Source organism: Chenopodium album, chromosome 13 (assembly GCF_948465745.1).
Source record: "Chenopodium album chromosome 13, dcCheAlbu1.1, whole genome shotgun sequence".
Taxonomy (NCBI): Eukaryota; Viridiplantae; Streptophyta; class Magnoliopsida; order Caryophyllales; family Amaranthaceae; genus Chenopodium; species Chenopodium album.
This window is the reverse complement of record NC_137846.1, coordinates 52,276,862-52,348,950: the sequence shown is the minus strand read 5'-3', so window position 1 is coordinate 52,348,950 and position 72,089 is coordinate 52,276,862. Positions and strand designations below refer to the sequence as shown.

Genomic DNA, 72,089 nt, shown 5'->3' with positions numbered 1-72,089 from the left:
CATGCATTCATCAATTTATTCCAAAAATGATCCCATAGCCTAATAATTTATGAGAAACAAAATAACTCCAAATAAGTGACTCTCCATTAGTACATTCTACAATCCCCAAACCCTCCAAATTAGGAAAAATTGGCCGCAACAACACCAACTATGATAAAGGTGCGTGTAGCAGCACAACCTTTTAAAGGTGCAGTGTACGGCACAAACTATGTAATTGGGTGCACATATTAGCATAAAATGACACTAATGAACTAAAATTCCATGGAAAAAAGTGAAATCTTTATTATTGTATATAATTGTTTAAACATTATTTAAACTTATATAATTTTCCATCACGCGTGACTAAATTAGCCTTACCTTCTATTTATTTTTTTCATTTAAGCATTTCTTAACCTCCACCATTTTATTAAGCGGATTCCTTCAAAAAAAAAAAATATGTGCTATTATTTTTCTTTGTTCGCTTCTCCAATTACTTTTTGACTATTTCTAATATCAATCTCACATATTGACTTAGTTTCCTTTCCCTTTCCACTTAGTTAAATACTAAATTGATAAATAAAAAAAATCATTTGAATATTTTTATTCTATAAGATTTTAGGATACAAAGGTAACTTTCTAATACCTAACCCCGGCACACAAAATGATTTTAAGTACTTAAATCAACAGATAATTTTAGAATTGGATTTTAGGATATGCCAAATTGATTTTTTTGTTTTTTGATGTACAACACTTAAACTGTGGAGGTTGTGAGAAAATAACTTAAAGGGAAAAAGTGAATTATAATGGAAGAAAACTAAGTCAATCATCACATGAGATGTAAAAAAAAGTAATTGAAGAAACAAACGATTGAAAATAATGGCGAAAACTTTTTAAAATAATTCAGTTTAATAGTTAGTACTTAATTACATGAGATGGAAAATAAAGTAGAATGGAATTAATCAAAAATAATTTTAAAAAAAAAAAGCATTAAAAATATTTAAGATTTCACTTTCACAACAAATCTAAATTTTGCCAATGTTATTTATGTTGTTATGTGCACCCAAGAGCATAGTTTGTGATGTTGAGTGCACCCTCGAAAAGTTGTGCTGCTACACGCACCTTTGTCATAGTTGGTGTTGTTGCGGCCAATTTTTCCTCCAAATTATAATCAACAAACATCTTAGACAGTGTTTTGTAACTTGGTGTGAGGAGGGTGTGCCCGTCGTAGGGGATCCTTCTCCTTTATGCCAATGACCCTTTTAAAGCTTAGGACTTTACAATTTTTAGGGTGTATTAGGATTTGAATTCCTAACTGTTTGGGAGACCTTTGAATCAGAGTTTCCTATCATTATGCTTTTTTGTAAGAAACTAGTAAGGAGTCGCCAATGAGTTTTAGGAAAACTCATAAACCTCGTTCATGCCTTTCTCCCAAGTAGGGTTCAAGGGATATTTAGCATGAATCATAAGTTTACCCATGCCCAAATTGGTCTACGTGTACCAGAAATGAGTTCGGGAGCGAGGGTACTAAAATAACGTTCCTTTTAGGGAGGAATCGCTATTCTATCTCTAGTGCGGCCTCTACTAGCTCTTCCTTTTTCACAATTTCATCACCAAACAATATATGCATTGTGATACCTAAAACTAATTTAGTTGATTTTATTTACACGCGTCAATCACGTTGGAATTACATTGCAAAAGTCGCTATTCTTATTTAATTCAAATTCGTGAAAAGAACAAGAAATAAACAATATTCGCCTTGCTTAGGTGATAAAACAACAATTAATTATTCAATTCTAGTCTTTATTTAACGCAAGAATACTATGTGAAATTAATTAATTAAAAGTTTGTTTAAAGTGATCAAATAACACTAATTAATCAATTAAATTTATTTAAACAATAAAAGAAAAGTGAATTATCTAAGTGCTAGGAAACTAACCGTTCTTCTTTTATGCTAAATCTCCGTCCAATGCGTTTATGGAATTTTTTTCTTCTTTGTAATTCCAAGGGCTTCAACGGATGGATTAGGGTTGAAGAGTATTTAGGAAGAAAGAAGAAAAGTAGTATGATAGTAAGAGAACTTGAGAGATTAGGGTTTTAAGAATGCTACGGTTTAGAATTCTGATTTTTCTGTTGTGATTAAGGCTAAACGAGGACCCCTATATATAGGCGTAGGAATCTAGGTTTAGGGTTTTAGAGCCGCGGCGTCAGGTGGCACGCACAACTCTCTGAGTCGCGCAGGGTGGCGCGCGCAACTCACAGAGTTGCGCTCGGTGCAGTTTGCTTTATACGAAAATGAGTTTTAAAAACTTCCATAACTTTTGATTACAAAGTTGGATTAAGACAAATAAGATATCATTGGAAATCTTTGAATGTCTACTTTTAAATGCCGTTGGAATTAGGTTAAAATCTTTTATGGATCAAAAGATATGGTCATTTGAGTGCAAGGGTGTCGGTTTTAGGGCCTGATTTAGTATTTTGATAATAACTTCTTCGTTTTAGCTCGGAATTGGGCTTATAATATACCATTGGAAACTCTTTGAAAGGGCTATCCATCTGAATAGGCCTTGCACGGAAATATGATGGTTGGTTTATTTGATTGGCTCAGTTTTTAACAATGTAAGATCCATTGGATCTAATCATTGCATTTGATGCATTTGGGTCCGTTATTAATCAAGTTTAAACATGTATGAGCACGTTTTAGGCCTAATTAGTAATCGGACAAGGCTCTAAGATGACTTGGTCTCAAATATGGATTTTAACTTACTTCATAATGCATTTCGTAGTCCATAAACACTTCAACTTTGATTTAGCATGAAGAATGGGTTTTTATAACATCATCGCACTTCATGTCGGGACAAAAGGCCAAAATTAGGTGTCTACACTTGGCTTTTGGGATATGAGGATAATTCAACAAGTAGCAACTCACTAGGAAAGTAACAAAGTAATTAGTATAATATGCGGCTAAAGTGCTTTATAAAACGTCTATTACATACCTCAAGCTTGAAATATTGCAAATTTTCCTTTTTTCTCGACATTCGGATTCATCTTCCTCGTATTTGTGTTTTTGGTTTATTTTGCAGTAATGGCTGATGGCGGCTGACGTTGGACAGTGTTGACAGTTGACATGAAAGACTTCTTCTGAAACAAAACTATGAATAATTGAAAAAACATTTGACTATTATATGGTTTGTAGCAAAAATGTTTGCTAGTCTTGTTTAAAAACCTATTTCTTTAGTAAAAACTTGTTTAAAGGAACTGGATTTTATAACGGGTTTTTCCCTCTAGAGTGCGACTTTTGGGAGGGCTTCTCTAGGGTTTCCTTGTTTTCTTCCTTCTTTGAAGGTTTAGTCTCGATTATTCGAGGCTGATTGTAATGGCGAGTGATGATATTTTTCCGAATGTTCCCCATACTGAAACTGCCCGAGCGATGCAAAGAATGTCGGATAAACGGGTCGGGTCAACTCGAGTCAGGTCAAGTCGGGTTAATGTCGTAACCTATGCGGGTTGGGTTCAGGTTGGGTCATGCTTGAGTCGGGTCATACATCTTATCGGGTTTGGGTCGGGTTTATGTCGGGTTAATAACAGATCGGGTTACATTCGAGTCGGGTGAATAATAGGTCGGGTTTAATTCGGGTTTTCACGGGTTAAAACAGGTTAGGGTCATTATCGGGTTCGAGTCGGGTTTTGTTCAAGTCAATAATTTGCGGGTTCAATTCAAGTAAAGACAAAATACTTTCAATATTAACATAGAGTAGTTTTAGCCTTACGAAGTTATGACTTTACAAGTAGATTACAATATATATAGCATTTATCTTTATTTAGCTAGTTAATATATATCTACAATAATAAAGATGTATAAAATAATAAGTCGAGTTGATTTTAGGTCGTGTCAATAACAAGTGGTGTTGATTTCGGGTCGGGTTTGTAACAGATCGGGTTGAATTTTGAGTCGGGTCAGTAAAAGGTTGGGATAACTTCGGGTCGGGTTGAATTCAGGTTGGGTTAGTAACAGGTCAGGTTAAATTTGGGTTTTGACAGGTTAAAACGGGTTTGGGTCAATTTCGATTCAGGTCAATAATTTACGGTTATATTCGAGTCGGGTCATCTTTAGGTCAGGTCTCAAATACTCGGGTTAACTCGGGTCAAGGGTTGGTTCAGGGGGTCAAATCGGGTTCGGGTCATCATTTTTCTAGGTTCAGACGAGTCGGTTAATAATTGGGTTCGGGTCGGTATTTTGGGTCGGGTCAGCTTTTGACAGCTCTAATTCACATAAGGTATGCATTATTATATTGACAAAAAAAAAAAATGTAATGATTTGACTTCATCAGTAACCAAAACTAAAATGTCATTAATCCTTTGTTGTTTAGGGTTAGTTTAGGATTTATAAATTTGTTTGATCGCTAGGAGGTTAGTCAACGACCTAATTTCCCCGCGTTCAACCTACCCTAGATAAAAGAATTTGCAATGTGTTTCATATTGCATAATTAAACAACGGAAGCTCTGGATGTTTGGAGATCCGCCTCCGACAGTCAAGTTAGTACAGGATCGGAGTGAAAAAGATGCTGAAAAATAAATATCTTCTCGGATTCCGAGATCAGGTGTTTCTCTGTTTTTGAGAGTGATGGGTGAGGTAACGATTGGAACGTGCCCTAATAAATGGGGGTAATGATTGGAACGTGCCCTGTCCTAGGGTTCGGTGACCTAAGATCTTGGGCTGCGCCATTTAGCGGCTCCCTCGGGAATTGGGCCTTGAAGGCCTCCAATTCCTGAGGGTCTATCTGCTTGACATATGTCAGTCCCTGGATGGTCCACTTGGAGACCTTTTTAGGCGACACGTGTCGCGCTCTTATTGGCCCATAAGGCGGGGTAGAAATACCCAAATCAACCCTGGAAATTTCCTTCTTTTAAAATACTTTTTTACACTAAATAAAACTCATTTTAGGAAATATCCAAAGTATTACCGCCATCGTGATAACGGCTAAGGTTATGTTCAAAGTCACACAGCGGAAGATTAACTTTCAAAACTCAAATAAAATAAATTTTAATAAAATCAAACTCAAACATCAAAGCCAATCTACATTAAACCAATAACTTGGAACCAGTAAAGGCCCTTTAATTTTTTAATACCAAACTAAAATATAAATAATAATTAATGTTAATGTCAACAATTACATAAATATTTCAATATAATAAATAATAACAAATAAACATATAACCCTCTTCGTTCAATCCCATCATGCTTGATATGCTTTCTACCTGTACTTCTCTTTATTTCAACCTCACTATTCACCATATAAAATGGGTCATAATATGTAGGGCCAATCCAAAGAAAAGCCAAACACACACACCAAAGTACGAATCAGTAAAAGCTGAGTACACATGCACCAATAGGAATAAACACACTAACATGAATATCCTAGTAATAGGCTATAAATTAAATAAATAAATAAATAAAACATGCTTGTCATACAACAAAAGTCAATTTACCTTTGACTCATAACTAACAATATTAATTATTAAATAATAGCTTTGGATTATGCATCGAACATGTTTCTTCCTTAAAATAGCCCATTGAAAATAGTGCTTCCAATGAGGGAGCTACCCCAATTGGCACCTACTATGTCTCACTTGGTGACAGATTGAATTTCAGTGCACAAATAATAAAAGAAAGTACAACGTCCGGTACCCCTGTAGAAGCTATGGTTATATATAAAACCCCATAACTCCCCCTGGCCCATATGTTCATACTCAAGGTATATACATTCCAAGAGTTTTGGTGCGTATCCTCTTACACTTTACGTGATTTACCAATTTAACATGTGACGACTCCAACCAATCAATCAAGAATTAACATATCAACATTCAATACATACTTCCAATTCATTCTCGAATTAATTAGTGAGCGCATACTATTTATTTTAATTAAGGTTTCTTGCCTAGTTTTGTGCATAAATTTGCACGATTACTACCTTGGTGTATAACTAATAAACTTCCTTGACTCAAATTCAACTTACTTGAGCGAGTAAATAACTATACTAGCTTCTTGACTCAACACCAATAATAAATGGGTGAGAAATAAATTCATGAATCATGCTCAATAATTCTAACTTTAGATCTTTAATCATATATAAGCCTTGCTTATAAAATTCATGCCTTCTTGATAATAAGTAATAAACATATAACATGATTTAATTACTTTCAACTTGTATCAAGCTCATAATAATTCTTTCATACTCACATGCTTACATATAATACATGGATAATCAACCAATCAATTCAAGTATCACAACACAACTTAATATGATACTAATCTCATATTTGATACCAATTTAACTTCCTAACATGATACCACGCACAATTAAAATATCCTACACGCATATGTACCTCAAATCGTCTTTTCAACTAGCCACAATGCTAGAAGCTAAGGTACTCAACTTAAAGTCTATTACAATATTAAGTATATAAACTCAATTAATCCCTTGATTACACAAATTTCCACCAACTTTTAAACACTTTAAAACCTCTCTAATAAGCTGAAATTTTTGTTAAAAACCTCTAAAACACTTTCTTAAAGTGGGTAATTAAAACAACAAAGTAAAAACCAAATTATAGTGTATATATAAAAATTCCAGCATACTTTTTAAGATTTAAACCCCTCATATAAATCTGAAAATTCCATTAAAACCAATTAAAACCTTCTCTACTTATGGGTAATCAACCTTTTTTTTTTTATTAAAATACAAAAGTAGTGCTTAAAATAAAATTCCAGCAATATAACATTAACAAAAACTCATTTCACTTATAAAATTCCATAAAAACCAATTAAGTAAACAATTTTAATCAAAAAATTTCAATCAAATGGACATATATATATTATACATAAAAAAGGTACAATAGTGTGGGACGTTTGCTCATTTCACATATATATTTGACAGAGAATTAAATATGTAACAAATGATAATTTACATAAAATAATATAAGAATTAACAAATTATATAAAACGGATTATTGTGACGTGTATTACAAAATCAAATACATATATCTATAAAGGCATTAGCAATAATTTAAAATTTGCACAACAAAGTAATTAGTATAATATGCGGCTAAAGTGCTTCATAAAGCGTCTATTACATACCTCAAGCATGAAATTTTGCATATTTTCCTATTTTTTTTCTCGACATTCGGATTCATTTTTCTCGTAGTTGTGTTATTTATTAATTTTGCAGTGATGGTAGCTAACATTGATAGTGATGGCAGCTGCGAGGACTTCTTCTAACAGGACTTCTTCTCAAACAAAACTATGAATAATTGTAATAAGTTTCGGAGATTTTACGGTTTGTAGCAAAAATGTTTGTTAGTCTTGTTTAAAAATCTATTTCTTTAGTAAAAACTTGTTTAAAGACTTCTAAATGCTTTTACCAATGGTTTTATATTATGAACAAACATGAAAACCATATTTTTCTAAAATACTAGAGAAAAATATATTATTATCAGAATATGTATTCAATTAAATGGTTAATAAAGGTAAGGAAATAAGAAACTACAATCAATTTAGGGTAACAAACATGCAATTTTTAAATTGCCGCAAAATTAAAGAAGGAATCTTTGTCTTTGTAGATGATATCTAGTACTGTAAAAAAAAAAAGGCGGAAACAAGGAACAAACTATCAATACAGGTCAAAATTATTGTCTTTTAAAGTTAAAGTGTGACTCATCATGCAGGGAAGAAAAACAATCAATTAAGAATAATTGATTTAATAAAGGAAAAAGCACTAGTAATTAAATTACCATCAATTAGGGGTGACAAACACAAATTTCATTTTTTGCAGAATTAAATGACAAAAATTCCTTCTGATATAATGGAAAAATATGTTGATGATATGTTCAAATCACAAAGCTACTAGCAGATAAAGAAAAATATGTAGGTGATATGATAGAAATCCATCTCTGAAATTAATGACATATTGATATGTTCATAATGTGGTATCAAAATCAACCCACCCCAACCTTATATATAGTATGGATGAACTGAAAGTCATGAGACAGACTAGATCTATATAGGACTATCATGATGTATTTGATGGTATTGAAAATAGTATGGTAGCGGGAGGTGTACCATGTGCATGGTAAACCTCCCTCATATCTCTCGCCATCTTCCCCTTTTGATATTAAAAAATAAAATTAATTGAAAAATTTCCTTCCTAATTTTCAAACCTTTCCATCCTTATAAATATGCAACTAATTTGATCCTTCCTTTTATAAAACTTTCAGAATCAAAATTCTTCCCCAAATTTAGTATCTTATATATAATTGCAGGGTCAATTCACCACGGCCCTCCAAATCCCCAAAACTCAAATCTTATGTATTTGAGTTTTTTTTTTTTTTTTTTTTTTCAAACCAATAACCACCCAATACCTATCCCACTATATTATTTATTTATTTATTTATTTTTAACTTTTTTTTTTAAAAAAATCAATAAGGACAATAACTACCCATCCCACCTTTTTTTTCAAGGGAGTGCAATAATTAATAAAAATTTACTTTTTTTTTAAACACTACTAACATTTCACTTTGTGTTATTTTTTTTCCCGTATAATATATGTCATGCATTAGCATAGATATACAATTCCTTTTTCAACAATTATTCACCATAGCACTCTAAATCTCCAACCCTTCAATTATATGCATATTTTTTGGGGACTATCCTACAAACAATTTCCACTTCTCTAATCATTATAAAAAAAAAAAAATGTACAACATGCTATTTGTGCGACTGGCCTCACCGAATAGCTACCTGCAAAAGATAAAAAATAGACATATGACACTAATTGAGTAGCCCCTATAACACAGAACGGGTAACATCTATAGATTTAACAAAGTATCCCCCATAATAGCTGGCCATATTGTGTGGCCACCCACATATAAGACTAAGACCCTGTTTTTTGAGTTTCTGAGCAAAGCAATGAATATCATATTTCAGCAGAGAAGGAGAGAGAGAGAGAGTAGGAGAGATAGTGTTTAATTGGAGGCTTAATTAGAGGGAAAAGAGGGTGGATTTCGGAAAAGGGGAGTGTCATTAGGAAATTAGAAATCACGTGACATGCACATGTGGGCAAACTGGTGGTTGAAAAAACAACAGTCAACGTCCAAAATGCCCACTTGGCTGTCTTGAACAAAAAAAAAAAATTTAAAATTGGTTTCTCTTAACAAAATTTTTTTTAAAAGGTTTTTTTGATAAAAAAGGTCCCTTTAAAAGATTTTTCTGAACAATTTTTCCTATTCTATTCAATTTTTTAGAGAGAGAGAAAACAAAGCAATTACAGAGATCGTTTCCAAGAGATTTTCAACAATTTTCATGTCTTATCAATCTAAATTTCGACATGATTCTGATGCAAGATTTGTCAATGAATTTACTAAAGGGAATGATGGCATTGAGAATGACGATGATGGAGAAGAATCTGAAATCTTCGTGAACAGCGATGAAGGTAATGATGCTGATTATTTGAGATTTTTATATTTTTAATTGTTTGATTTTTTTTTTTACATTTTTATCTTGATAAATTATAATTAATTGAAGAATAATTTTCTATTTATTTGTGATTTTTATATTTTAATTGTTTGATTTATGTCTAATGTTGATGATGAACTTCGTTTTGATTTATTGTTATGTTTGTTGTAATTTTTATTTGCACTGAAATCAATGTATATATTGTATGTACTATATGTAGACAGTGATACACATACATTGAATGTATGTGGACCCAAGATACATTACCAATGAGAGGCTGCCACATCAGCAAAGGCAAAAAAAAAAGAGGGAAAATTAGGGGGGAAGATTTCACCCTTATTGGTGCCTAAGGAGCTCTGTAAGCGGGAAAGATGTTGGCGAAATTCTTGGTGCCTAACATCATTAAATGCAGAAATTTATTTGTTTTTTTTTTCTTCTAAAATTTATATTAATTCATCAATGATATTATCACAACCACTATACAGGTTAAGATGAGCATGACACCGGAGAAGATGAACAAGACACCGGAAAATATGAACAAGACGCCGGAGAAGATGACGGAATCCAGCGAAGATGACTACTCCGATAAAGTAATTAGAATTTTCAATTCGCGACCATGTTCAGTGGTCAAACAAATGTGATTTTATGTTCAACAATCCACCATGATCGATTTTTTTATACCATTTCTTTAATTTAATTAAATCAATCTTACTGCACTTATCTCGCTTTTCCAATTCAACAATTGACGGTGAACGGTTAATTAAATTCAAGTATATGATATCAACTTGGATAAAATATACTTTATATTGAAATAATGTCATTCATTTCTCGTATTAAGATTTTCACGAATTTCCAAACTGGATTCTGAACTTGAACGGGTAATTAATTTTCAGTCCTTGCAACTTTCATGGCTGATACATAGATACATATATATTAAGTAACTAACAATTGTTTAAGTAAAATCATATTTTTCCACTAATCACGTACAAATTCAAATGTGTTAGAACTAATCAATTACTAATTAAATTAGTAACAAATCCTATACCGACCTTTATTATGAAAAAAAAAAATTAAGTATAAGTAAAATAATTAACTATTTATATTAGCAATTTGCAGACTATACCTTGAAACCCCGAATACAAATGGACTTGTTAGGTTATGTTATAATTACAAAAATTAAAACTAATCAAACAGTTGTTGTTACTAAATAATCATGTCAAAAACAAAATGATCTTAAACAACAACTATAATTGACATAGCTATCCTTCAATATAGAACAATACTAATAATAGTTATCCTTCAATATATAATAATGATAATTATAATAATAATTAAAATATTAGAAGGTTACATAATTTGTATTTATAATTTATGGTAGACAATAGAATATTGGAGTATATTTGCTTATAAGTTTAAGAATTGTTGTACTAAATAATTTTTTTCTTTGATTGTTTCAAGGATTTTTTAATTCATATTATAACTTTATACCACTTTAACTTTAATCGTCAATTGAATTATATAAATGATTTTTGTTAAATTCAGTTCAGTTCAATTTAGTTCCTAATTTCCTTCTCTCATAAAATAGTTTATTTTAGTTTAGTTTAGTTTAGTAAATAAGAACAGACCCTTAAAAAAATACTATTCATTGAGAGCATATGTATTTTGTATGCGACTTCCCTAGCAGATCCAGAGATAGATATTTATATAGTAACAATAATAATTGTTTAAGAAAAATCATATCATTTGATTGAACGCGTAAAAAGTAAAACGTCTTTGATATAACCTTCGTATTATTCATTTTATATTTAATTGCTAATTCATTTAGTAAATTTACCTATCCCGACCCGTACTATCTACAAATTAACTACTTATATTAGCATTTTTTAAACTTTAGTACATATGAATGAGATATATATATATATATACTCCGTATCATACTACAACTTATGATCTCTTAACTAGTTTTTGGCTTTGGCGATGCTCCGGTCATTGTTTGTAAATAAAAAAGTATAATAAAAAAAAAGTGCAATATATTGGCTGCTTTATGAGTTTATAAAAAAAGTCACTTATATATATTGATAATATCTTGTCTTTAAATTATAACTAGATGAAGCCCGTGTAATGCACAGTTTGTTTGAATTTTTAAAATAAATTTTTTTTAATTAATGTGCTAAAATTGGTTATATATTTAAATAAAATTCCTAATATCAAAAGATAATATTTTATATTTAATTAATTTAAATTTAAAAATCTCATTCGCCAATTTTGTTTACGTGGCATTTGAATTATTTAATTATAATTTAAATTTTAAAATCACATTTGTCAATTTTGCTTACGTGGCATTTGAATTATTTAATTATAAAAGATTTTATTCAATTTTATGTGCTGGGGTCAGATACTCATATTATCCCTTTTATTTATACTACCTCCGTTTCTTATTAGTTGCAAGTTTGAGGTATTATTTGTGAGATATAAAATATTCCAAAGTTGTAACTAATACGAAACGGAGGTAGTAACTTATTTCATGAATCACCATCTCCTGTTACTAGAAAAGAAAGTTAAATAATTTACATTTTTTATCTAAGATATAATCGGTTACTATATATTGTACTAACCTTACTAAAAAAGATGGGGGTGGGGGGGGGGGGGGGGGGGAGGGGAGTAGTAATAGTAGTCCTAATAATAATAATAATAATAATAATAATAATAATAATAATAATAATAATAATAATAATAATAATAATAACAACATCGTGACCTGCCTTTTCTTTATGAGCTCATAAAAAACTTACAATTGACTTTGATCTAAGTTAAGGGCTCAAGTTAAACACTATTTCCAAGAAAAAGAGATTATAGTACTGATAACCTCTTTACCGTCTTTCAGTATTTTATATAAGGTATGTCGCATATCAATAAGGACTATTTACAAATGAAGGCATTTCAATCAAATATTTTATATGTAAAATGAAATACAAGCCAATGATTATTTTTTCAAGGGACCTTATCAAATCGTGATGCTAGTCTATTAAGGATTTGAGAAGAAATAGTACATTTATTATATTTTATACTCGGTAACATAGAAAGTTCCTTTGACAAGTATACACTTTTTAATTGTTTGAAAGTGATCCGTCAACAAATTTATAGTATTTACTTCATTATTTTGATTATGTATGACATTTTTCACACTAAATGATTATTTCAATTGCTAAAAAATCATCATTGCTAAATTATCCATATTCTTTACTTGATAGGACGGCCTTTTTTCCTCAAAACATGAATGTATTTTAAAGAAATACAATTATATATGATCAACGCCACTTTAAAATTATAAATACTTTTTTTGTAACCTTTGGTAGTTAAAATTACCAAAAAAATAATTACACAAGATCACTGTAAATAAAGGTAACAACAAAAAAATAAAATAAAAGGGAGAAACAAAGCTTTTAAATAATCACTTAACTCAGAATCGATATGTTCTTACCAAATAAACTTTCCTATGTTACTAAAAATCATAGTATGAATTGTTGTATCGTTTTCAGATTTTTGTGTACCAAATATAGTTTCTTGGGTTACTAAAAAAATATCTAATAACATTGTTCGAATATTTTGGGGGGTTTTTCGCCATTGTCGTCGACGACCTAAGCCCATTTTCAACCATTGCTGTTGTTGGCCTTCAAATCTCTTAACTATCTATTAATCAATATGCACTCGGTTACTTGTGTGCCTTTAACAATTATAGTACTCCAACAAAAAATCCAAATCCATTTGATACTCATTTCACTACTTCAATTGAAAATGGGTATATTCTACAAACATACCAATTTACGAATTGGATACGATTAATGGAGGAAGAATAAGTCAATTACACAATATACTCTACAAATAATATATACACGTTTACATGATTACACTAGTAGAAAAAACAAATTGGCAAGCGGTTCATACCCCCCAATGGCAAGCGGTTTTGAACCGCTCCCTAATGGGGGGCTTGCCAATGGCCATTCAAATGGCAAGCGGTTCAGAACCGCTTGCCTTTTGATGAGAATGGCAAGCGGTTTGGCGCCAAAACTTCTTGCCATTACACTTGACATACTCTTATGTCAATTGTAATGGCAAGCGGTTTTGGCGCCAAACCGCTTGCCATTCTCTTCAAATGGGAAGCGGTTCTGAACCTAAACCGCTTGCCATTCCTTTTTTTTTTGCCAAAATTATTATTAATTTGTAATAATATAATTAGTGACCTGTTTTAATATAAATAGTCATGTTTTAATTATAATAGGGACCTGTCACAATAATATTAATATTATTAATATTATTATTATTATTATTAATATTAATATTATTAATAATAATACAATAATAACATGAAATAAAAATTACATATATATATATCATATCAAAAGTAACATCATTGTAATATTGAATTAACAATAATATGTAAGTACACCAAAATGTGTAAAGATATATAACACCATCAATAGCTACGTACTAATCATAATTAATGTCAATATAAAAAAAAACATATACTAACTAAAATAATGTTCATCATACTAATAACTAAACTCAAGCTCACTAATTAATTTGGTGTGTGTGCACCCACTCCGACAATACTAATAGATGCCATCAAATGTCACGAAATAAGCCCACATGTCGCGAATTTCATCGATTTCTTTGCTTGTTAACGGGCCTTCCCTTTGAATCGCGCAAACCTTTAGGAAAAAAAAACAAACATTATATATATAACACTTGACTATTATAAAAAAATTCAAATAATTAGATAGCTAGGACTAATTGATGCCATTTACAAACCACATCAAAAGAGCATTATGCCATTTACAAATCACATCAAAAGAAAATTACGCATTTTACCGATTGATGCCCCACATAAGTCCTATATGACTTGTACTTTTCCCATTTTCTACATTTCATATCATATGCACTAATTATCTATCAAAAAAAGTCAATATTACCTAGTCTTAGGTGTCTAAGGCTTGAAATCACATCAAAAGAACATTTTACTAAGTTTTAGGACACATTTTATACAAGATGCCCCAAATAAGGCCTATATGACTTCTACTTTGCCCATTTTCTACATTTTTTATCAAATGCACTAATTCTTTATCATAACATGTCAATATTACCTAGTATTTGGTGTCTAAGACTTGAAATCACATCAAAAGAACATTTTACTAAGTTTTAGGACGCATTTTATACAAGATGCCCCAAATAAGGCCTATATGACTTCTACTTTGCCCATTTTCTACATTTTTTTTATCAAATGCACTAATTCTTTTTCATAACATGTCAATATTACCTAGTACTTGGTGTCTAAGACTTGAAATCACATCAAAAAAACATTTTACTAAGTTTTAGGGCCTATTTTATCCAAGGATGCCCCAAATAAGGCCTATTGGACTTCTACTTTGCCCATTTTCTACTATTCTAGTCAAATGCACTAATTCTTTCTCATAACATGTCAATATTACCTAGTGAGCTTGCCTTCATATACTTCCGATGTATGATCAAGCTGTAACAAAACAAGAAGTTACAAATTCCAAGTAAGAAGTAGTTTATATGAAAATATTTAATAATAAGGGTGTAATAATAGCAAAAGTAGCTTAGGTTGCTTACAAGTGCATCTGCTACTGCTTTTGTATCCGGATGCATGACATACTTTCCTGTGTTCTTGTCAATCCCATGCATAGCACACCACCAGTCAATTGCACGACATACCAAAGCGGTTTATCAGATTTTGATAATTTGTCTATGGGGTATAGACCCTCTTTGATCCACTTTGGTCTAGATTTCGCAAATGTCTTACAACCCATATGATGGCTATACAATTTCTTCTGAGCATTGGTTCTAGCTTTTTCACTTTTTTCCTACATATCAAGAAATGTTAGCATCCATATTTGTAGTAAACCAAAATCACATCAAACAACTACTCAAACTGATATATATATATATATATATATATATATATATATATATATATATATATATATATATATATAAACAAAACATACAAGTGCAGCCGCGGTAACTGATTTCTCCACAAACTTGTTCCAGTCATCCGGAAGTATTTGTGGATATAGCTCCCACAGTTTGATATCAGGTTTCTCCTCTCCTTCAGTAGCTTGTTTATTTTTCTTTGGTCTTTTCCTTTTTTTTCTTATGGATCCATCTAGTTCTCAAGTAACTTTTGAAATTTTTGAATCTCTCTTGTACAAAAGCTTCAAACGATTTTCTCTTGGCTGGCTCATCAGGAATGTTAAACACACTCTGTAAGAATGACAACTGTCAACGTTAATAGTTTTTTATAAAAAAAAAACAAAAAAAAGGAGAAGCAGGCCCAACAGCCCAGGCAACTGCCGCAGCCCAGGCAGCTGCCAAGGCTGCAGCAGCAGCAGCAGCCCTGGCAGGCCTAGGCAGCTGCAGCAGGCCCAGGAAACTGCCCAGGCAGCAGCAGCAGCCCTAGAAGGCCCAGGCAGCTGCAGCAGGCCCAGGCAGCAGCAGCAGGCCCAGGCAGCAGCAGCAGCCCAGGCAGCAGGCAGCTGCAGCAGGCCCAGGCAGCTGCAGCAGGCAGCAGCAGCCCTGGCAGGCCCAGGCAGCTGCAGCAGGCCCAAGCAACTGCCCAGGTAGCTGCAGAAGCCAAGGCAGCTTGTAGGCAGAAGCAGCAGGCCATGGAAATTGCCGAGGGGAATTGCGGGTTTTGCCTCTTTCTTGTACTACATGATTTGTAAGCCAAAATAAAACAACAAATTCAAAAGACTTACCATTGTATCGTCCCAAGCCGTTTGAAGCAACCCGGGCGGTACCTCGGCCCAATCAAGTGTAATGGGTATTTTAGAGTTAGTATGCCAACGTGTTGGGAATATTTGTCGCGCCATTGGCCAGCAGGTTGACCGAACTCGTCATACTCAAGAACCATGGGTACCCCGGGTTTCTTAAAAGCTTTTGTTGCACCCCTAGCTTTTCTCTTCACCGGTTCCTTTACCCCCCCCTCCACCACCGGTGGTTTTCACTTGAATTTGCATGTGACTTTGTCCTTGTGAATCACATACAAACTCGGATACAACATTATCATTAATAGGGGGGCACATTCAGCTGATATATCATACTCCACAAGCCTACGTTGCAACTCGTCATGAGCTTGGTCTTCCTCTTCACCTAAATCTGTCTCCTTATTAACATCATACTCCGGGTCATCAGAGTGAGAACTTCTACGGTCTTCATCATCCATATCCTCATCCAAATGAAGGTTCTCATCACTACCCATGATGTATACACACCTACGATCACAAGCAAAGCAAATTGTTAGTCATAACTAAAAGTAATCAAAGGTGCTTCACCAAAATATCAAACCCTTACCCAACTTCTTTGTTTTCACAACAAATTCACATGTTATCCTCTTTACAATTCATATTTAGTGTATATTACATGTATATAAGTTGAAAATGCTTAAAAGTCAAATATTTCATGCAAAAACAAGGTGTTAAGAGCGAAAGATATTTGTTATATATAACATGTTCTAACTTTCCCAAGTTCTTTGTTTTCATTCCACCTTCACATGTAATCCTTCTAACAATATATATTTGGAATATATAACATGTTTATAAGTTGAAAATGATTAAAAGTCGTTGATTTCATGCAAAAACAAGGCGATAAGAGCGAAAGATCACTACAAAAATTTGGCCTTTTAGCAACAGGTGAAATCCGTTGCTAATTGCTAAAAATCCGTCGCTGGACATAGCTAGCTACGGATTTATCAACGGAATCACTCCGTTGGTAAAAACCTTGTCGCTAAATGAATTTAGCAACGGAAAAAAAAATCCGTCGCTGGACTTAGCAACGGAAAAAATAAATCCGTCGCTGGATTTAGCAACGGAAAAAATAAATCCGTTGCTGGATTTAGCAACGGAAAAAATAAATCCGTTGCTAGATTCAGCAACGGAAAAAAAAATCCGTTGCTAGATTCAGCAACGGAAAAAATATTTTGAATAGAAAAAAAAGCTGCTATTTGGGTCGACCTCACTCGGGTCAACCCGACTCGGCTTTCCATGTAACGCTCCTTGAATCTCCAATCGCAATATTACTGTTAGTAGGAGTCGAACCCGTGACCTCAATGTCAAATATTGATACTCTTACCAACTATACCAAATATTATTTGTTTACTTTTACGCACATAATTGATAATAAATGAAAGAAATATTAGCAACGGAAAAAAAAAATCCGTCTCTAAGTTTAGAAACGGAATTTAAAATCCGTCTCTAATTTAGAAACGGATTTGAAAATCCGTTTCTAAATTAGAGACGGATTTGAAAATCCTTTTCTAGTTTAGAGATGAATTTAACTTACATAATTCGTCTCTAATGTGATATTTTTAATAATTAGTTTAAAAAATTATCTAGAGACGGAATAAAAAATCCGTTGCTCATATTAGCAACGGAAAAAAAAATTCCGTCTCTAACTTAGCAACGGAAAAAAAAAATCCGTTGCTAACTTAGCAACGGAAAAAAAATCCGTTTCTAAATTTAGCAACGGAAAAAAATCCGTTGCTAGATTCATCAACGGAAAAAAAATCCGTTGCTAATTTAGCAACGGAAAAAAAATCCATTTCTAATTTAGAGACGGATTTTCAATTCCGTTGCTAATTTAGCGACGGAATTTTTAATTCCGTTTCTAAATTAGAAACGGATTTTTAAATTCTGTCGCTAAATTAATTTAGAGACGGATTTTTTGATTCCGTCTCTAATTTAGAAACGGATAAAATTCCGTCGCTAGAATTCCGTTTCTATATGGACATTTTTTTGTAGTGGATATTTGTTATATATAACATGTTCTAACTTTCCCAACTTTTTTCTTTTCATTCCACCTTTACATCTAATCCTTCTAACAATATATATTTGGTATACATAACATGTTTATAAGTTGAAAATGCTTAAAAGTCATTGATTTCATGCAAAAACAAGGTTTTAGGAGCGATATAAGCTCAAAATGACATAAATGAGGTTCTAATTTTCCCAACATCTTTATTTACATGAATTTATAGTTCACATCTAATCAAGCTAGAGATTTTTATAATCATGCATCAATAAAAGTACCTCATTCGAGTATTCCCTCGTTGTGGTCTGATCGAATATAAGTAGTGTCATTGTCTACATCCAACCGCGATCCATTGCCGTTTTAAATTGCCTTTAAATATACCGACACATTTCAAATAATATATAAATGTAACATGAATTATGTCAATCAAAGTACATATATCATATAATTCATCCATATCGCGTAAAAATGAATGCTCCCAAAAGGTCCTTATCACTCCAACCTAACCCATCCTTGAACGTCTAATCTCACTAGTGAAGGTATGTCAACTTTTCAATTTTAAGGAAAATCCGGCAGCATTTTCCCCCAGTTCTCCAAGTACACAATGTAGGTAATTACTTACCTACATATGCACCCAGAGAACATGGTGAGAAAATGATAAGTCGAGATTTCCTTAAAATCGAAAAAGAGACATACATTCACTACCTAAGTGAGATTAAACGTCCAAGAACAGTCCCAACCGGGGAATATTCAAGACTTTCTCCTAATGAGAAAGACTCGAACAGGTATCTAGGCAAATGATGATGCAAGCATTCAATAATTTGCATTTATATGACATTCAAAAATACACAAGTTCATTCATTCATAATTTCATATATTGCTAATTAAATTACCTAAAATCAAACTAAGGTTATTTAATAATCCATTCATTCATTCATAGCAATCCATTCAAACATTATAATTTACTAACTAAATTTAACAAACTAATTAACATGTTAACTAATAACTATTCTCTTCAAAAAATTAACTTTAAAGCTACTCATATTCAAACAACATATATATATATATATATATATATATATATATATATATATATATATATATATAACATTTAAACAATTAAAGTAATAATTAACATACATTATGGAAAAAAAATCACAATTAATAAAACAATTAAGATAAATGTGTTCACTAAATTTGAAACCCTAACTTTAAAGTTTGGAATAAACAAACAATTAATACATATTGAAGTAAAGTTTAGCAAGAGCTCACCCTAATTTGAGAGTGAGAGTTAATTGTTGTGCCTTTGAAAGAGGTAGTAGCTTCAATTAGGGCAGGGAGAGAGAGAGGTGTGGTGGTGGGGCGAAAAATCAGAACGCACACCACCAGGCACCAGCCACCCACGAATTGATGACACCCACACCCACGAAAACACCAGCAACCACCAGCAACACCTCCCCACGAGCGCAGCAACCCACATAAACGCAGCAACCCTCAGCTCGCACAGTCCATTCGCAGCTACTTACATACAAACCCACGAAAATAAAAATAATAAAAAAAAGATAAGGGAGTGAAAGGAGTGGTGGTGGCGGCGGCGTGGAGGTGGAGGAGTATGGCTGAGAAAGAGAGGGGTTGAGCAGCTACTGTATGTTTCAATTGGGGGGGATTGAAATTTTCACCGAAAATTTCGAATAAGTGTTGTACAGGAGCCCGATCTCCCGCATTTTTTTTTGAATTGGCAAGCGGTTCGGGGTTGAACCGCTTACCATTATAACAAATGGGAAGCGGTTCAACCCCGAACCGCTTGCCAATACTTATAATGGGAAGCGGTTCGCGCCAAAACCGCTTGCCATTCTAAAAAAGAGTTTTTTTTTAAAGAAGCGGATTTGAAAAACTGCTTGCCAATAGGGGCTTCCCATTTAGTTTTTTCTACTAGTGTTAATTGGAATAAATCCAATTTGAAAACCCCCAAATTGAAAATTCCGAAACCTAATTAACTCAAATTTTTTCAATATTCTCAGGTAAACAACGAATTTTTTTTCAATTAAACCGAATAATCTTTGCGGTGGATGTAAATTTAAGCAATTCGCCATATATTGAAGCAGCTTCAAGTTTTTTTTGTTCATCTTCCATCGATATCCATCGTCGCCCATTTCATCCTTTCTCTTCTTCGCTGTTCGTATTGCAGAAATGATTTTTTCTTTTTTATTTTTTTTTTAAAAATAATATTAAATTAATTGCATGGGAAATGACAATTAATTTGAATTTCAAACATCTGAATTTTCATTCAAATTTGAATGTAAATTGAAAATAAGTGGATGTTGGGCCCCATCTAAAGAATCAATGAAATGCTGCCATGATTGAATGTATGTAGGAGCCACATACATTCAATGTATGTGTAGCTTTAGCCTACTATATGTTCTTTTGTTAATGTCGTGTATTCATTTAATAAAAACTAATGTTCTTTATTGTTTTATATTGATCTTATGTTCTTTTACATATCATGTTCTTTTTATTCCAGATCATGTTCTTTTTACTTTAGATCATGTTCTTTGTATATTAGATCATGTTCTTTTCATTTGATCGTATGTTCTTTTTGATTTGTCTATATGTGCTGCTAATTTTATATAATTCTCTTATATTGAATACACTAGTATGCACCCGTGCTAATGCACGGGTTATAACTATTGATGAGATTTAAAAAATAAAAATATAACATAAAAAAATAAAATTAAAAAATATAACTAAAAAGAAAAGAAAAATATGATGTACATTTTTTGTTTTGAGGTAATAAAATGTCACATTTTAAATTATTGATAGGAATGTGTGAAATTTTTTTTTGAGGAAGGAATGTATGAAATTAAAAAAGATAAAAGTAGTGGAACTTATGGTGAAATTAAAAAATTGAAGGGCACATAATTTAGGGAAAAAAATGTGCAGTAATAATATGGATTCCTTGTAACATTGGTGTTTCTAAAAAGAAATAATTTATTGGATTATATAATTAAATAGGTAGTTTTTTGGGGTAGTATGTGTTATTAGGAAAAATATTAAAATAATAGTGGAAAAAAATCCAAATAATTATTGATTACTTACACAAACAAATTGAAATATAAATCAATAAACCATGAAATAATGATGAAACATATACCCAACAAATTTAGAGCAGAAAAAACAACTATACTTTATCTGTAAACATGAAACTTGCATGATATATCATATATGTATATAATTAAGTATAATAAAGTTAAAAGGGTTTTTCTAAGTTATCCCCCCAATCTTCTTCAGTTTCTAAACTGTGCCCATGCCTTTTCAAACGTCTAAGCTGTGCCCTCAACCTCACTAATTTTTATTAACAATACCCTTTGACGTTAACAACAACCTTTTTATTATTTTATTTTCTGATTTTTTTATTTTTTTACACGTGTCAAATGTATAATGGGACACGTGTCAAATTTATAACGCCACGACACCATTGTTGATAAAATAACTTAACTTTCGTTAACGGATATGGATGTTAAAAGGTATTGTTGATAAAATATCGTGAGGTGGAGGGCACAACTTATAACTTTGAAAATGTATGAGTACAGCTTAGAAACCGAAGAACTTGGGGGGCACAGCTTAGAAAAACCCAAGTTAAAATATATGTAAATTATATTATTACCTTTACTTGGAAGAATACTCTACTTGGAAGGATAAGCAAATCCTATAAACTAAAAGCCAAAAACATACTACATAAAGATCCCAGAATCCTAGAAAAATTAAGCTAACAAAATATTAACAACGATTCCCCAAAGCATTTTAAACCAATTTAGGACAACCAATTAATTAAAAATCTTAACATCATAATATCAACCAAATTACTTCGATTTACCATTCAGCAAAGGTTAATGACAAAATCCAAGAAATATCTAATAGAGTTTTAAAACTTACCTTGACAATGATACTCTTTCTCTGTTACAATTACGAAGCGTAAGGCCTTTGTTTTTTTTTTTTTCCTTTTTTTATGTACGTATTATTCTATGTATTCTATCCTAAAGTTGATTTTTTTTTTGTTGTTTTTGTGGTTAACTATGGATATTGAATACAATAGTAGTGATCTAAGCTTTCATAATTTATGTGTAGTTAAGGAATAGTGTATGTCTGGGTAGTGTAAATGAAAGTGGAGTTGAATGATGATGACTTCTTGAGATAACTGCATTTAGTCTATTACCCTTTTTTTTTACGTTGAAATTATAATTAGTTAGTTTTAGATAAGATTAATTTGATTGGATAGTAGTTAGTAGAGTAAATATAAAAAGTGGGTACTGAACTTTGGCCATTGTTGCAAAGTGGGTACTCAACTTTGGTTTGTTGCAAGTTGGGTACTGTAACCGGCCTGAGTTTACTTTTTCGGTGTTTTACTTGCTACAAGAGGTAAATAACAAGTTAAATTGGAAAAAAAAATCTGTAGAACAACACCCGAGGCTTCACTTCTCCCCAAACAGAGCTAGCTAAACGAATAAGGAAAGCTACTTCATCAATTGTAATTCATCAGTTGTACTTCATCACTAACATTACTTTAGAAAAAAAAACCTAGAGTAAAGAGAAGAAATAGAGGTCGCCATTAATTAAATGTGGCTTAACTGCAAACTCGCTGAAGGATAGCAAGTAATCTTTGGTTGTTTGATAGAGCAGAGCTATATTGTTGGCTAAGATCAAATCCTAGAACTATAGATAGCTTTTCCATTTTTCTTCATTTTTTTTCCATTTTCCTCTCCATCTTCATATTGACGTTTTCAATCTACTGACTTTAGTTCCTCGTCTCCTCTCCTCACCTCATCTTTCCTCTCCTCTATCCAATCTGTAATTCTAGCAGTTTGGTGAGCATTTGAGCAATTGAATGAAGAATCAAAACTATCACCAATCTGGAAAACTGAAATTACAAGATCAGAAGGTCTAAGATATATGGATACATGTAGATTAAGATTTGAGAGATAAACTTTATGTTGTAAATAAAGGAGTAGTCTATTATAAATAGTATAAAAATATTAAGCAAGACCGAAAAAGTGATCTCACAAAAAGAGTGAGTATGGTGTGTCGTGAAGCAAATTCACTGACTTGAAAACGAAATTCCGACGCAACCGGGGTGCTCAATTGTATTCGTCGGCACGTTCCCTAAGGTTAACACACCACTTCCACTCAAAGGCACTTTTGGGTGGAAGGTTGGAGCCAAGTAACTTATGCCCAATATAGAGTATGTGTTTAGCTTGTGTTTGATATGTATTCTTAAGTGTATAAAACATAATAAAGACTTCTTCTATTTATAGAAAACATAGAAGAAGAATCTCAGCAAACATCAAAGGAGGTGAATAATCGGAATGATGGTGGTAATTAATCGCCTTAAACACCCTCATAAAAGGGGGGGGGTTTAAGAGTTACACAAGAGTATAACAGTGGTGATTAATCACCTTAAACTTCCACTTAAATGAGATGTTATGAGAATTAATTAAGAAATTAAGAGTGGGAAGTAACGCCTTGAATTCCCTTTCTTTATTCCAACAATCCCCCACTAAAGGAAGGGAAGAAAAACCAAAGAAGAAGATAAGCAACATATTGGGCATAAGAGGAGATCAATACTTAACACTTAGATATTACATAAGTAATTTGAAATCTAGTGCTTAGTGAGATGAGGCAATAAATTACAAGTATAAGGGTGGACAAGCCTTGAACCCTTAAGACTCTTTATCAAAGAGTGGACTAGCCTTGAAACTCTAAGATTTAATCCAAGACTCTCACATCACATACATCACTCCAAATTTTACTTGAACTCCACAAAGAGATGTACTTATTTATAGCCAAGCACATTCACCTTAGGTTTAGTGGAGGCTCTAGAAAACCGGCCAAAGTTTCATGGAAGAAGGCTAGTCTTCACAACCACATAGGTGAGTCCTTTAGTGTGCGTCTCAATAGCACAAGGACCCATTAAAAGTTAAACAACTCAACCTCACAAACAAAGTCAAAACATTACAAACACAATCACCATAGGAATTAGGACAACTGTAATGTATCAAATGACTTGAGTCCTATTCCCCCCGATGATTCACCAACTTACTTTCTTTCTAATCCTTTCGTCAAAGGATCTGCAAAGTTCTTTTCGGACGTCACATAGTCCAATGCAATCACTCCATTCTCGAGAAATTGCCTCAACACTTTGTGTCTCATATGAATGTCTCTTTTTGCCATTGTAGTTGCTATTATTAGCCACTCCAATTGCCGCTTGAGAATCACAACTTATGGACACCGGTGATGAACTCTTCCCCCACAATGGTATGTCGACTAGGAGGTTCCTAAGCCATTCCGCTTCATGACCTGCCAACTCAAGAGCAATAATTTCAGATTCCATGGTGGAGCGAGCTAAACATGGTTGTTTTGAGGACTTCCATGAAATAGCACCTCCACCCAAAATAAAGACATAGCCACTAGTTGAGGAAATTTCATCATTATCGGTTACCCAATTTGCATCACAATATCCTTCTAAAACATTAGGAAAGTGATAAAAATGTAAACATTCATTCATAGTACCTTTAAGATACCTTAGTAGCCAACGAAGTGCAACCCAATGGCTTTGACTTGGATTGTGAGTATATCTACTAAGTCTACTTACCGCATAGGCAATGTCGGGTTGTGTACAATTCATTAGAAACATCACACTACCAATTACCTTTGCATAGAGCTCTTGGGATACACTAGGACCCTTGTTTTTCTCAAGCTTCATGTTGGGATTATATGGGGTATTGCAAGGCACTACATCAAAAGAATCAAACTTCTTGAGAATTTTTTCTATATAGTGAGATTGGCTCATGGAAAAACCATTTCTTGTTTTCCTTAGAAGAATTCCAAGGATTACATCGGCTTCTCCCATGTCCTTCATTTCAAACTTAGTAGAAAGCAAAGCCTTAGCATCATTCACAACACCAAGATTAGTATTTATCATCAACATAAAAACAAATTATAACACACGATGATCCAAAGTCCATAATACAAACAAGAATCCAAAGAATTAGCCATATAGCCACAACTCCTAAGAGTACTATCAAACTTTTCAAACCATTGCTTAGGAGCTTGCTTAAGACCATAAAGAGACTTTCTAATCTTACACACTTTGTTTTCTTGTCCCTTCACCACAAAACCCTCCGGTTGAGTTATATAAATTTCTTCATCAAGGTCTCCATTAAGAAAAGCCGTTTTGACATCCATTTGGTGAACCACTAAGTCATGAATTTCCGCAAGGGCTACCAAGGTTCTAATGGTGACACTCTTAGTCACGGGAGAATAGGTGTCAAAGAAATCTATATCTTCCTTTTGGGTGAAACCTCTAATGACAAGTCTAGCCTTGAATTTTTCTATGTCCCATCCGGTCTAAGTTTCTTCTTGAAAATCCACTTACAATTTATAGGTTTAGAACCCTTAGGCAAGTCACAAAGATCCCAAGTACGATTGGTCATGATTGAATCAAGTTCACTTTTAATGGCCTCTTTCCAAAAACTAGCATCTATGGACTTCATTGCCTCATCATAAGTCTTAGGGTCTTCTTCTAAAAGAAACAAAGACACAACATGCTCACTTAAATAATCCAAATCAAAGTCTTCTACAACAAAAGAAGTCAAAAAATCCGATCCAAAGGATGACTCTACTCTAGGTCTCTTACTTCTCCTACGTTCAACTTCTACCACTTTGGTAGAGGAAGAGGGGAGACTAGAACTAGACATAGAATCAACAAGGGGCACATTCATACTTGACTTACTAGCATGCATATCAACATTAGAAGACAAGGACTTGTTCATAGGAAAAATATGCTCAAAAAATACTACATCTCTAGCTTCACAAATTGTTCTATCACTTAATAACATGAACCTATATGCTGCACTATTATGAGCATATCCAATGAACACACAATCAAAAGTTTTAGACCCGATAGTGGATTTTTTAAAATCCGGAAAAGCCACCTTAGCCAAACACCCCCACACTTTCAAAATTTTAAAATTTGGACTATATCCCTTCCAAAGTTCATAGGGGGTTTTATCCAACTTCTTATGGGGCACTCTATTGAGTGCATAACAAGCGGAAAGAACCGCCTCTCCCCAAAAGTTATCGGGTAAATCGAAACTAAGAAGCACGACATTCATAGTCTCTTTCAAAGATTTATTTTTTCTTTCGGCAATACCATTTGATTGGGGTGTGTAGGGTGGAATAGTTTCATGTATGATGCCATTGGCCTCACAAAAATCTTTTAAAGAATCTTTTCCATGTTCACCACCTCTATCGGTTCTAACTCTTTTGATTTTAAGGTCCAATTGATTTTCAACTTCGGCTTTATACTTTAAAAATGCACTTTCGGCTTCATCTTTTGTTTTAAGCAAATAAACTTTGGTATAACGAGAAAAGTCAACAACAAAAGTAATATAATAATTTTTACCCCCCCCCCCTACTAGTGCATTTTTTAAAGTCCGCTAAATCCGAATGAATCAATTCAAGTAATGTTGTACTTCTTGAGACCACTTGCTTAAATGGTTTCTTAGTATGTTTGGCCTCAACACAAATTTGGCATTTGTCAAGTTTGTCATCCATTGAAAAATTAATCAAATTCATGTCCTTTAACTTTTTCAAATAAGAGGAATTTAGGTGACCCAAACGATTGTGCCAAACATCCAAAGACTCAACAATATAAGCAAAAGAAGTACTTTCATTCTCATTCATAACATTCAAAACAAACAAGCCATTATTGAGGTAACCTTTCCCAACAAAGTCTCCATTCTTAGTCATTACCATCTTGTCGGCCTCAAAACAAGTTTTAGGCCGGCTTTGTTGAGAAGGGCTCCCGAAACAAGATTTCTCCTAAGAGAAGGGACCATACAACACATTATTTAAAAATAAAGTTTTCCCGGAGGTAAGTTTGAGAGGGCCCTTTCCTTTGCCAAGGACTTCGACGGTACTACTATTGCCCATGTAGACATGATCACCGTCGGTAATATCTTCAAACTCGGTCATCAAGGCCTAATTAGCACAAAAGTGCCTAGATGCTCCGGTGTCCAAAATCCACTCCACTTTGCTCTCAACCAAGTTGGCTTCCACCACCACCGCCGCTATAATTTCTTCCTTTTCAACAACATTAGATTGGGAGGTGTGGTCATTTTTCTTTGATCCATGCCTTCGGTTACATTGGTATGCTTTGTGTCCAATGATTCCACATACATAGCAAGCACCTTTTGGCTTTTGGATTTTATTGTTTGGAGTGAAGTTGTTTTTGGACTTGTTGTTTCCCTTCTTCTTAGAATTTTCCTGTTTTTAGACACATTCAAAGAAGACTCAACAAGATTAGCTTTATAAGAATTAAGAGATAAATTCTCAAACTTATCCTTAAGGCGATTAGCCTCTTCGGTTCTCATGTGACTAATGAGCTCTTGAAGGTTCATATCCTTCTTCTTGTGCTTTAAAGAATTCCGGTAGTCATTCCAAGAGGGAGGGAATTTCTCCAAGAGGACATTGGCTTGAAGAGTCTCACACATCTTCATGCCTTCACCAAGAATTTCGGTCACCATATTCTCATATTCATGGACTTGAGACATGATAGGCTTCTCATCATCCATCTTGAAATTGAGCCATTTGCCCACCACGTACTTCTTTTTCCCGACATCATCCGCTCCATACTTTTTCTCCAAAGAGTCCCAAATGGCCTTGCTTGACCTGAAATTGACAAACAAATCAAACAAAGTATTGTTCATATGGTTGAGGAGGTGACCACGAACAAGCTTGTTGTCCTTTTCCTTTTTCTTCAAAGCTTCCGTGTTGGCCGCCGGAATGGGATCCGTTGCGGTTTTGGAAGCTTCTTCTGCCTTTTCCAATATTTCAATGACATCTTCATTCAAGAAATAATCTATTTCCACTTGTTCAAAAAAGATTAGTAACTTTTGTGACCACCTCTTATAGTTGTTACCATCAAGAGGTTCCAACTTAGAGAGGTCGGGAAGAGACTTCACAATACTATTAGTAATAGACATAATTTCGCTTTCAAATTGTTGTAAATAAAGGAGTAGTCTATTATAAATAGTATAAAAATATTAAGCAAGACCGAAAAAGTGATCTCATAAAAAGTGTGAGTATGGTGTGTCGTGAAGCAAATTCACTAACTTGAAAATGAAATTCCGACGCAACCGGGGTGCTCAATTGTATTCGTCGGCACGTTCCCTAAGGTTAACACACCACTTCCACTCAAAGGCACTTTTGGGTGGAAAGGTTGGAGCCAAGTAACTTATGCCCAATATAGAGTATGTGTTTAGCTTGTGTTTGATATGTATTTCTTAAGTGTATAAAACATAATAAAGACTTCTTCTATTTATAGAAAACATAGAAGAAGAATCTCAGCAAACATCAAAGGAGGTGAATAATCGGAATGATGGTGGTAATTAATCGCCTTAAACACCCTCATAAAAAGGGGGGGTTTAAGAGTTACACAAGAGTATAACAGTGGTGATTAATCACCTTAAACTTTCACTTAAATGAGGTGTTATGAGAATTAATCAAGAAATTAAGAGTGGGAAGTAACGCCTTGAATTCCCTTTCTTTATTCCAACACTTTACAATCACAAAAAAAATGCTGCAATCTAGAGATGATAACAAATTTATTTACTTATTTAGTTTTTTTTTTTTGGGGGGTGAGCAGACTATTTACAGAGAAATTCACAAATTGGCTTCGATCTTCTTTAGCTATGCCATGAATTTTCACACCTTGAGCTCTCTTAAAGTGTCAAGAAAATCAAATGGAATTTATCTGCAGTTAGCTTATTTAATTAAGTTAACATCTTGTTCCCTATGTCAGAAGTACAACAAAAAATTTTATTACCTGTTTGCAAATTTACTAAAGTGGACTTGCTTTTTTGAAGAAACTGATCTAATTTTTTGGGTGAAAAAACAAAATTGCTGCCAATATTCCCAAGTTCAAATTGTTTTATTAATGCACTGCAGCTTCAATGTGTAACGGCTAATTTATTTAGCTTTGACATTCCTGTAACTAAAGGATTTTTGCTTTTTAAAATATTTTATCCTTCTATGCTTGGTAACCGGTTGTTACATGTTATCTCTCCAGCAGTACCCAAGTTCAGTACCCAACTTGCAACAAAGCAAAGTTGAGTACCCAATCTGCAACAAAGGGCAAAGTTCAATACCCACATTTTATATTTACTTGTAGTTAGTAGATGATTAGTTGGGTGTATTCTATGTATATTCCTTTATTTATTTATTTTTTTTTTTTTTTTTTTGAATTAAAGGAAAAGGAGGGAGTAGTTTTTAGGTGGAGTGACTGAGGAGGCTTGGTTGAGGTTTTGGAAGCTCCTCATCCACTTACTGTACAATTATATATTAGACTCGGTATTAATAATCAAATTAACATTGAATATTTTACAATTATTATTTGTAATAATTAATTATCATAATACTCTATGTATTATCTTATACTTGTTTTTTTTCAAGAATAGTTATCTTATAATAAAATAATGTTAATATATCACTCAAAATATATCTTATAAATTAATGCTGATAGCTCACTCAAAATTTGCTAGTTATTTTATAAATTATTGTTGATATATTTTTTTGAAAGATATTATTGTTGATATATCATTCAAAGCATATGGTTAAAACCTTATTAATATACTCATATTATTTTGCAGGAGTTATTCATATAATAATCTTGAAACACATAATTTATCTTTCTTGGTACCTTAAAAATATCAAAGCTTTCTTATGGTAAACAAAAAAATTGATTATTATTCATTATTTTCTAAGATGTATGTTTTGTTTTATTTATCTAATCTAAATATAATATAATTTTATTTTCAAACTAAGCTGTTAACCGTTAACAATAATCATTAAATATACAAATGCTAAATCAAATGTATACACATTTAGGAGAATAGGAGAGAAGGATATGAAAATTTTGTTAAAATAAGCAATCCATATGAAATACGACTATATTGATTGTTTTAATTGGGTTAAGATTTAGCAACATCCAATCACAATATAAACAAGATGACCCCCCGTAAAAAAAAATGATTATCAATATCATATATACGATTAAAAAACAAAACTTTTTGATTTGTTTAATACGTGGTATTTGTTTGTAGTAGTAATTTTTATATCTTTATTTTTATTTTTTTATGATTCTCTTTTTGTTTGTTGATTTAGATAATCTTGAAAATTGAATGTATAATAAAAAAAATTTATAATATGATAGATATTAGAATAAAATATTTAATATAATGTTAAAAGATATTTTTATAATAAAATTTAAATTCTAATAACTATTCAAAGTTTTTTAGTTTTTTTGTCTGATATGACTTTATAAATTTTTAAATAGTTAAATGAAAAATATATTGCATTACTGAAATAATCTAATTTAATAAAATTAATCCTTATAATGAAATTTCATTTCCATAAGTCTTGAATAACAGAGGTATATGCTACGAAAATGATTTTTAAAATAATAATACATATATTCTACCAAAAACTATAATATACAAATCAAAATAATTAGAGACTTCTATTACAATCTTTAATTTTTTTTCCTTCTATTGTAACATTATAGTTGTAGACTTACTTTTTCTATCCACACATTCTCTTTTGGATTTATAAGTGCTTGACGAAATTTCCTTCAATTGGCGCAGGGACATAATCCCTTCAAATTTAGAATAAATAGTACTACGTATAAAATTATAATTAAGCTGTTGTTTAACAAAATTTAATACGATAAGTAACACAATTAGATCAGGTAAAATAAAACAAAACATACATCTTAGAAAATAATGAATAACAATCAATGTTTTTTGTTTACCATAAGAAATCCTTGATATACTTACATTTTTTTCCAATATTTTTTGTTAATCAACGAATTAGACTTGAAAAAAAAAAAAAAACAATTACACCATGAAAAAAGAGTAGATAAATATCATTCACATGTTTGTATTTTTGCATTATATAGTTTTAATGAATTGAAGCTCCAATATAGTGTAGTAGATTGGTTGTGTGTGTAGTATATATATATATATATAGTGTCTATTTATAATAGAAAAAAAAAAAAACTATATCTTTGAGAGGATGTATACAAATCTTTAATATCATCCTATTTTATATATATGTGGAGTAGCAAATAAATCTCTTGTAAATTTTTTAATCTTATCATGATATGGGTTGATAGATAAGATAAAAATTGAACATTATTGGTTTTTTTTTTTTGAAGAATATTGATATGAATTGAACGTTATTATTAATTTTTTTTTTTTGAAAAAAAATTGAACGTTATTGTTGTCTTAAAAAAAAATTGAATGTTATTGCTTTTTTTTTTTGAAGAATATTGGTTAATTATTAATAATTTTATTTTTCTTTTAATATGTTTTTTTTAAAAACAAAGGAATTTTGATTGAACGTTTACTTACAACATTAAATAAATTGAACTTATTTTTTCTTTTTTCAAATATTTTTATAAACTGTTTGTATATAATACTTGTATAATTTATAGTTTTTTTTTAAAATTCAAATCCTAACATCAAAAGATCATCTTTAAAAAAAAAAAGGATAATTTTTTATTTTAAAGTAATTTAAATATTTATAAATCACTGTTCTTCATTTTTACCTACTTAGAAAAAATTTTAAATCTCATTCGTCACTTTTGCTTACGGCGAGTGAATTTTTTAATTCTAAAATAAAATATAAATCTAATTTTTAATTAATCTAAATAATACCTTTGCTTACGTGGCGCTTTAAATGTTTTCGAAAAATGCCTACTTTATTTATATTACTTGCTGTTATGAAGATTTTAAGAGATTGAAGAAGTTTGGCGAAGAACCTAAAGTTTACCAGAAAAGAGACTTTCGAACAGGATGTAAAGCTTTTATTCAGTTTGATGTTGACAAGGAATCTGGATTGTTTATTGTGGCTAAACATCATATGGTGCATAATCATAGTAGAGTTCCAATTTCTAAGAGGCATATGATTAGGACACATAGGAAGGTATGTGATCATTATGTCATAATTATATGGATAATTGATGAATGTCGTGTGTTTATTTGATGTGAAAATATCAGATTAATTCAAAGTAAAAAGAACATTGTAGTATTTCATAATGTCCATCACATGTTTTTAAAAAGAACATGATAACTGATTTATTGATAGTAAAGAACATTTTATTATTTCATAATGAACATCATATATTAATTAAAAGAACATTATTGTGTTGTAGGTTTCTGAGGAACAAGTTGGAATGCTTAATAGTTTAACTGAAAATGGTACTAGCGTGGCAAATGCAATCCGTGTTTTAAAGAATCAAGTAGGTGGGGAGGCCAATCTTGGGTTTCTTTATAGTGATGCATATAATGTTTTAGGTGCTAATAATAGATCAAAGTTTGATGGTTGTGATACAAAGTGACTACTCAGTTATTTCAAGCACCGAAAATCTAATGAGTATGACTTTTATTATGCTTTTGATGTCGATGAAGAGGGTCATTTGCAATCTTTCTTTTTCGTGATAATAAGATGAAAGTTGATTATGATGCTTTTGGAGATTTGTTGGTTCATGATACTACATATCGTATAAACAAATATGCTACGATATGTGGTCCATTTGTGGGCATGAATCATCATAATAACAACGTTATGTTTGGTGTTGGGTTTTTGATTAATGAAAAGTGGGATTCCTTTGTGTGGTTATTCAATACATTTTTGAGATCCATGGGAGACAAACATCCGATTACTATAATGACTGATTAAGCTATGGCAATGGCTAAAGCAATTAGGATAGTATTTCCCAATAGTCGTCATCATTTATGTACTTGGCATATCAATGAGAATGCAAAGAAAAACATCAAAGGACTCAGACAAAAAAAAATGGTTTACTGACCTTTTTGATATTGTACTAAAGTATATTGATACAAATTTCAATGTCAAGACAACAAATGGATTATGAATCTGTATAACATTAAAGAGATGTGTTGCCCTGCGTAATCTAAGGACTACTTTAGTGGAGGTATTTTGTCTTCTCAAAGGAGTGAAACAACAAACAAGTCCGTTTCACGTAGGCTTCATAATACTCATGGTCTTTGTGATTTTTATAACTCTTTCATTGAGGTTGCTGATGAGTGGAGGGGTAAAGAAGGCAATCATGACTATAATAGTATGGTATCATCACTGGTAATCGTCATTTAGTTTGGGCAGATATTGGGTTAATGGAGCATGCAAGAAAGATTTACACTATTGCATTGTACCTAATGTTTGAAGATAATTTCATTAGTGGTGTACCTTGCATTGCTAATGTTATTGCAATGCAGTCTCCTCTATATGAATATCATGTTGGTCATCCTATGAAGGATTTAATAAAGCATAAAGTTGGTTTTGATGAGTCCATGGTTACAGTTGATTGCACTTGCATGTAATTAAGTATTTTGGTGAAGTTGGGCTATTTTGTAAGTATTCCCTTAGTGTTTTATATTTGAACAATATCACCTACATTCCATCGAGATATATTGTGAAGAGATGGAAAAAAGGTGCAATGTGCACTAGGATTGATGATAATGCTGTGGCTCATGAAGGTACTACTCCTCCGAATGTTTGGAGATTACATAACATTAGGACCTTCATACGTATTGTTGACCGTGCGCAATATGATATGAGGGCTAGAAATGTTATTGAGGAGTCTATTGATGAGTGTACAACTAGGATTAATTTGTTATTGAAACAAGATGATGAAAATGTTGTGCAAGAATCTGTTAAGAATCAAGAAGGTGAAGCTGTTGAGAATCAAGAAGGTGGTAATTTGTTAGAGCAAGTTCCAATTGAAAAACCTGCTGAAAGTGAAGCTGTGAATGAAAATCAACAAGAAGTGAAAGACCCAATAAAGAGAAGGAAGAAAGGACAAAGAAATACTAGGCTTAAAAGCACACAAGAAAAAATATGCAACAAGTTGAAAGGACAAAAGATCAAGTCCTGGAAAAAAAAGAGTTCAAAGGGAGTTTCAAAAATGTAACAAAAAGAGTTCAAAGAGTTCAAAGGGAGTTTCAAAAATGAAAAAAAATATTGTGATTTATTTTTTGATAAATTGTAACAAGTTGATGTAATAAAAATCTAAACTGATATCACTCCAGCAATTTTTTTGTTTTTTGTTTTTTTTTTCTTTTGAGGGAAAGCAACCAAATTAATATACCACAAAAGTTTCCATCACAAACATATATACATTTTTGCATGAACACAAATCACAACTCAGCTGCACCAATATATGATATCTACACATTTGACAGATTCACAATTCTATTGTAGGCGTCGTTCGAAGCGCGCCTACGTTAAGCATGTACGTGGGAATATGCTTGGCACTCTTAGGAGGTGGGTATTGACATATACAATTAGGGACAACGATTAGAGACAAGGAAAGTAGGGAGCTACCAACAAGTTTTTAACGAACTTGTAAATCGTTCACTGATCATAAAAGGCAACCACAATTAAGGGATTACGAAGGCAACAACGATTGACCTGTGAAGGTTACACCGAGTACCCCATTCATAATCCATGAGATTACTAACTCCATATAGTTTGGAACCACGAAAGGAGGATCCGGGATTGATGGTACGGAGTGAGTCATGGAGTCACATTCGCCCGTATTGGCCTCTACTCGATTATTATTGTGAAAAGCATTCCAAAGGCATAATTCTAAAATATTTGTGATCACTTGATTTAATAACAAGATTAAAAATGAACCTAAACCGGTTGTCCAAATTATCTTATTAGACGTGATTTTCAATTACATTTTCCCTTTAAACATGCAATATGGTGATCATAATAACAATAGAATAAACATTAATATTGGAAGCAATTTAACCATAAATAAGAGTAATTAAGTGAATTAATTACTCACTTTTCGCGTTTCCTTGAATTGCTACATCATGAATAAACTGTTAGTAACTTCAATAAATAATAAATCAAATTGAAACAATTAAATTAAATAAAATTAGAGTTGATTTGGTCCAAACCCTCAGTTAATTATACCTTTCACGCCTTGGTTTAAGGACGGAACCTCGGGTCAAGTATGGACTCCTTGGAGTGCTTAAGGGAACTATTATGGAAGAATAGGGTGGATAGTATTTAGGTTTAAGCAAGAGAGAGAGAAGAGAGAATTATTGTTGGTGTTGAGGGAGAGAGGATGATTTTTGGTGTACAAGAGAGGAAGAGAGAATGATTTTGTGCCCCGAAACTTCAGAAATGAGGGGGGTATTATAGAGGAAACGAACAGGGAATTCCACGAAACCCAGAAGAGATAAGAGCCACAGAAAAACCCTAATTAGGCACCGTGTCACGGAGTATGTATTGTGACACGGTACTGGGCACCGTGACACGGCACTGTCCACCGTGGCATGGTACAGCATACCGTGTCACAGTGTATAATTCTGCCAAAAAATGCGTCCAAATTCATTTTAGCGTGTGAGAAAAAACGCGGAATAGACACGGAAAAGCACCGTGACACGATGAAGAATACCGTGTCACAGTACAAGGCATCGTGACACGTCAGCTTGTACCGTGACGCGGTGTTTAAGCTGTTGCGCGGTAATTTCAATTTTTACGTGTTTTTAAAACTATGATAACTTTTGATCCATAACTCAGAATAAAGCATATAATATATTGTTAGAAAGCTTATCAAGTTTACTTTCCAACCCAATTAGAATCAGGAAAAAATCATTTGTATATTTTACAATATGGCCGTTTTAGTGAAAGGGTGTCAGTTTTGGGTTGAGTTTAGTGTTTTGCTCATATCTTCTTCGTTTTAAATCGGAATTGGGCTTATAATATACCGTTGGAAAGCTTATTGAAAGGCCTATCCAACCAAATAATATTTGGATCAAAATTATATCAATTAGTATTATGTGCACCATGGTGCACCTAGAAATGGGTGTACCATGTCTAAACTTTTGAACATTTAGTAAAAAAAAAATGAACATTTTACAAAAAATGAACATTTAGTAAAAAAATATTAACACGTCACAAAAAATGAACATAAACATGCAATTTTTATGTTCATATTTATAAAGAGATGTTCATTTTGTATATAATAAATGTTCAGTTTATTTTACAAAAAACTATTGAATTATTACGAGTCTGTCTGACTCGTAATAATTCAAAATTTGCGATCGTTAAGATTTTTTTTACTAAGACTCGTAATAATTCAAAATTTGCGATTGTTCATATTTTTTTTATTAAATGTTCAAAATTTGTTATTGTTCATATTTTTTTACTAAATGTTCAAAAGTATAGGCGTGGTGCATTGCGACTGTTCAGATTTTTTTACTAAATGTTCAAAATTTGCGATGTTCAGATTTTTTTTTTACTAAATGTTCAAAACTCGTGATTGTTTAGATTTTTTTACTAAATGTTCAAATGTATAGGCGTAATGCATTGCGATTGTTCAGATTTTTTAACTAAATGTTCAAATTTTGTGATGTTCAGATGTTTTTACTACATGTTCAAAATTTTTAATTGTTCATATTTTTTTACTAAATGTTCAAAAGTATAAATGTGGTGCACCTATTTCTAGGTGCACCATGATACAGCTTAAAATTTGCAAAATTATATAGCCACGAAATCATATCAACTCGGTTTTGTGATGTGGACACGAAAAGAGAAAAATAAGTAATGGTTTGGGGAAATGGGCTAAGAATTGAGTTGGTTTATGAAATGTATTGAATTAAACATAGATTTAGGCACTCCAAAAATTAAATACTCAACCCGACCAATAATGGCGATGAAAGGTTATTCATCATCGGGTCTGGTTTTGGGGAGACATTTTTAGGTGTCTACACCTATGATATCATATCATTCCACCCTTATTCCCCTGACTTGAAGAGTGTCTAACTTCTTTGGTCTTTTATAATTCTTCAACAAGAGAGTCCAACAAACAACACTGACTGATGACGCAGCCATAGCAGCTCCAGCAATCCTTGGTGGTACCCGGAACCTAAGTGAAGGGTTCAAGGCCCCGGCTGCAATTGGGATCCCAAGCACATTGTAACCTGTTACAATATATGGAAAGATATGTTTTGGTTAGGATTCTTAGTTGCCAAAGATAAGTTATATGTTAAGTAGATAATATTCTAAATATTCTTGCCATGATTATCTTGTACTCGGTTATATATTTCGGCCAAGAGCCATGAATGAAACACACACAATTATTCTTGATTATTATTTCTCATGGTATCACAACCAAATTTTTTTTCTTGAACACAGTATAAGCTATAGCCATGGAAGGTGATACACCGCCACCACCTCCTCCGCCACCAACAAAAATTGAATCAAACTCCCCGTTTTACCTAGGATCACAAGATAGACCAGGTGACTTTATTACCCCGACACGCTTAAAGGGTGACAACTATGACGATTGGGCTGTCGATATTCGTATGGCATTGGAGGCTCGCCGAAAATATGAATTCTTGGATGGTACTATAACAGGTCTGATTGCTCCTTGTACTCAGTCAGATTGGAACACCATTAATGCAATGTTAGTTTCATGGATCACGAATACAATCGATCTAGAGGTTAAGTCTACCTTGAAAAAATATCAGGACGCCAAGAAACTCTGGGATCATCTCCAACAACATTTTGCTTTGGTTAATGGTCCACGGATTCATCAATTGAAATCCTCTATAGCGCGCTGCGAGCAGACGAAATCCATGTCCGTTTCTACCTATTATGGCCAATTGAACGCCTTATGGGAGGAACTCTTTCGGCATGAACCAATTATCTCCTGTTCCTGCTGTTCGAACTGCATAGTGGGCGAATTACATGCTCAAAGACGAGAGATGGCTAAGCTCCATGAATTTTTACTGGGGTTATATTCTGGATATTATGCCCAATTACGTGCAAATATTCTTTCCTAGGATCCCCTGCCTTCAATTGACAGAGCGTATCAATTGGTTATTCAAGATAAGAGATTTCGCCTTGCTAAAGATCTCCCTGATGAGAAGAACACTAAAGCTATGGGGTTTGCTCTTAAAGCCGCCACAAGGACTGGTCGTGGCCGTGGCAGAGGGGCTGACAGTCCTGTGTGCACCAAGTGTCAGAGACCTGGTCATGAAGCCTCGAGTTGTTGGAGTAAACTGGTGTGCACGCACTACAAGAAACGTGACCACGATGTCAGTGGCTGTTATGAGCTCCATGGGTATCCAGAGGGCTGGTTTGATCACCCCAAGTCCGACGGAGCAGGCCGCGGAGGGGGAACACATCTGGCAGGAGGCGTGGCTCAGTTAGCGCCAATGCAGCAACCAGCAACAATGTAGGAGGTTCGAGCAGTGGTAGTGCCTTGGAGTCGAACTCCTCTAATCAAGTATTTACCCCTGATTAGTGGAAAGTAATTGCGGGTTTTTTTTTGTAACACAAAAGTTCCCGACAACCGTTTGAATGGTAAGTTTAATACCGATAGATGGATTATTGATACTGGCGCAACGCATCATGTCACCGGCAATGAGAATTGGTTATTTGATGTAACCGACATTATGCACATCTCTGTTGGTCTTCCTAATGGTGGAATCGTGATTGCCAAAAAGGAGGGGTTGATTCGTCTGTCGACCTCAATTACTTTTAAACATGTGTTATATGTTCCGCAATTGAGTTGCAACTTGCTTTCGGTTTCACAATTAATTGAAGATTTAAATTGTAATGTAAAATTTAACTCTTCTTTGTGTGCTATACAGGACCAAACGGGGATGCTGATTAGAACGGGAATTAGGCAAGATGGACTTTACTACTTTGGCGGAGATGACTCGGTACAACATATTTCCGTGAATGGAGCAAACACTGTAACACCCCCAAATCTCCCTCTACGGAAATACTAGTATAATACGTATAATTATACCGTAGAGATAGACTTAGGCGTATTACCGCCGCGTGGTTACGCAAGGCTACTCAACTTACTAACAAAACAATACTTTGCAGCGGAAATTTCAAAACTCTTCTTTATTAATAATAACTATAAATAGAAACCAATGTTATAAGTACTCAAAAATAGATACAAGGACCACAATTCCTAACTGAGTGAAACCAATCCCGAGACTCCAATGCATCAATTATGGATTTCAACCTGAAAATAAGCAACACTGCTTACCATTACGGTAAACAGGGCAAACCAAAACAAATAAGAAATACGGGTTAGCAAAATATGCTAAGTACGGTAAGTTCAAGATAATGTAAATTCAATTTATTTGTAAACATGCTTTTAAAATTAATTCCAATAATTAATCCAATAATTCTAAACTCATGATTCAAAACCAATTCTCAATATTCAAATCCCAATAATCAATAAAACCAATTCCAATTATTTTAAAACCAATTTAACCAGTTCCTCTCCCAAGTGTGCACACCCCCCAAGCTAGTTTCCTTATGTTACAAGGCTATTTTTGAGGAAAGACCCGGTCATACAAAGTCCAAGGCCTTATCAATATACCAAATCCGCATAGTGGGATTACTAACATGCTTATAAAGCATAAATAATAAATTTAATTCAATGATTAAATAAATCCTCTTTAAATCCAATAATTCCAACCTTTAATAATAATAATTCAAACTCCCTTTTTTTTTTTTAAATCCAACATGCTTTCATAACCAGTCCTTTTTAAACATGAATAATAAATTAATTAATCAAACATGTTATAAAAATCAATACTCCAATTTAATTATTAAAACCAATCTTTTAAACATACTTTTATTTCATAAACCATAATTCAATTCAATTTAATTCAAGCAACATAAATCATTCAAACATGTTCATTCAAATCGATCACTTTCAAGGTATCTAGCCACCTAACGTACCTTGATCCTCGCTTAGCCAAAAACACTTCAAAAGAACTCTCAAGTAGCTTGATCAAAAACACCCTACAAATAAATATAACCTTAAGTAATATAAGGTTAACAAATAATCACAACAATGAAATTAAAAACCCCCCAACTATATGTACATGAACCTTTTAAATTAATTTTCATAAACATCATTAAAAATCTAATTTTATATAATTAAAACTACTCATAATAATTTTTATAAATCCCCCATAATAATAATAATTGAATGAGAGAAGAGAAGAAGAAAAGATAAGAAACCAAGGAAAAGAGAAGAATTGGATTTTCGTTGGAAAGAATAGGCAGAACTTGCAGAGGCTATAACTCCTTTGATATAACTCTGAATTGGGTGATTCTTGAGCCTAACCTCAAGGATTTTTTGAGAGGAACAATCTTCTGTGAAACAACAATACCCCAAAACTGACCAGAAGTGCCCGAAAATTGACTTTAAAGGTAAACGGGATGATTTGTGTAAAAAGAAGAGAATTGGTGTGAAGAATGTGAGAGGTATGGAGGGGTATTTATAAGCTAGCTCATGCAAGAATTATAGCAAGAGAAAGTGGGAAGAATTATGCAAGTATGGTTTAAGGGATTACTTGGAGAAGTGAGTAAAAGAATTAAGGAAAGTTTTGATATTAAAGAGATTGTGTATAATTGAATATGGAAGGTATGTTTGTCATGAAAAAATATTAAGGAAATTGGAATTACTTGGGGAATAATTAAGAAGAATGGATGGCAAGAAAATATAATGATTGGATATTAAAAAGATGGAGAATTAGATTTAAGGAAAATAGGAGATTTTAAGGAGATAATTAAAAATACAAATTACCAAAATATTTTTCCCAAAATCTATATGGGATGGCCGAAATTTTTGAGCTTTCCTAAGCTCATATTTTCGGCCCTCCTATTTAGTACTTTAGGAAATTATTTTGCTAGTTTTAAGGATTTAAAATAATTGTGTAAATAATATTTATTGTAATAAATAATTAAATAATAAAATACCAAATATTCACCAAATAATTTAACTAATAAAATCAGATATTCCGAAATTTATTAGCCAAATAAATGGGATTTTTGAACTTATTAAAATAATAATAAAATATAGCTTTTGCCTTAATTAAAATATCCAAAATATATAAATAATCCGATTTTTAAAAATGGATAATGGATAATAAATCTTATCCAAAATAATAATTTCTTTTTAAAATACTTTTGGTGCCAAAATTCAAATATCGTTTTGCCTCCAAGATTTAAATAGTAAGTTAAATTACTAAAATACCCCTTTTTAGAAAATAATAATTAATTAATTAATTAATTAGGAAAATACGTATAAAAATACGGGGTATTACAAACACTTCTTTGGAGCTATGGCACAAAAGGATGGGGCATCCATCAGAAAATGTTGTAAAGTTACTTCCTCCTGTAATTGATTTTAAGGGTAGTTTAAATAAAATTGTGAGGTTTGTTTTAAAGCTAAGCATCCTAGGGACAAGTTTCCGATTAGTGACATTAGAGCAAGTCATATTTTTGAATAAGTACATTGTGATTTGTGGGGTTCCTATAGGCACCCTTCGTCTTGTGGAGCTCGTTATTTTTTAACTATAGTTGATTATTTTTCACGTGTCGTATGGGTTTATTTGTTGGACTATAAAACGGAGGTTTTTCGTATTTTTATGAGTTTTATTGCCATGGTTGATCGTCAATTCTCTCAAACTATAAATTGTGCAAAGTAACAATGGTACGGAATTTAATTGTTTACGAGATTATTTTTCCGCTACTGGAATTCTATTTTACACTTCTTGTGTTGGAACACCCTAACAAAATGGTAGAGTTGAGCGAAAACACAAACACATCCTAAATGTAGCTCGTGCAATACGATTTCAAGCTCATTTACCGATTTATTTTTGGGGAGAATGTGTTCTCGCCGCTACGCATTTAATTAACCGGACTCCAACCCCATTACTACAAAATAAAACACCCTTTGAACTTTTATTTGGCTTTCCTCCCTCCTATAATGCTATCCGTACTTTTGGTTGCTTATGCTTTGCTCGCAATCAAAAAACGAAGGGGGATAAGTTTGAGAGTCGTAGTAGGAAGTGCGTGTTCTTGGGGTATCCATTTGGTAAGAAAAGGTGGTCCTTGTATAATCTTAAAAAACGGGAATTTTTCGTGTCTCGAGATGTGAAAATTTTTTAGAATGTTTTCCCATTTATTGATGCAAACATGGTGAATATTGAATCGGAAAGGGTTGTCCCTATGTATGATGATGTCGTGGTAGACGACGATTTTTTGGAAGATGATAGTGCAGGAGATACGACTCCACTTGTGTCACCATCGGGCGATGGATGCCTTGCCGACCAGCAGGGCCACCACACTGCCCAGCCCGCTGGCCGACCAGCGCCTGAGCATCAGCAGTAGCCCTCGGGAGAGACTGCCCTACCGAGGCAGCAAAGCAAGCCCCAGGGATAGACTGCCCTGCCGAGGCAGCCAGACCAGCCCCAAGAACAGGCTGCCCAGCCGAGGTAGCACGAGCACCCTCAGGGACAGCCTGCCCAGACGAGGCAGCAGGGTCACACAACTGCTCGGCCAGAGCAGTCCATGGACAGTTAGCAGTCAGCCGTACAGTCAGCAGGTTTAGTTGAATTGGGACGGGGTTTGCGTGTAAAAACTCCGTCGGTTCTTTTTCGAGATTTTGTCACTCATACTGTTATTGCCCAAAGTCCATCTTTGCCTACACTGCTTCCACAGCAAAATTCAGGTGTCCCGTATCCTATAGTACACTATATTAATTGTGATAATTTCTCTGTCAATTACCGTCATTTTTTGGCAGCCATCATTTCGGATAATGATCCGAAATCCTTCAAGGAAGCAATAAGGCATGAGGGTTGGAGAAAATAAATGCAAGAAGAGATCCGAGCCTTAGAAGATAATGGGACTTGGACATTAGAGGAGTTGTCCCCCGGTAAACGTGCTCTTGGTAGCCAATGGGTCTATAAGACCAAATATTTGTCCAATGGTGAGGTTGAACGATTGAAATCAAGATTGGTGATTTTTGGCAATCATCAAATCGAGGGCATAGACTACAATGAGACTTTTTCTTCGGTTGCAAAAATGACCACTATTCGAGCTTTCTTGGCTATAGCTGCTTGCAAGAATTGGGAATTACATCAGAAGGATGTGCAAAACGCATTATTGCACGGTGACCTTGATGAAGGGGTGTACATGAAGTTGCCTCCTGGATTCGAAGGCAAAATTCCAAGGTTGGTGTGTCGATTGCAAAAGTCGTTGTATGGTTTGAAGCAAGCTCCACGTTGTTGGTATGCAAAGCTTGCTACAGCTTTGAAAGGGTACGGGTTTTTCAATCCTACTCTGATTATTCTTTTTTTACTTTCACTAAAGGCCATGTTCAAATTAATGTGTTAGTCTATGTTGATGATTTGATTATTTCTGGGAATGATTCTGCTGCATTGTTGGCCTTTAAAGCCTATTTGGGTGATTGTTTTAAAATGAAAGATCTAGGGCCCTTGAAGTATTTTCTTGGTATTGAGGTTGCGCGAAGTGCAACAGGTTTATTTCTGTGTCAACGTAAATATACGTTAGACATTATTTCCGAGGCAGGCTTGACTGGTGCAAATCCTAGTGATTTCCCAATACAGCAGAATCATAGATTAGGTCACGCAACGGGTGAGTACCTTGCGGGCCCAGAGCCATATCGACGACTTATTGGTAGATTGGTTTATCTTGGTGTGACACGGCCGGATCTTACTTATTCTGTGCACATTCTATCCCAGTTCATGCAGAATCCACGCACGGAGCATTGGGAGGCGGCTTTGCGTGTGGTTCGATACTTGAAGGGTACACCCGGGCAAGGAATTTTGTTACGGGCAGACAGTGATTTGACGCTTCAGGGGTGGTGTGACTCATATTGGGCTGCTTGTCCACTTACTAGACGATCGTTGACAGGATGGCTAGTGTTCCTTGGCCAATCCCCTATTTCATGGCAGACAAAGAAGCAGCCTACGGTCTCTACTTCATCGTCAGAGGCCGAATATTGTTTTATGTCAGCAGCAACTTGTGAACTGAAATGGTTAAAGGGCCTGTTACTGAGCTTGGGAGTGCAACATCCCAAGGCCATACCATTGTTTTGTGACAGTCAGTCAGCTCTACACATGGCTAAAAATTCAGTTTTTCGTGAAAGAACCAAACACATAGAGGTTGACTGTCATTTTGTGAGAGATGCCATTACAGATGGTATTATTGCTCCTTCATATGTTCCTACGACTTCTCAGTTGGCGGATATTTTTACTAAGGCTCTTGGCAAGCGACAGTTTGATTTTCTATTGTCCAAGTTGGCATTTACGATCCTCACCATGCTCCAACTTGAGGGGGGGGGTGTTACAATATATGGAAAGATATGTTTTATTTAGGATTCTTAGTTGGCAAAGAGAAGTTATATGTTCAATAGATAATATTCTAAATATTCTTGCCATGATTATCTTGTACTCGGTTATATATTTTGGCCAAGATCCATGAATGAAACACACACAATTATTCTTGATTATTATTTCTCATAACCCAATGCCCAAACATAGTTCAACCGTATCCTGGAGAAAGTTTTCCTCAAAAGGTCAATGGCAGTTATGACATCCTCTAAATTGCTCTTCATCAAAACAATATCAGTTGCTTCGATTGCTATGTCTGTCCTTGCACCAATAGCCATTCCTACATCAGCACCTACTAATGCTGGTGATTCATTGATTCCATCTCCGACCATAGCCACTATTTAACCTTCTGCCTGTATTTGTTCTTAGTAAATGAGACACTTATGTATAGGTAATTGTAAGTATATAACGATATATACTTACCTGTAATTCCTTCAATTTCTATGATTTCTGTTCAGGTTTGGCTTCTGCAATAACAGTCTCTATTCCAACTTGTTTGGCAATGGAATTTGCAGTGCCCTTGTTGTCACCAGTCATGATTCCTATTCCCAAATTAGTCCACTACGAAGCTATATATGAATCTATCATTGAACGACTCTTAGGCCCTAACTAATACTCCGTATAATTGCAAGCAACACAATCCATGATCAGAAGAGAGCTTGTTATATGCACCCGGGTGTACTGTATACCCATAAGTATTTTGTTCTCATTTTGATGATTGTTTTTTATTTGATCATCAAAATAAAGCCCAAAATTGCTGCACCCATTTTCTCTCTCCTCTTTGCCAAATTGCTGCAATTAAAGCCCAAAATTGTAGAAATTGGGTGTCAAATTGCTGTGAAAAATTGTGATTAATTATCCTTAAGATCATCATCAATAACATTTGAAGTAGTGAAATCGATGAGAACCAAAGAAATTTGAGCTCGTTTTCTTCGTGAAATCTTAGATCGAACATTCTACGTCAAAAATTGTAGGGTGTTACTAGTTTGGTTAGGGGTTACTTGTAGGTTGTTATTGGTTTGGTCAGGGGTTACATGTAGGGTGTTACTGGTTTGGTCAGGGGTTATTTGTAGGGTGTTACTGGTTTTAGTCAGGGGTTACTTGTAGGGTGTTACTGATTTGATCAGGGGTTACTTGTAGGGTGTTACTGGTTTGGTATGGGGCCTACAAGCAACCCTTTAATAAGTAACAAGTAACCATTGAATAAGTAATTCATACAAGTAACCTTTGAAATAACTCATATAAGTAACCCCTGAATAAGTAACTCATACAAGTAACGCTTGAATAAGTAACTCTTGAAATAACCCTTGAATTAACCCATACAAGTAATCCCTGAAAAAAAAATACAAGTAACACCTGAAAAAAAAAAAAAAATACAAGTAACTCTTGAAAAAAAAAATACAAGTAACTCTTGAAAAAAAAAATACAAGTAACCCCTGAAAATACAAGTAACCCCTGAATAAGTAATCCATACAAGTAACGCATGAAAAAAAAAATACAAGTAACCGTGACAAAATCAATAACCCCATTATGCGCGTGAATAGTAACCGTGTTATGCGCGCGTCTAAATTCGTTATTTTTACTGACTTGGCAGTAGGCCTCACCGTGTGACCTGTTGCACCAAAAAAGCTCTGTTTTTGGAAACGATCAAGATTTTTTTTGACAGATCTTTTGAAATTTTCGTAAAAAAATAAATAAATAAAATAAAAAAATCTCTTGATAATAAAATCAAGAAGATCTAGTCAAAAAAAAAAAAAAAATCAAAAAGATTATCTCTACGTGATTTCGTTTCCTAATTTTAGGATACGTTTATGTTAGTTTAGGAAGCTAATAATTATTAATTAATATCCTAAAATATTGTTGCCGTCTTACGGTTGATTAAATTTGTTTCCTAGTCTAAGTATGATTTCTAAGCTAAGTATGATGTGAACAACTAAAAAGTTCTATAAAATTATGAAGGAGCCACAACAGAATTACAAATTACAGATAGTAATCGTAAATTCCTAAGTTTGTGTGCTTGATTAGGTTGTTAATCAGCAATGAATCAAAAAGAGTTTGACGAATCACAGCCCCTCTCTCTTGAGGAAACACAAACACCTTGGCTTATGTATACCCATGACCACGATGATGATAGTGAGACTAGTGAAAATGAACCACTCCATGCTTTTTACTCACCCGGTGACTCAAAATCGTACCTGAAAAGTATCCCTGAATTGTGCCACAAGGACGCAATTGCTTTTAATCATGGCTGGTTGATTCTACGCGATCAGGAGGACAGATGCATCTATTCTTTATTCAACATTACCACTTTACACACTATAAGTCTTCCACGGTTACCAACTGATGATGTACCTGTTGGAGGGTGGTCTCAGTGCTTACTAACATCATCCCTTGCTGATGATAATTGTATGTTTTTATTGTCCTTTTATAATGAAAGCCTGTTGTTTTTCTGCCGGCCATGGGCTGATACATGTGATTGGGTCGTACAAAGTGTTGAGCTTGAAGATGGGACGAAAGCACATATATCAAACTTGGTTACTCTTAATGGGGTTATATATGGTTGTGCATATGTAGAAGATCCCATAAAACATGATATATTCTATATAGTCGATGAATTGAACACGCTGACCATACAACCCTTGCAAATTGGTGAACCGAATACAAAATCAGAGACGTTAAATGAATTTTCTCAGGACTATTTGCTAGAATCTTGTGGCTGTATTTACTATGCAGAGATACTTTATCGTTTTATCAATAACTATCATGAAATAAACAACATTGTCGCTATCAAGGCATGGGAGCTGAATTTAGAGGAAAAGAATTGGATGGAGTTGAAGAGTTTGAATGGCAGAGATTTTTTATTGGATCCTTGTGGTAGTACTTGGTGTTGGGGTAATAATGCTAAAGTTGGTGGTATTCAAGAGAATTGCCTCTGTTTTCCTTTTACAAGTGCAGTAGAAGATGACCCAAATATTATAGTTTCAATCAACCTAGTTGATCAAACTTGGACCGTTGTTTCTCCCTCCCCAAACTTGGTAAGCCCTGATGAGTACTATGACAATCCTGTTTGGGTCGTCATGCCAAGGTTACAAGTCAAGATGACACTATTAATGAAGAAGCAGAGGAGGAGGACAGTGGTTGTTGGTTTGATAAGCTGTCATTAGATATAATAAAATCGCTTCCAAACTATATGCATTTGTTTGAGTATTGGAAATTTCGCGCTAGTTGTAAGATGTTTCATACAGCAATCCCTGAACCTCTATGGCGAACCAACAATGAGTTTCCCTTATTCTTGTTCTTTAAGAATGAATTTGGATTGTGTAAGTTGATGGAACCGTGTTGAAATGATGTTATATGCTCCAGCACCCTAGTTCCATTCTCTCAAGATCGTTTTACCTTGATATTCTCTAAAAATGGGTGGTTACTTTGCTTAGTTGCTAAATGCCATTTGAAATTCTACAACCTCTTCACAGGGGTCACAGGAGTTTTTCCACCACTCTTCGATAAAAATAGGGTATCTGCCACCAGAAGCATTGGATTCTCATCGAATCCAACAAGCTCCGATTGTTTGACGGTTGCATTGTTGAATTACTCTGATGAGTTTTTGAGCCTATGCTATCTTCAATCAGGGGATGAGACATGGGAAGAATTTGATATTGACATGGAGGACGATCCAGATATAGAATTTCGGCCTACTGAATGTACTCCTACCTATCTCGGGGGAGCATTCTACTTCCCAGATTTCTTGGGAAATCTCGGTGTGTTTGAAATAGTAAACGGCGAACCAAGTTGGCAAGTTTATATTATGCCGGACAATGTGGATGATGATTTCGAGTCGTGTCATCTAGTCGATTGTGAAGGAGAACTCTACATAGTATTCGTCTACGGGATTGAAAAATGTCGGGTTCAAGTGTTTAGATTCGACGGCAATAACAAGAGTTGGGTTGTAATTGATGATATAGGAAATCATATTTTCTTTATTAGCAAGATATCGTGTTGTTCAATAGTACCAAGTGATCCTACGATGAGAAACAGGATCTACCTTTCGAAGATAGAAGGGAATGATATTGTGTTCTACTCTTTAGACACTAAGATGTATCACATTCTAGGGAGTGGGGATTCTAGGACGGATTTGTATGGTACGAATCAACCGTTGATGTGTTGCTGGGTTTAGCTAGCTGCGTTATGCTTGTTAATTTTATGCACTTTTATTGATTTTTTTATAATTTTTATATTATGTTTATAATTTATTTATTTTCTACGTAGGATTTTGATGTTTTTATATTATATTTTGATTGAATAGCATTAAATCATTACTTGTATTTTAGAAAATATATTAGCTTCATATTTTACAAGGTACTTAAGATAGATATGTGGTGGGTTACAATACAAATTTGCGATTCTGAGAGAAGCCATACCTGATTTCTCGTAAACAAAATTTGTGAAGAGTAAAGGAATAGAAAACTGGTGTAGTTTTTAACTCACTAAGAACCATTGAATTATTTTTGGGTCTAAGTTTTATCTTGCATAACCTGAATTTATATCGGTAAGCACCATATTACCCCTATTAAACACTAAGTGCTCTAAATCATACTGTAATTAGCACTCTAGCAGATTTACATGGCTTAAGATCGAACACTTCCATTGAGGAAAAAGGCGATTTTTTTTTTACTGAGAATATACTTTCCTCAAAACTGTTTTTTCAAGAATTACAGATATAGATATCCTACTGGTACAAATACAAAGAGAAATCTGCTCTGCTAGCACACTCTGATAATGACATTGTTGCTCCTTAAATTAAGGGACATCAGTGTCACCAATTACAAAGAATATTTAGTAACACAGTAGGTCTTACCCGAACAGAAGTCGTCATTATTCCCATCTTTAAGTGTGTCGCAAGAGCGAGTAAACAAAATTCCTAGCTGGAGCATTTTCACTCCAGGGCTTGGCGGAGAAACACCTCCCCTAAAATCCATGAGACTGCTCATCAAGTATTATTACCTATGGTTTTTCTGAAGTCAACCTCGTCTAATGGCGCCTCTAGAGGTCGGTAGTTTACACCGGCTGGGGGGAGAAGAACAGTAAAGGTAGTCCTTTTTGCTTCCAATGAGATCAGATTTTCTGCTTTAAAACATGGCGTAATTGGACCTTCTGAGACTCCATCCTTGCCTCCAGGAGCTTGTGCTTCAAACTGCTTTTATGCGCTCCACGAGGCCATTCAATGCAACCTTTCATCCCCCGATTAATATCAGGTGAGTTCCAACCAACCATAGCTGATGGGCTAATCCCACTCTTATTGGATCCATGATCAGGTGACATGGTAGCTCCGTTTGAAACCCGTCCATTTGAAAGCCTTCCATTCACACCATCCACAGAAATTATTTTGTAATTATCACCACTATTGGGTCCTGATCGCCAAAGCCTTGTAATTGATTTCACCTTTTTAAGCTGCTTTGAAGGAACTGAGCATACTTCGCTGATCTCAGTAACGGGTGTCTCATCACCGCCCTGTTCTTCCCATTCAGTGCAGCTACCTGAGGCATTACTATCCCGGTACATTCTATTAATCGACATCATACTTCCATCAGGTGAATAACTAGAGCCTTGATCTTCCGCATGGCTGACTGTTTCCCATCCACTCCCATCATCATCCATGTCAGCACTCTGATTGCCATATCCATTCGAAAGTCTCTGAAAACTCTCTTTGCTATGGTTGTTGGTTTCAGGGCTCACAGCATGTACTTTGGAAGAATGGCTTGCTGGGCTGTATTCAGCACATGGTTCAATCTCTCTCACATTGCTTTCCGCCATCACCATTTCTTCAACAACAGCGAATATATCATCTGGGTTTGATGGCTCATATGTAAACTCTTTAAGGTCTTGAATGTCTATAGATGCAGCAGCTCGTGTAAACAGCTCAGCTTCCCTCATCTCGTTCATATCAAGGTTCACACCCTTAGACCTGAGAAACTTATCGAGCTCTGATACAAGATAGTTCATCTGTGAATATTTCTGATCAAGAGCTACTTTTGCATCAACAAGCTTCATCTGTACACGTTCTTCTCGCCAGACCTCTGCCATTTGCAGCATTTTCCTCTCTTCTTCAACTTCATCCCGGATCTTCATGCACTCCTTCTTGAGTGAGTCAACTTCAGCCTTGTCCTCCCCAATTTCTTTTGCCAGCTCATCACATACCTCCTCGATTAACTCTCGAGCTTTCCTCTCTTTCTCGTAGTCCTGCATATATCTCTTTGCTGATAATTTAACCTCTGCCATCTCATTGACCAACTTAGAGTTGACAATCTCAAGTCTTTGGCGATTCTTCCTTTCTCTGCTTAAGTCAGCTTTAACATCATCAATTATAGCACGAACTTTCTCATGTTCTCTGCTCCGCCAAGTTGCCCTTTCCTCACTAAGCTTCTTCAAGAAGTGTTCCAGTTTCTTCTTTGAAGATCGTCTTTCTGCTTCCAGCTCTTCTATGCGACCCCTAGCCTGTTCAAGTTCCTTCTCTAGAGTAGAGATCATTGAGGCAGCATTTACTTTTTGGTCAAGTGACTTCAAATCATCAGGATGTTCATCTGTTTCCTTTGAGTAAACTGGGTCCCACTTTGTTGCCCCCTCCATTGCGTAATTAGTAAAGCGAAATGGAGATTGCCGCTAAGACAGGAAACATAGAAATATAGTCCACATTAGATCATGCAAAGAAGCATATTCCTCTAAAGTGCATAAAAAAAAAAAAGGCAATCAGAACAATTTTCCAAGCGTATCAGCATAATATTTCCATCAATTTTTTGTACACCATACCAAAAAACTTTCACTAACATCAAGATTCTTTCAAGAATGGAAGAATATGCAAAGTAAGATCTTAACACTATAGATTAACAAAAACCAAGATCGATTCATTTTATTGATCAAATATACCTCACAATGATATCCGTTGGTTGGACCATTAACAGAACACGGGCTCCTAAGCGGTTCTTTCGCCTCAGAACCACATTCTCTGCTAGCATGATGATATGATAACCGATCACCTCCATGCCCATTCACAGGCTGCAAAACGGAACGAAGGAAATCATGCTACAGCTAAATGCTTACTATCAATTTTCAGAAACAACACCCAAGTAAACTTTCACAAGGGTTCAACAACATCCAATTAATACATTATTCCCATCAACATCTATTACAACGTCAACATCAAGTGATCAACACAATACACAAGGTCTCAATCGTGACATACAACGATCCATAATACTCGGGATAACATTACATGTGAGAAACCACGGCGTTTTCCATCAACCATAACAACTAAGACCGAGCTCGATACGCAAAGGGATAAAATCTGCATTATTAAGCACCTACTCAACTCCAAAAAGCATTGCAATCACACAAAACACTGGTAGGCCAACCCAGTATGAAATCATAATAATTCATAAAGTTTTCAACAGCACATCCTAAATTTGAATCAAATAACCCTTAAACTAGCTTCAATCAACTTAATTCCAATCTTTTAAACACATTCCATAAACTTCAAAACCATATAATTTAATGAAACTAGCAAATTAATGCACTGGTCCAATACCTAAGTACAACATTAATTACCCAAAAATGATTGGCAAAGTTCATACCAGAAAATAAAATAAAAATAAAAATTGTTACATTATCCACCAATTAAAAGTTCATTTTAGCTAAGGTAAGCAATTAAATCATCAATACATAATTAATTTAAATTTTTTTAAAAACCCCAAAAATAGATTTTTTTTTTTTTTTTTGAAATTTTTTTTTAAGAAAGAAGAACAAAAAATGAGCAAACCTTCAAGTTCAGATCTTGAGTCTCAAACAACGAGTTAAAACACACCTTAAACCCTAATCGATCTTCACTCTCTTTCTTCTCTCGCCGCTTCTTCACCTGTTCACCGCCGTCTCCTCCGCCGCCTTCGCCGCCATTTTCAGGAACTACCAACTGCATCCTCCAAAGAGTAGCAGCAAGCTTCCTTGCTGAAACAGGGGGGCCCACTTTCTCTCTCCTCGATTTCCGGCGACATTCCGGCGATTTCTCGTCGGTGGCAACATTTCCGGCGTCGCCATCATCATCATCACCATTATTATTGTTATTATTATTATCCTTCACACCGCCATTAACACCGCCATTTTCTCTCTCCTCATGAAACTTCCACCGGAGAAGAGGGGTAGGAGGGCCGGATTTTTTGGACAAACGAGGGGTATTCCGGGAGGTTTTCCGGGGAGTTTTACGGGTGGTTTTTTTGGGAAGATCTGGGGTTTTTTGCGGTTGAGGTGGGTTTTTCGAGGAGAGTAAAGCGGAGAGGTCGGTGTTAGGGGTGATCTTCATTGTTGGAGCAAATGGGTGGTTGTAAAATCCGCCATTGAAGTGAAAGATTTGAGCTTTTTAGTGTTTTGGAGGAGAGAGAAAGCGGAGAGGAGAGAGAAAGTGAGCTGAAACTGGAAATAAAGGATGTTTTGATGGGAAGAGAGAGAGAAGATGAAGTAAGGGGTGGTATGAATATGTATAATTATACGAGTCAACGTATATTTCTACAGTAAAAGCATTGGATTCTGTGAATAGTAAAACGGTGTCGTATGGTCTGATGGGTGTGTTAAAACGATGTGTTTTTGTTGTTTTTGCTTGTTTTGGAGTATTTTTACTGGATGTGGATTTGGCCGTATAAACTATAAAGTCTTGAAGTGCATTGATGTTTTGAAGAACGAAATTGGTGGGCTTTTTAGATAGTTCATTGTTGTACGAGTACAATCAATCTATCATTATAAAATTGACTTAAATTTTTTCTTTTAATTTTGTGATTATGATAAACCCCTTTTTTTATAGTTTAAATAAATATCAGATTGGATTTTGCGTTATTTATATAACTATTTTTATCGTATTTTCTTATTAATATATAAATACAGTATTAGATTATAGTGTATGATGTAAAATATGTTGTTGGAATTACTACAAAGCAGATTTTTCAAATATAATTATACTTTCTCTATTTTTTAAATGGAAAATGTTATACATATCTCTTAGGGTTACATATAAGCATTAGATTTACACTTGAAAATCGTAAAAAGTTAATAAATCATCAAAATATAAACACTAATAATATTGATTTACGCGTGTTTTTGTCATGAAATTCTAATTTTATACAATTTTCAAGAGTATATTTAATGCTTATATATAGCCCTTAGGGCTTGCTACATATAACATTACCCTTTTTAAATTGCTACATTTCTGATTTTTACATTTATTAATGCATAACTTGAATCCTTAATATTTTTAATTATGTATTTATTAAAAATAAAATATATATAGTAAAAATAATTAATAAAGTATACATTAAGACGAATCTAATAAAGTACATTGTAGAATTGTTACAAGTAACAAAAAAAATAGAAGAAAAATATGTTCTTGCTATACAAAATTGCATGAATTTACAGTCATACTTGTGCAATAACAAAAATGTCAATCAATTTTTTTTTTCTTCAAATATTTAGAAACAAAGAGGTTAAATAGTGCATTGAAATAGAATGCTTTGTTTGTGAAAACATTTTAGATTTCAAGCCTATAAAAGACAAAAACTAAATATGATAATATTAGTCTACACCTCTAAGCTCTAGCTAAGAATAAAATAAAATTACCCTAAGTTCTAGCTAAGAATTTAGATTAAATGAGCGCTTAGGGTTAGTTGAAGCTTATTAAATCCTCAACTTGTGAATTGTTTACACAAACATTAAAATACAAGACAAGGCTAATCATATCATTCTAAAGCTCTAAAATAAGGTGTTAAATGAATTACGGGTAATATTAATACATGTATGATAGCTTTTTTTTGAAGGAAATACATGTATGATAGCTCACACACAAATAACATGAATAAACCCACTCAAATGTATGTATTTGAGTAAATGTATATATATATATATATATATATATAACAATCAAAGTTTACATACTTCAACCATAAAAATTCACTTATTACAAATGTAAAAAGAAAATTTTATTTACAAATCAAAATTTTGCAGCATGCATGGTCTTAATGTCTTATGTTACATGGTACATAATTTTTATTTTCACTTTTAATTAAAGAGAATTCAAAAGTATTAAAAAGCAACAAAATGTTGGGCTCATGGTAAAAAATGATTTTTTAACCTTAGGTGGAGATTATTAGTAGGAAACTTTGAATCCCCTTGTCCTTCTTCGATTCTCAAAGTGTCAAATTCGTTAATCAAATCGAGTTAATTCATGAAAGATTTTAGACCGATATAAAAGATTGAAAGTTGGAGATATAAAAAAAATCCTTTTTAAAAAAGGAACTAGTTAGGCGTGGATCCCACTTATATAAACTGTTAAAGCACAATCTTACAGAATAGAGAAAAAATACAAAAAGAAACAAAAATTACTGAGCCATCATTCATGTTTTGCAGTTTGCACAGGCTCCAGCGGACTGCGACCCCGCATTCTCAAGTCATAGCGGCATAGCCTACGTGACACCACTTACCAGCCCATGGCCATGTAGGTTGGGCTTTATTAACCACCGTCAATAAACCTGTATTATTGTTTAGTCGTATTTACTATCTCCATCTAAATTGAGTTGTTTCTATATTTGACTTTTTATAATTAATTAATTTTGACTAAAATTTCCGATATAAGACAAAACATAATACTATTATTTGTACAATGCATTTTTTTATATGGCTGGTCATCCCTTGTGTCTGGTCAGGTTACTTATTCAAGGGTTAGTGAATTACTTATTCAGGGGTTATTTATTCTGAAATTACTCAATTATTTATTGCGTTTTCTGTGTGGCTGGCTACACCATGTGGCTAGCTGACACAAACCAAAAAACTTAACGAGTACCCTTAACCAAGTAATTCTTGACCAAGTAACACATGGCTAAATAATCCTTAATCGAGTAACCCCTGATGGAGTAACTCTTGACTGACCGAGTAACCCTTAAATAAGTAACCTGACTCGACCAAGTAAACCTTAAAGAAGTAACCCCTGAATAAAACCCCAACCATATATAAAAATTTGTATTACTTGTATTATTTCTTTAATTTATCATTGGTTGATTATATACTCTTCTTTGGTGATTTATATTATTTCAGATTAATAAACTTTGTGATTTTTGTTTTGACTTGTAGTTTTAGTATTATAACTTTTTACCGTATTACATTAAGGTATAAAGTTAATATTAAATATAAGCATTACTAATGATTAGACATGCATTTTTAACACGGTAAAAAGTGCATGGATTGAAATTAAGCAAATATTTAGAGATAGAGGGAATAGTCGTTCTAATCCGCGAGATCACGAATAACATTAACGGGGTTGTTAAATACCACGAAACTCCATACTTCGTTAAACAAACAATTATTTTAAACAAGAGCATTTTTTCCATTTCATTTTGCTTAAACATTTTTATAGTCAAACAAATAAGTGAACAAGATTTATCCTTAAAAGTTTAACAATACAGTGGCTACATTTTAATTGTAGCTATTGAATAGTCTTCTATAATATAAAGTGTACGGATAACTTGGAAAATAAAGGTTAAAGTTTATAAAGTTTAATCACAATGATGATCGAAGTAAAATGGACGGACGGATACGTTGTTATAAGACACCAAAAAAGTTATCCTAACATTAATCTCAAAGTTAGGGAAGATTTTGTGTGATAATGGCATACCACTAACACATATTTGAGCAAGTAAACACGTTGGTTAACGCTATCCAAGTGAGCACGAGTGTATGGGGATGATGAGAAATTTTATTAAGCAATTTGTCTGTTTGTTTCTGCAACGTATATCTTGGGAGTTTCTGCGAAAATGTTCTTGTTTTGTACAATCAAACCATTTAATAATGTATGAGAGATCTACATTGTCTACTTGTATAATGTTTCCCTGCATTTCTTTGTTACTTACATTATTTTAGCCTCATTGGAATAAAAGTATCCGAGGAAAATCCCACGTGGCTTCTGACCCATGTTGACACGTGTTGTTTTTATTTGTGAGAAAGATTTTTTCGGTACATTATTATTTCTAACCAAAAATAGACTTAGGACATTTATTATGATTACTTTGTATTTACTCGTATACGGTTTCTAAGGTGAAAAATGTAAATTCACAAACGTATTTAACAAACATGTACAGTACTATTAATATACTAGCCAAAAAGAACTTCATAATATGCGATGGCTTTAGTAATCTTTTTAATCTCCTTCTCAAAATTTAATTTTCTTAATTAAAGTATGATATTATAATCTTAGCAAAAGTGACAACTTTGAATTCCCGGGCATGCATATATCTTATTAGAATGGAATAGCATAATAGTATAGACAACATGGATACTATACTATTTAGGTACTAACTTATAGAGTTACAATCGTAGCTAATATTCTCTAAATGCATGTATTCGTTCCAAGATGAACATGGTCCATTTCCGAGGGGTATTTAAGACAACTTTCTCCTTAAAGTTGTCAATCTTCAGGTGAATGATAGAGAAGAATATGTTTTTGATCTATTTTCTTTTGTAAGAGGGAAATAATATAGTGAGCATCTAAAAAGGGGTTAAAAAAAACTAGCTAGGAGCCATACATATCAAACAGAAGATAATGATGTATAAGTTTAATAATACTTACTAGTTACTTAAAAAGGGGTAATTAAATTGAGGCTAAGAATTAAGGCGATCAGTTACGGTTGTAGCAGTAATTTTGATGGACCATTTTAATTTGCTAGAAACTACAAAGTGGTCCTAGAAAGCTAAGGTATAATCTTTTTGGAATATGCAATATAATTGTCTAGAAAGCTATGTATCCTTCATGTATGTTGTAGATCGATTAGTGATTGTTAGTGATTACAACAATACAACTGACCGATGTTTTCTTCCCCTACCATATAGAATAGACGTGTTCTCTTTATCTGGACATTAGTTGATTTTATATGATCAAGTTTTTTAGGTTTTTTTTGGAATTTTTCAAACCCATTTAAAATGATTAGAATTGTTTGTGTACGTACTTTTCTAATATTTTAATTTTTTTTTTAATTATACGATGTATAATTATATAAACAATATACTATCACTTATAATATGTGGAAACTCATTTTATATCTGCTATATATCGTACCAATTAAAATCCTTGATAAGTGTTTTGACAATATCATAGTATATTTCGCCAGTAATTAAAACGTTATTTATATAGGAAATTTATTTACCTTTAAGCTAGTTACTCCGTATTACTCTATCGATCATAACTTTTAAAGTTCGTTGCTAATTTTCTAGTATTTCATGTACGTATGTCTACATGTTCACTAAATGACAACTAATAAGCTGCAATTACCGGGTGATTTGTCCAAATTCAAGCACAAGGGGAGTGTATTCTTAGGAATGTTAACCCAATAGACAGTATAAAACGACGACATGCCACGAAACTATTGTATATACTACCTTTTTTTTTGAAGGCGTATACTACCTAGTCATAATAAGTACGTTTTTATTAACCTAGACAAGTTGAATATTATTACAAAAAAATTATATTTGAAACTAAGCTAATTGTCAATTGGTTAACTACTAAATGTACTAATCACACAATAATATATGTCTCATTTACTCCGTATTTGTATTTATTAACCTTATATAAAACCTTATACTAGTAATCAATTTCATCGATAAACTAACAAATGACCAATGAAGCAAATAAAAGCAGGGTATAGTTTTCGTTACGAATTTCAATAAGATAATGCAATTTGCTAATTAATTAATAAGTATGTACGTAGTTCATATATACTTGATAATTCATCATAGAGTATGGGAATGTAGATTAATACGTAATGCACGTTTCCATGTCTAAGGGAAATGAGTTCATGCATGAAATACGATACGATCGTTTATAAGTAGTTGTGATCCACTACTTTCCCTTAAACTTTGGCTACAATATCTTTCTAGGTCCGTAGCCATGACCCTAGTTTGCAAGATGCGCGGGGCGGCTATACCGTATTTCCAAACAGAATTGATATTGTTGTCTACTTCGTATATTATACTAGTACGTATAAAGAAAGAATTATACGGATTGGTCTCTTCACTATTGATTAAGGTATTGTAATATGTTTTCTTATCACATAATTTAAGGTTAAAAATAATTAGAATGGACAATTGGATGAATTGATTTTCATTAGTAGTGAAGAGAACTATACTAGACGGAAATAAACATTCTAGGTAGCAGTTCGGACTTTTTCAATATCTTTTAATCTACACTGAATTCTTTTTTTAACTTCAACCCACAATTTCAACACTAAATTCTTTTTATCAATATTGGTTATTTACATTTCAAAGAAATACTCGTAGTTTTCAATATATAGTACTCTCGCGTCCCTTATTTGATAGTTTCTTATGGAAAATTTTCACCGGAATTAATAAACATAAATAAGTAGTAAAAGTATATTAAAAAGATAAATTTATATTGGATATGCAAAAAAGTAAAGAGATAAAGTAATAAAAAAAGTACACGAAAAAAAAAATTATATGGAAAAGTTATATTTGCACAAATATTGTAAATTGGACAAAATTAAATTTTGGTAAAAAATTAATATTTATAATTGTTAAAAAAAGCAAATGGGGTAAACATTTTTAGACTAAAATTTAACTAAAATGAACTATCAATAAGGGACGGAGGGAGTACATTATCAATTAGCAATTATTATAAATCCACCTTACCTTAAATTTGGTGTACTTAATATATGTATGAAGTACTTTATCAAAAGACGATTTGAAAATAATCAACCAACTTTCTAAGAAAAACAAATACTACTCCGTAGTAATTAAGAATGTATGTACAAGTATCTCTAAAAACAACTTATTTGTCAAGGACTCAAAAAGGTCAATTTTCATAGGGAGCTAAAGGCTTTATTTGGATTTGGAAGCAATTTCTAATCAATGTATAGTAGGCCACTAATTGTTTACATTAATTAGCAATGATTTCTTCATTAAAACACTTTTTAAATTAAGATTTATGGATATGTAGGGCAGTACAATGTAGTACTCCACTACCCCGTAGGCCGTAGTTATGTACGTAGTGTGAGGAGCTTCCTCCTGCGGACCCCACCTTTTCCAGCCGTTGGAGAGTTGAGTTGGAGCTGACCAAAAAAGTGATACTTTGGGGTAAATCTCTTAAAATAGACCCATTTATTTATTTTTTTGATGCAAAAAATAGCCCAATTTATAATCTTACACTCCGTATTACTCGTACATAAATTCTACTTGTAGTAAATAGGTGGAATTATTCTTTAATTTTTAAAACAAAAGAATAAGGATTACTCGAATGAACAAATAAAGTTACTTATTTCTAAATTACTTGAATTTACTCGTATAATGAATTTGGGTTACTTTTATGGACGATATGAGGTTATTCTTATGAAAAATTGAGGTTACTCATACATATAAATGATGATTACACTTATAAACTAATATGGTCACACCATGTGACTAGCCTCATACAAGACTTACATATATATTTAAAAAAAAATTATTACTATGTTCCACATTGAGAGATAATGAAATAAATAAAATATAATTAAAAACTTATCATTAAAGAGTTGAAGATTTTGATTTCTTTTACTATTTATCCTTCAATCATTAGGCTGAATTCTTTTCTAATTTCCATCATCATGAGACAAAAAATCTTATGGAAAAAAAATAGTTCAAAGCCAGCTACCATCTTCTCTTTCCCACTAATAGAAGAAATAAAAGAAATACAAGTAACTAGCTAGACTACTATTAGTGTTGTTTTGATACATTGTATCAATTTTACTAAATAAATATAGGTGGTTGGAATCCTATTGAAATAAAGAAAGGCAGAAAGTTGTTTGTCTAAATTGTGATCTCAAGAGTTTGGAGATCAAAGTGTCTTTGTCTCTCTCTACAGAAATCCATGCTCAAATTATTACAACCCACATCCCTAATAATGCAAGTATAGCTTATGTAAAAACTATAGTTTTGGTGATAGAATGCCGGCCCATTATTAGACGCGGATATCTAGCACTCTAGCTAGTTGTTTATGTGGATATACCAACAACACGTCCTGATGTAATGGTCAATCCAACAACACGTCCTGATGTAATGGTCAATACAGAGGGAATGTGTATGATAATTGATAAATCACGGAAAAAGTCATACTTGTATGTAATATGTGAAAAGCGTTAAAGGCAAAATGTATCAACTAATAAAAAAAGCAGGACTCCTTTTTTCGTTGCTTAAAAATTGTCCCATTTGACTTTTTAGAGTTTTTAAGTTACTAACTTATAACATAATGTTTTGTATAAAAATATTTTCAATTTCTAAACATATGACCTTAATTTGCTAATAATTGATTAAATGGCTAAACATTATTTTTAAAATATATTTTAAGTATCAATCAATAAAAAATAAATAAATAAATAAACAAGTTGATTAAAGATTGTTAAGGTCATGTGCAATTGAGCTTACTTTTGGGGGATCACATAGAAAGCAAACCTTCCTTTTCGAGGAGATGTGCACGGGATATAAGACACTAATAAGGGGATTCCTCATGTTCATTTTCATGTCATGTGACCTTGATAAGCTAGTCATATGAGCTAACCTCCCCATGCTTAATAATTAATGCTTTCACTTGCAATTGCTAATTATCTTTCTCATTTTCAATTTTTCATTATAAAAAATGCCATGTACATGTTCATCATATCTTAGCATAAGATGATTTGTGTTGCATTTGTATTATTATTAGATCAAATTGATGTGTATGTTTAGCAACTCTTTAGGTGTTAAGTTCTTTAAACACCTACAAGCTACGATTCAGTTTTTTACAATAAGAGTTAAAATATATATTTTTTTAACTTGGTAACTCATGTTGAGACTCAAAATTAAGACTCGCTCAAATTTGGGGGTAAACTTTAAAATTTAACTAATTTCTTAATACACATAAAAAATTCTATAACAACATCATGGAAAATAAACAAATCAAATTTATTTGAGTTTAATTTATGCAAGCAATTGTATAAGTCAGAAAACTAGGAAGTTTTGAGACTAAATATTTGATAGTCTTCATTGGCACTACATACTTCTTCCTCTACCCCTTTGCATTTTTATCGGTCATACTTCAAAAATTTTGACCAAGAATCTCACCAATTTATACGAAGTAAGAAATAATATTCATGCATTTGAGAACTTATTAGATTTATTAATGTCAACTTTATTTTTAATACCAATATATTATTACTTACGAGTATATATACACTCGAACTCCATGTTAATTTCTCTTCCTTTTATGAAGATCTTGTGCAGTTGTGCTCTTGACAATGTGATAAGAGTATGGTTTTGACTTTTAGTATAATATAAACTTAGTTTTTAGTTCAAACGATATCTCGAGTTACTATAACATTGAATTAAAACTGTTGTTTAGTATTTAATTTCTTATTGGATTGGAAATATAATGGTTGGATATTATAATAACAACAACAAAATCAAGCGATAGCAAGAATTTATAATACATTGTACCCTTCTTGTAAATTGATAATTTGCAGTGGCGTAAAGGGGATGCGATGTAGGGCCTGTTCAAATTTACTTAATTTCAGTTCAATTCAGCTTCAATTAGTTCAGTTCAGTTCAGTTCAGCTCCAATAAGTTTAGTTCAGTTCAACTCTTAATTTCCCCCTCTCATAAAATATTCATTTCAGCTCATTTCAGTTCAGTTCAGCTCCAAATCAATTTAGTTCAGTTCAGCTCAGTTCAGTAAATATGAACAAGCCCGTAATGGGAGAAATTGATTGTCTCTTACGAGTTCACTCAAATAAAATACAAATTTCTTTCATACTGATATTTTAAAATCATATATCAAGACAAATCTAATAAGATTTTATTTGAATGTTTAGAGGTCACCCAAAGCTCTAAAAGATAATTAAAAAATGCGTGTGAATTAGTGGAAAAAGTTACCATTAAAAGAGAATAGAGGAAGTACAAGTTTACCATTAAATCATGAATGGCCCAAACCTAAAAGAGGTAATATCCAAGCCCAATTAAATTGGCCCCAAAAAGAAGCCCAATTCTTGATCGTCTTCTTCCAACTCCAACGCCAGAATCCTGCAATTCAACTTCATCACTCTGATTAAACATCGATTAACAACATTTCACATTTTGAGAGAGAGAAACCGAAGAGAGAGAAATGGTAACTCTAATTTTATTTTATTTATTTTTAATTTTGCTCAATTAACTTCATTTTTATCTTTGATTTGTTAATTTGATTGATTGATCGATTGAATCTAGGGGAATTTACATGAATGGAAGTAGTTTGATTGGTGCCGCCATTAAAGCTCCTCAATTACCTCCAAAAACCCTATAGGAACATAATTAACTACCGTATATTTTTATAATCTCGTTGCATTTTCCCACAATTATTGGTTGAAGTCCATAATCGGTTTATATACTTTATTAGCTGTTCAATTATGAATTTATGATACTAGAACTTGGAGAATAGGTTGCATGCTAGGATCAAAGGAGCTATGAATGAGAAATTACCCTAATTTTTGTTACCATTTTGTGTTTTGGAAAACATCTGAAATATGGAGGAGTGGAAGAAGAAGAGATGAGGGTGCTAGTTGTTGCGTTGGAGCCTTATTTGAAAGAAGAAAAACGTAATAGAAATAAAATGAAGCTAGAGATTGCCCTAATTTGGGTTATTGTGGATGAGAGGAGAGGGAGGAAGATGTAGAATTGGGTAGAGGCCCTAGAGTGTTTAGCTTGTGAGAAGGGAAGCAGATGTGTGCTATAGTCGTTCCTGATTTAAAGACGCGGTATAGTGGAAATTACTATCTCCGTTACATATTATTTGCAATGATTAGACATTTTTTCTCTCTACTTTATGTCAAATCGTTACAAATAATATGTAACGGAGGTAGTATGTATGCAAATGATTCAAAATAATTCAAATGAGGTCCTTTATAGTCACATGTTTGCATTTGATAGTCTTTGTCTTTTGGTGAATATAATGAAGGAAAGCATCCAAATGCACCACACATGTTTTATTTACTCCTCTGAAGATGCTGAACTTGCTGATTGTTATTTGATAGTCCATGCTCATGCTATTTGCACTGTGAAGGAGGAATGCTTTCTTTGATTTGTGGCGCTTATGTTTAACCCACTCCATATTCCTTGGAAATCACTCATATGTTACAGTGTTTAGATTTTTCCCTTACTATGTTGAGTTGGGTCTCTTAATCTCTCCTATTCTTTTTGCAACAACCTTCTTTCAAATACAGTGTAGAGCACATACCCTGTTCATATGTGGTTATTGCAATTTGGCACGTTGGATTTCCATGCTTGTATCTGTTCTTTATATATTATTGTAAAAGTGTATGGATAGTGCTAAAGTTGTGTTGCAAATATTATTGTGGAAGACGTACGTAGTTCTGGGGCTGTAAGTGATGGCAATGAGTTGTTATACTTATTTATGTAATAAATTCTGTAGTTTAATTTCAAAAATTAAGTTTGTAAAATGTTATATTTTGTTATCCTTTTCTTTCCTCCTATATTTGTTCATTGAACTTCCAAGTCTAAGCAATATAATTGAAGGTTAAAAACTATACTGATACTAGTTTAACATTAAAAGCCATATACAACACTTATATGCACCGTTGACTGTGTTAAATTTATCTCATGAATTCATCATCAAAAGCTAGTTACTCCATATATTATTGGTCACACAACTTGTTTAAACACAAACTTAGTAATTTAGCTAAATCCAACAATAGTTTAATGGAACTGTAGTATATAACAAATCATCCATGGAATCTTCACTATTGGTGACACCATACTTGCAGGTTTCCAAAGAGTAGAATACCATACCCTTTCCTTTAAACCTTGGAAGGTAGATCCTGTTGCTTATCCCAGTCTCCCTGCTAGTCAAAGCCGAAAACGAAGAAAAATGGCTGATAAAGAAACAGTGATTTTCTAGCCTTTTAACCGGAACCCAGTTCTGGTTCAATATGTCAAATCTAAACACATTAACCCATTTTCCCCGGTTTCCAATTAACACTGAATACAATGCTCCATTGCACTCGACTAGATGACATTTATGTAACTCACAGTCCTTCATATGATTCATCTCACTAGGCTTATCATAAACTTGCCACCTTTTGTTTCCGTTTTCCAATAATTCGAATGCTCCAAGTTTTCCATCTCTGTCAATGATGTAAAAGACTCCCTTGTAATAAACCGGACTGCTTATACTAGGATAAGTGCGATGAACTGTAAAAGTACAATTGCAACTCTTCCATTTTTCATCTCCATTTTGATGATAAAAAATCTGTAGATTGCAATAAAAATCGTTATTGATAAATGCAACAGTCACACAATCGGTAGAAGTTGGACAGGTTGAGAATCCGATACTTGTAAGATCCCTAAGCTCGCGATTAGGTGGGTATACACCCCACTCCCTTGTATAAGGATTATAGTATTGTAATGAAAATTGGGGTTTTTGAACTGTGATAAGTAGCCATCCATCCTTGTAAAACTCAATGATGCAAGAATCTCGAAATGGTTGGAACATGATGGAGCATGAATCATCTCGGAATGGGTCACTTACTTGACATGACTCGCTTTCATCTATCCTTACAAGAGAGAAATAAGGGTAGAGATTTATGATAGGTCCGTTGATACACAGTTTTAGGCACTATGTATTGAAATAACTTGCAGGTGGCTCGCAAGTTCAAGTAATCAAACAAGTGCAGTTTCATCAAAATTGAAACTAGGACATCCAAGGGAAGCTTGTCGATCAATAACATGCTTTCCTTAATTTTTTTAGGCAGTGGCAGCTCATGGTTTGCAATAATGGTATTGTTTCCTTGATCAAAGTTGCCGTCTCTCTTGATTGTCTGTTTCATTGCTTGCCTATCTAACAGCCTGTTGTTACCAACATGCAATATTTAGAAGATGATCTCATGCTCTAGTCTACATTGAGTTAAAGAATACATAGGCATCGAAATTAGATCATGCAATTCAAGTTTCTAATCAAGATGTTTAGATCTATAATTCTGAGGTTCCATTTTTAGAGATGTGTTAAAGATTAGCTTAGAGATATAGCTGTTATGTTAATTTTTCCAAAAAAAACATCAAAAAGTTAACACTTACCTTTCTTGATGCAGTGGCATAACCCAAGCAAAGTTAAGGACACTGCTGGTCAACACTGAACCAGTGGGAATTAGCATCAAACTACTGCTGTGTAGGTTGAAAGAGTACAAGTTGACATTATTCTCAAATGTCACAAAATAGTAGATACAATTCCCTGGGACATCGTTGCTGCCTCGCGTACATTCTGATCCCCAGCACCAGGTGCTACAATTTTTCCCAATGAAAAAGGTACGATTATCCAAGCTTTGTACTTGCTCCCATTTCTGTTCTTTCAAATCCATCTCCCAAACTTTTATCCCGGTGAATCGACGGTCATGAATGTGGCGCATATACATCTGGACGCTATATATAACACCACAAGATTCAACCAGATGACAGACAATAGTCCCACAGTGCACACTAATTCTAGGCAAACTTAACTTTAACTTCTTAAAGACAAGGGAAATCGATGCATCATTCTTTTCATCCACTTCGATACTCATTATTGTCTCCTGTTCTCTATGGTCGTCCAAACCAATTATAGCATCGGCGTATATGACCTTACCAAGAACAACAGTATCAAATACAATTACAGTTTTTCCATCAAGCTCAAGCCTTTGCTCAATCCAAGTAGGATCACTCCTTGAAGGACGACAACAGAAAGCTTTGCCTTCAAAAAACACTATAAACACAATCATTTAAATCTGGGGTCGATATAAGCGCGTATGTGTCTGGTAACTCTAATGCACCGTCTTCATTACGAGGTACGTCAGGGAGACGCAGGGACTGCAAGGTGACTGGATTGAACAAAGTATATCTCAAACTGACGGTATCGTTTAGGGTTGCGCAATCGCGTAGGATTAACCAACCATTGTAGGAAGCTTGTATCCTTTCCAATTGATCAGGGAAACCCTTAAACAAAAAGGATTTATTTTTGGAGGGTAAAGGTGAGACTGTGCATAATATGTGACGTCTATTATTATCTGTAAATATAAGCCATGGTGTTTCGCATGGTGACATAGAGCATTGGTTAATAATGTCATGCTTCTTCTCCTCCATTAAAAGATACTAATGAATAATGATCTTCCTAAAACTCGGCTTATGATTTATAGATGTTTATTCTCTTTGTATAATTAGGGGTTTTTTGGTTGTTAATTAAATAGAAGTATGATTATATGAAGTATATATATGTACCATATTACTTGTTCAGCACTGGTATGGGTAAATTATTATTATTATTATTATTATTATTATTATTATTATTATTATTATTATTATTATTATTTTTGTTTTACCTAATTTATTATGATAAACATGATTAGATAACTTTTTTTGGTGCACATAATTAGGTAACCTTTACCATATGGGATACTTTTACTTTTATCTCTGTCTAGTTTTTGGGCCTGTTCATTTCAACTTAATTTCAGTTCAGTTCAGCTTAAGTCCAATCAATTCAGTTCACTTCATTTCAGCTCCTAATTTCCTTCTCTCATAAAATATTCATTTCAGCTCCAATCAGTTCATTTCAGTTCAGCTCCAATCAGTTCATTTCAGCTCAGCTCAGTAAATGTTGAACAGACCCTTTAAGATCTGATATTTATGTAGTATTTTTTTTAATGTCTAAAATGTTGTTAAGGGCTTGTGAAAACTGAACTGAAGTGAATAGAACTAAAATGAATTATTTATGAGAGAAAAAAATTAGGAAGTGAACTAATTGAAACTGAACTGAATTGAAATTAAGCTGGACAGAACAATAGAGTATTACTTTTTTTTTTTTTTTTTTTGACGGGAAGTATATTAATTAATTATCGATTGTTATTTAATTTGTTTTTTTTTTTTTAATATTCTTCCAAAAAATATTTTTTCTTTAATAAAATTTATCTAGACCTACCAGTTATTGAGTTTTTTTAATTACTAAAATTCATATCAATTTTTTTATTTATTTATTTTATATTATATATATATATATATATATATATATATATATATATAAAATGAATGGGTTTTTTGGTATTCATAATTTAGACACCAGTATATCACTCCTCCCTCCTCACTTGTATAATAGATTTTTTTTTAATAAAATTAAAAAAAAAAAAAATGGGAGCATCCTTTTCACAGGTTCTCTACTTGCAACCAGGCGCATGTACTACGGCCCCGTTCTTTAGAGCTGCTCTGCTTTGCTAGACACCAGTATATCACTCCTCCCTCCTCACTTGTATAATAGATTTTTTTTTAATAAAATTAAAAAAAAAAAAATGGGAGCATCCTTTTCACAGGTTCTCTACTTGCAACCAGGCGCATGTACTACGGCCCCGTTCTTTAGAGCTGCTCTGCTTTGCTAGACACCAGTATATCACTCCTCCCTCCTCACTTGTATAATAGATTTTTTTTTAATAAAATTAAAAAAAAAAAAAATGGGAGCATCCTTTTCACAGGTTCTCTACTTGCAACCAGGCGCATGTACTACGGCCCCGTTCTTTAGAGCTGCTCTGCTTTGCTGAGCCCTGCTCTGCTCAGATCAAATTTGCTCTGTTGTGCTCTGCTCAAAAGAAATTTGCTCTACCCTACCCTGCTTTGATAATTAATAATAACAATAATAATTAATATTAAATAATAGTAATTAATATTGTATTGATGATAATAATTAATTATTTTAAATAATTATAATAATTATTAATATTAAAAATAATTATAATAATTATTAATATTAATAATAATTATTATTTATTAATCATAATAATAATTATCAATAATAATATTTAATAATTCAAACTATTAAGAATTAATATTTAAAAATGTTATTAATTAATAATTTCTAATAATTATAACAATTCTTTCAAAAAAATGAATAATAATAATAACAATTAATAACAATTTCTTTTTATAAACATTTGATATTAGAATCACAATGTATAGAAACATTTTATGTGGGTATTGATTGCTAGTTCATTGAGTTGAGTTATTTTTCAAATCTTTTCATACAATTTAAGAATTATAAAAAAGAGGTTGTTTTCAAGTAGTACTTTGTATATCATTATTATTTTGAGGGTTAAAAATATATGACTAAGACATATTTATAAGTAAAATCATTATTACTCATTAAATTATTTTATTTTAAATTTTTTGTGAAATGAATATAAGTAAATTGTTGTCTTTTATCTTTAGAGTTAAGTATAAAACAGGGGACTCAATTGTTGCAAAGTATGGGGAAAGGAGACTCAATTTATTTTATGGAGGAAAAGGGGACTGAGGTTAAATTTCCAGTTAAAGGGGTGTTTTTAGGTGACTTAACTCACATTTAACCCAAGAAGAATTAAGTCCCTTGTAAAGAATTAAGTCTCTCATTATTGTCTTGATTAAACCAAATGAATTTAATACCTTCATTAATCATTCTTTCTTTTTTTTTTTTTTTTTTTTTTTTTTGAAAGAAACGCGAGGCTTAATATTAATCAAGGAGTTAAATTACATCCAGGTCCGCAATAGTGGATACACTATGCGGAAAAGAACTCAGAAACAATTGTTCAACCCCACCCATAGAAACTAGCCTGGCAACTAAGTGTGCAACAACATTCCCCCCTTTCTTCAAGAAAAGGCATTAAAGCCACCATTCTTTTTTTTTTTTTTTTTTTTTTTTTGAAATATCAAAACATCAATATCTTCAAGAACTAGATCAGTAGGAGTTCTTCCATTACGAGATAACACTCCCCTCGCTGCACAGTGCACACTCAGCTCTTACACCTCCATGTCTACCCGAGACAGCAACATTATATGATCTGAAATATAATCGTTTGAAATTAAGAGAGTGCAACAACAAAAGCTTTGTTTTTTTAAAATTTGTTATCCAAAAAAATAATTCTTTCAATAATAATTTCTTAACAAAAAAAAAAAAAAAAAAAAAAGCATGTTCTTCATCTTCATGGTTATAGCTTATTTGTTTTTCTTTTGTAGCAGAAGCACACATCAGTAGTTTCAATAAATACTTGCAGAGCCCTGAAATTAAAAATAAATTATGGACTGTATTAAAATAAAAAATTAGGGACTCAATTCTTTACAAATTAAAATATTAACAAAAAAAAAAAAAAAACATACTTTTTTTAATTGGTTAACCAAAGGGACTCAATTGTTTAACCAAGGGGACTCAATTCTTTCCCCTTAATTAATTAAAACCCACCGATAACCCAAGCCCGTTCTAGCCCAGTCCCCTTTTCCTCTTTAAAATAAATTGAGTCCCCTTTTCCTATATTTTGCAAGAATCGAGTCACCTATTTTAGACCCTTAACTCTTTATCTTTATACTATTAACATATGTTAAATGCGGTACGCATTTATTTATGTTTTCACTCACCTAAATCAATGGTATATGCACTTATTATTAATAATAATAATAATACTAATACTAATAGGGAGATTGGCTATGGGTTTCTTCCTTTCTCCTTTTCTTCATTGGGAGAATTAGAGAAGGATGTTATTGTGTTGCTGAAGAGGGTCCAGGCGTTCGCAAAGACTCAAGATATTGGTGCTTGTGCAGCTGCTCACATCTTCAACAGAATCGGTTTCGCTATAGCTAGAGGGGTGGGGGCCCAGATTGTATCTCGGCTCCCCACTAATTTCTTGTAATTTGATTGATTCTGTAGGTTTTGTTTATAATAATAATAATAATATTAATAATAATAATAATAATATTAATAATAATGTTGAAATCTGCTCTGCTCGGCTCTGCTCTGCTCTGCTAAAATTTAATCTGCTCTGCTCTACTGACCCCTGTTTTGCTCTGCTTTGCTCAGAAGCTCAAAAGAACAGGGCCTACGTAGTATAAGAATTTCTCAATTCTAATAATAGGCTTGAAGGCTTGAAGCTAATCATCTCACGGAAAGAAGAAAACTGTAAAGTCAAGTGGGAAGTGATTCAAGGAAATACGTAGCATTTTTATTTTTATTTTTTTTTGAGAAAAAGGAAATACGTAGCATAAATTTTCAATGTTTTTGGAAATTTTTTCACAAGCAAATTAGTTGGACAAGCTATTTTTCTTGGCCAAGTTATTTGAACAGTTTAGCTTTAGTCATCAAGTTAGTTGCTACAGACTTCTAAAAATTGCAAGCAAATCTTTAACTATAGCTGTTGGACTTGCTCTCACAATTAAGACCTCGTTTCTCAAAAAAAAAAAAAAAAAAGAAAAAAAAAACCACGCACATGATTATATTGTTACTTAAGTCATTCTTTTGCACCTATATGTTTTCCTCATTTGAATTATTGCATTTTTCCAGACAAATTATAAACTTTTGATACATATAAAGTAGGCATTGAAACAAATATCACGAGATCCCACTTTATTTTTGAATAATAGCAAGATCCCAAATTGAGTATATTGTCTTATAGATCAGTCAAAATTCTCAGTTAAATTTTAAAATTTAGACCACAAAAGAACAATGAGGCAAATAAACAAGACGGAGGGAGTATAATTAACTTACAAAATAAAGTCAAAATAACATATAATCATACGTATTAAAATGAAAAACGGAAATTTTATCAAAAAGCATATCTATTAAAATGAAAAAGTTTATATACTTCGTATTATATCTAAATAGTCAAGTGAAATTATATCATATTCGTATAATCGTATATGTATTGATTATATGTTTAAGACTTTTACTAAAAGATAATCAAAGATATATAGATCATTACAAAATGTAAAATTGATGGTATTCCAAAAGTTGTAATAGGACAATATACAATTCTTTGTTAGACATGCAACATACATTCTATTCTTCATATGTTGTGTAATCCTTAACTTAAAGTATAACCAACATAACTGGAATAATACGCACTGCTGACATCCTAATGAAGTATGTAGCTTCATAATTATTAGCAAGCTAAATTATATACTAATAGCCAAATAATAATGTATTTTATACTAGTATTATTCCTTATACAAATAACTGTTAATGTTATTAGCTAAAAATGAGTAAGCAAATTAATTGACAACTAGTTGCTTAATACAAAAGATTGCTAATACGACATCCAATAATTGGCTGTATTGGCTGTATAGATAGTGGCAAATATAAACTTGCCATGTGGTACTCTCATGTCCAGCCCAATTTCTTTGTTAAATAGTCTCACCTTAATAATGTACTTATTTATGTAATGTACTAGATTATATAATATGCTATATACTATATATTAAGCCTTAATTTCTATATCAAACACCCTCCAAGAAAACAAAAGATAAACTTTACTCTTTTTGATCTAAATAACACAACAGATAAAAATATTAAGAAATGGGGAATTGCATAGAGCATGAATCAT

The 72,089-nt window shown here is 33.1% G+C and overlaps 2 protein-coding genes across 3 annotated transcripts; one reads left to right on the top strand and one right to left on the bottom strand.

Moving 5' to 3' along the window:
- Nucleotides 1–32,107: 32,107 nt before the first annotated feature.
- LOC145575726 (protein FAR1-RELATED SEQUENCE 5-like) lies at nucleotides 32,108–33,109 on the top strand. Its single transcript, XM_081633541.1, has 3 exons — nucleotides 32,108–32,353; nucleotides 32,583–32,743; nucleotides 32,839–33,109. Exons 1-3 carry the CDS (start codon nucleotides 32,108–32,110, stop codon nucleotides 33,107–33,109), a joined length of 678 nt encoding a protein of 225 aa, XP_081489667.1.
- Nucleotides 33,110–49,276: 16,167 nt separating this feature from the next.
- LOC145574935 (uncharacterized) lies at nucleotides 49,277–53,141 on the bottom strand. Of its 2 annotated transcripts, none has more exons than XM_081632829.1 (3): nucleotides 52,457–53,141; nucleotides 51,568–51,696; nucleotides 49,277–51,303 (listed from the first exon to the last, which is right to left on the bottom strand). In XM_081632829.1, exons 1-3 carry the CDS (start codon nucleotides 52,991–52,993, stop codon nucleotides 49,759–49,761), a joined length of 2,211 nt encoding a protein of 736 aa, XP_081488955.1. In that variant the 5' UTR covers nucleotides 52,994–53,141; the 3' UTR covers nucleotides 49,277–49,758. The 2 variants fall into 2 exon arrangements, with proteins under 2 accessions (XP_081488955.1, XP_081488956.1); XM_081632830.1 differs by having other exon boundaries at nucleotides 52,502–53,141.
- Between the last annotated feature and the right edge of the window lie 18,948 nt (nucleotides 53,142–72,089).

Bases quoted from the DNA above. Each gene is read 5' to 3' on its own strand.
- LOC145574935 (XM_081632829.1), bottom strand. From the start codon at position 52,993: ATGAAGATCACCCCTAACACCGACCTCTCCGCTTTACTCTCCTCGAAA. The intron at 51,697-52,456 runs GTTTGCTCATTT...TCCGTTTTGCAG, and splicing joins CTCAAGATCTGAACTTGAAG to CCTGTGAATGGGCATGGAGG. The intron at 51,304-51,567 runs GTATATTTGATC...TTCCTGTCTTAG, and splicing joins CCAACGGATATCATTGTGAG to CGGCAATCTCCATTTCGCTT.
- LOC145575726 (XM_081633541.1), top strand. From the start codon at position 32,108: ATGTTTTCGAAAAATGCCTACTTTATTTATATTACTTGCTGTTATGAA. The intron at 32,354-32,582 runs GTATGTGATCAT...ATTGTGTTGTAG, and splicing joins TGATTAGGACACATAGGAAG to GTTTCTGAGGAACAAGTTGG. The intron at 32,744-32,838 runs GTTTGATGGTTG...ATGTCGATGAAG, and splicing joins GGTGCTAATAATAGATCAAA to AGGGTCATTTGCAATCTTTC.